Genomic DNA, 59,777 nt, shown 5'->3' on the forward strand with positions numbered 1-59,777 from the left:
CAGTACTTGCAGAAGAAAGAAGAAACAAGAAAATAGTTTTGCAAATATGTTAACGCTTCAAGGGGGAATCCTCTATGACGTCAGACCACACAAGGGGTACAGTCAAACTATTGACCATTCAACAGTTCGCGAACGTTGATGTTTTTAGAATTTCAGAAAACAGTAAAAAATACCAATTACATTTACATAAGGTATCGGGTAATAAAATACAATATTGTTTTATTTCATTAAGGTTACATTTGTATCAACAGACATTACAATAATAATTATTATAATATAGTAATATGCAATGTTAACTGTTTTGTATAATGCAATGAATAGGGAAAAAAATCTGAATAAAAATTTATAGAATCATGAGAACTTTTGCTTATATTATTTTATATCATGCTGATACCATGAGTACTCTACTTTTTAATATTCTTCCTCAGATGTGTTTTTAAACTTTTGGACCGTGGCCTCCACTAGGTGGTGGCTCTTGTTTTTTTTAAAGTTAAACTCAACATATGGCATGTGGAACATGCCACGGCCATTCCAAACTTTCAATGCTGAGAAGTTTGCAGTTACTTCTAGAGAAGAGATGTCTTACATAATCATGAAATTGAGGAAACTATCTGCTGGCAAACTATAAACCTGGTGCTGTTACCTAGGATACTGTAAATATGGTACCAACTGTTAGCTAGTATGCTGTAAAATTAGTGCAGTTTGGATGTTAGTTACTCTATTATAACCTGGTGCTCACAGTTGTTACGGTACCTTCTAGAATACTTTAAACCTGATACATGTGTTGTTACCATTTATAAGTACATGGTTATACATACATGTACGCAAAATGATAATTAAATAATGCCAAAACAATGATTAGAACAATACCCTTGCTGTTTCTGTAAAACTGACTTGTTTTCCATTAAATTTGGACCTATTAAACCATTAATAACATTTGCTTGGATTTCAATATCATTATTGAACAGTAAACATTTTATAGTGGTCTATCAAATGTTTTGAACTTGATACTGTTTGTATACTGTACCTGTTGTTATTGCTAGCCTACAGCATTCAAAATGTTAATAATTATAATGTCTCACTTTTGATGTGTTAAATATAAATAAAACAACGTACACAGGCTGTCCAGCGTCCCTGAAATTCCTGGAAAATCCATTTTTTTTTTCAGTTTGGCTAAAATTCCTAAAAAATTGAAAAATTCAAAGAGAATTCCTTATATAATAATTCCTATTATTATTTGAAGATAAAACATGGGAAAATTACTGGCTTCTCAGATATCACCAGATGTTGGTCCGGGGGATGACAACGACTGCATCAATTTTAGACTCATCCGAAATTGTGTTAGAGTTACCTCCCCTCTCCCGCCAATATGTCCACGTTGCAAATCCATAAACAAAAGATATTTGAGAAGCCTAGTAATTAGTTGCTAATTAAAGGGTGATACTACATATCTAAATGCTGGCTAGGGACAGGATTATACAGACTCACTTTATGCGATATAATGATCGTAAAGATCGTAAAAAATGAATCCAAGAAAAAGGAGAAAATTGTTGACCTGGTTAATTGGCATTTTTGTTTCACTTTTGACGTTTTATTTTGTGAAAAATGCATACACATTCGTTGTCATGAAAAAACTGGGAGCCAGATTGAAACCAGGGGTATGTATATTCATTAGAGCATGAACTGTTTGTTTTTTTTTTTATTGTTTTTTTAATCAGAATAAGAAATTTTGCATGTCGGTATAGATATACATGTATAATTACATGTTATTTCTAAGATAATAGACGTGTACAATGTACAGTGTACACATTTTTATTATTGAATTTTGAATATGAAATTTTCTATCTAGGTGACCAAATAACGATATTGTCAGATTGTGAATTAAGCATGAACTGTCAATTATTACGGTGTTAAAACCTTTAACTGCTTCTCTGACTTTGGCAAAACTACAAACTTGACATTGATGGAACATTGATTGGGGTGGTAGGGAGCTAGAAAACAAGGATGAGACATATTCAATGCTAGATGTGCCTGCACTGAACTACTCAGAGGAATTGAGTTTGAGAACTGAGGAGGGTAAGTGGTTCCAATGGGAAACAGTCCCAAGGAAAGGAAGAGATTTATAAAAGTTTGAAGTTCCTGTAAATAACCAATAGCACAGGGGATGGTCATGGCCAAGATGGCGTATTTGAATATTCTTCAATTAGGGTAGAAATTTGAGTGTGTACATTGTTAATTTAATTTTCATCTGTCAGACTGTCACTCATTAAATGGGCTGTAAAATCAGTTATATGCATGACTAATTGTTTGACATATCAGGTCAAAATGATGGTTGTTACTGTAGCAAAAGTAGTCAAAAAGTGTTGTGATTATGTGACAACTTTATTTGACAATGATGAAAATTCAGTTACATACAACACTGTGTTATAAAATTATGTTTATGAATGCATAATTCTTTCTGGAGACCCCTAATTGACATTTATTTATTAATAGGGAAATCATGTGAAATAAAAGATTTTTGTGTCGCCTCTACAGAGTAGTGGCAGCATATAGGGATCACTTCTCCGTCGTCTGTCTGTTCGTCTGTCCTTCCGCACAAACATTTTAGGTATATGAGCTAACTAACGGTACACTGGGACAATAGAGAACCAAGGACTTCATTCCATGAATAATAGTTAGCTCATAAGGAAACAGAAGAAAAGAACAATAGAAATAGCTCATAAACCTGAAAAATTGGTACTTCCGTCTGTCCGTCCGTCACAAAACTTATCCAGACTACTCCTCATAAACTACTGGTGCAATTTCATCCAAACTTAACAGGAATGATCAGTACCAAGTCTAGTTGTGCATATTGTCAGCATTTTCCGGTTCAATGATTTTTGTCAGAGTTATGGCCCTTTAATAATTTTTATTTTTAAAGTTTGTCCGGACTACTTCTCTTTTACCACTAATGCAATTTCAATGAAACTTTACTACAGGATTGATCTGTAGCTCAAGTCCTTGCGTACATTGCACGGGTTTTCCGGTTGAATGATTTTTGGCCGAGTTATGGCCCTTTGATAAAAAGGTGTTTTTTTCTGTGTGTTGCCAGATACACAAAAGCTTGTCTGGACTACTCCTCATAAACTACTGGTGCAATTTTATCCAAACTTTACAGGAATGATCAGTACCAAGTCTAGTTGTGCACTGTCCGTCTGTCACAAAACTTGTCCCAACATGAAATTGGCCATCATGAGCAGACCTGGGGTAATCATTAATTGTAATCATTAATTGTAATCATTGATTTTTTAATTGATTACACAATTACACTATAATCATCATGTAATTGATTACCTTGCCCAAAATTGATTAACTTAATTGTAATTAATCAATTACAGCTAAAATTCAGTCAGTAATTATGATTACAATTTGATCGACATTGATTACATTCAGATTTAACAGGAAACTATTTCAATTCAAAGGATGCCTTTATTTTACATGAATGATGATATAGTTTAAAATTTTGTTTTACATTTATACAGTAAAAGCCCTTAATAAGTTAATTAAGACCATCATCTGGGCTGGACCAAAGTGGTCTTAATTATTGGTGGTCTTAATTGCAAATATTCTTATCATTGCTTACATTCTTTATGACCATGGTCTTTTTTAGTCATTTAAATCACCTATCAAATAAAAATTAATTCTTCACAAAATGAATTTGCTGAAAATCTAATTTTTTCCTTCTCACCTTATTTCATACAATAACCCAATAATAACATTTTTTCACACCTTGTGAAATTAAGTGTCATGCAAAGCATTCAAGCAGATCATAACAACAAATATAAAATCTAGATAGGTGTTGACTTTAATATCTGCTCGCCCATATGGTCTCTTTCCGGTGGCGAGGGTAAACAAACGCAAACACACACACACTTTAATATCAGTGGTCTCAATAGTGGGGTCAAATTAAGAATAAAGCAAATAATATGAACTGAATCAGGTGGTCTTAAAAGTAGATACGCAGTTGTTCCTAATTCTGGATCATGTCAACATTGACATAAAGAACCTAGTAAAAAATAGTCTTATTAGTAGGGATTCTACTTTACATTTAATGTAATCAATTATCAATCAATTACTCTCTTAAAGTAATTGTAATTCAATTGATTACAGAAGCAAGTCTGAGTAATCAATAATAATCAATAACAATAAAATCTGAAAGTAATTGTAATTAAATCAATTACTGATCAATGTAATCATCCCCAGGTCTGATCATGAGGCGACACATGTGATCACTGATCGCTCTTGTATATGGAAAGCAGAACTGGGACTTGCATATCCAGTATTATTTGGCAGGTTATTTGGCTTTCAGCTGCTGTCGTTTCCATTGAATATGCCCAAAATCTACAATATTTAAGGATGCATATGCGTCAATATATAGTTTGATGCAATTTAGTAGATCAGACAAAAATCTTTCAAAAATATTAAATTATCAATTTCTTGAATCCTGTTTCATAGAAATACCATAGGAACTCTGGAACAGGACCGCATATTGCGGCGCATAAATCCAAATCCGTACCGGCTTTACATATTATTTGTCCGACCTTTGAATATCTTTTCATATCATGCGAGCGGGTGGTCTTTAAGTATCTAATCTCAATTAAATATAATCTGCTAATTTAAAAATCAGTCAAATTTACGGTATATTGAAAAAAGTAAAGGAGTGACATCCGCCATTTACCGAAATGTTCGGTGTAAGTTATCCCCCTTAATATGCTTGATTTTTGTTTTAATTTTTCTAGTAATGAATACAAGATGAGTGCCTAAAATATTTATCTATGGATCATGTTTTAATATTCCTTTTTTCAGTTAGGCAAAATCAGTTGGACCATATTACTAAAGTGTCTGTTTTCTCCATTTTAACAAATCAATACACGAATACGCCCGTTATATTGCCGCCTATACATGTCAACACGTGTAAACAATAAACCGTTAACGTTATATCCGGACGATACCTGATAGTTGACAAAAATAACGGGAACAAAATTCTGAAAAACTAGTAATCAATTGTAGCCAAAGGGGAAAAACTCATGCCGAAAACGTTGCGGCAAATGGCGGATGTCACTCCTTGTCTTTTTAGCTCACCTGTCACAAAGTGACAGGGTGAGCTTTTGTGATCGCTTTTCGTCCGGCGTCCGTCCGTCCGTCCGTAAACTTTTACTTTAAATGACATCTCCTCATAAACCACTAAGCCAATTTCATCCAAACTTCACAGGAATGTTCCTTTGGTGGTCACCTTTTAAAATTTTTCAAAGAATTTAATTCCATGCGGAACTCTGGTTGCCATGGCAGCCGAAAGAAAAAACTTTAAATATCTTCTTTTAAAAAACCATAAGAGCTAGAGCTTAGATATTTGGCATGAAACATCTTCTAGTGAGTGTCTACCAAGTTTGTTCAAATAAAAGCCCTGTGGTCAAAATTGGCCCCGCCCCGGAGGGTCATTGATTTTCCCTATATGCATATAGTAAAAACTTAAAAAATCTTCTTTTAAAGAACCCAAAGAACTAGAGCTAAGATATTTAGCATGAAACATGTTCTAATGGGTGTCTACCAAGTTTGTTCAAATAAAAGCCCTGGGGTCAAAATTGGCCCCGCCCTGGGGGGTCATTGATTTTCCCTATATGCATATAGTAAAAACTTAAAAAATCTTCTTTTAAAGAACTCAAAGAGCTATGGCTAAGATATTGAGCATCAAACATGTTCTAATAGGTGTCTACCAAGTTTGTTCAAATAAAAGCCCTGGGGTCAAAATTGGCCCGGCCCCAGGGGGTCATTGATTTTCCCTATATGTATATAGTAAAAACTTAAAAAATCTTCTTTAAGAGAACCAAAAGAGTTAGAGCTAAGATATTTAGCATGAAACATGTTCTAATAAGTGTCTACCAAGTTTGTTCAAATAAAAGCCCTGGGGTCAAAATTGGCCCCGCCCTGGGGGGTCATTGATTTTCCCTATATGCATATAGTAAAAACTTAAAAAATCTTCTTTTAAAGAACTCAAAGAGCTATGGCTAAGATATTTAGCATCAAACATGTTCTAATAGGTGTCTACCAAGTTTGTTCAAATAAAAGCCCTGGGGTCAAAATTGGCACCGCCCCGGGGGTCATTGATTTTCCTTATATGTGTACAGCAAAAACTTAAAAAATCTTCTTTGAAAAAACCCAAATAGCTAGAGTTAAGATATTAAGCATGAAACATCTTTTAGTGAGTGTCTACAAAGTTTTTTCAAATAAAAGACCTGGGGTCAAAATTGGCCCCGCCCCGGGGGTCATTGATTTTCTTTATATGTGTATAGCAAAAACTTAAAATCTTCTTTGAAAAAACCCAAATAGCTAGAGTTTAGATATTAAGCATGAAACATCTTCTAGTAAGTAGTAAGTGTCTACAAAGTTTGTTCAAATAAAAGCCCTGGGGTCAAAACTGGCCCGGCCCCAGTGGTGTCATTGTTTTTAACTATATGTGTATAGTAAAAACTTTAAAAAAATCTTCTTTTAAAAAGCCCAATGAGGTAGAGCTTAGATGTTTAGCATGAAACATCTTCTTATGGGTGTCTACCAAGTTTGTGCAAATAAAAGCCCTTGGGTTAAATTGGCCCTGCAACGTTGGGGGGTGGGGGTTGGGGGGGGCCTATATACAGGTGAGCAACCTCAGGGCCATCATGGCCCTCTTGTTTTATAATACCGTAAAATTTGACCAGTTTTAAAAGAGACAGATTGGGTTCAATTGATAATATATTTTTTGAGTCCATACACTCGGATAATACTAAAATATATTTAGATGTAGCAGAAACGTTTTTTAAAACCGTTACAAGATCGAAAATATACGCCGCAATCTGCGGTCCCGTTCTCGAGTTCCTATGAGAAATACTAAAATTTCTAATTTTGACAGAGTTTATGGGAAAATACTGTAACATGCCTTATAATTGTTTAAAGCGAGTAGAAAAATATAAACCGTCTGCAGCAGTTAGCTGACAGATCAGTACAGAAGCGTAGCATGTGAGGAAAGCAATCCCCCATCTCCCACCCCATCCCCTATCATTCTATAAAAATAACACACTGTAATAAACTTTTGTAAAAAAAAAGGTTACTGTTGAAATTATCTACCGTACATTGATCCATCCCCTATAGTCAAAAAGGTATGAACGTGTTTAAAATTGGTTGTGTGAATAAAGGAGAAGCTGTAAGTGTTACACATTTATAAACGTATCTTGATATTACTCCTAATTTTGCTCCAGGAATATCTGGTAGATTTCGGTGACTTTGAAATGGCAAAGTTTTTGACTGTGAATGAACCCGGTATAAATCCCTTGCAAGGAAGACAGGATCGAAATATCACCACACTACACCGGCAGCATCCAGATACCAGACCAGCCATGTAAATATTGTTAACAATTATTAATATGAGCCGCTCACGACAAAACCAACGTATTGCGTTTGCGACCAACATATATCCAAACCAGCCAGCGCAGTCTGACCAGGATCCATGCTGTTCGCTTACCAACTCTATTTCAAGTAGAGAAACTGATAGCAAACAGCATGGATCCTGATCAGACTGTGCGGATGCGCAGGCTGGTCTGGATCCATGCTGGTCGCAAACGAACTATGTTGGTTTTGTCGTGACGCGGCTCATATATCTTTTAAAGCTGCATGCCTCCAGATGAGCCAAATTATTTCAAGAAAATCAAACTTGAGAAACATGTACGAAGATTTTAAGAAAAGTAAAAAAGAATCCTGATTCAAGTAATAATTTTTATATTCTGTGTGATTAATGACTGATTTTGCAGTATTTTATCACCATATTGCTACTGAGTGACTAACACAGTAAGGACTGTTTTTGTATATTTTGAGCTCTTAATGGTATTTTTCATGGATTGTAAGTGCCATTTGTAATGTGCAAACTACTTTTCTTTATTTACTTCTTTTAAAACACATTCAAAATTTTCATGAAAATTAGCATGAATCTGGAGACTTGCTGCTTTAACAAAACTATCAAAAGTATATGAATATATTTTAACTTGAAAGGTTTGTAGAGGCTAGCCTATAAGTAGATATATAAGTAATTAATTAAACCTAACCTACAAGTGTTTGATTAACTATAACTCTGCTGAAAAGGAAAGTGATTAGCTTCTGCCAACAGTATAGAGCCAAACTGGCTTGCAGATTAATGCAGTCTGACCAGGCTCTTTACTTTTGACCAGTTAACATTTTGGTGATAGAAGTAATCTTGATATACTAAAAAAAATCTAATGAACAGTTCCCATATTGGAAGCTGGACAAGTTCATTTAAAAAATTTAGCAGAGTGAGAGAGTTAATTTTTGAGAACAGATAGATGTCTAGATGTCACTATTTACTCATTTGAGCCGCGTCAAGGCAAAACCAACATTATGGGTTTGCGACCAGCATGGATCCTGACCAGCCTGTACATCTGCGCAGTCTGATCAGGATCTATGCTGTTCGCTTACAAACCCTATTACAAGTAGAGAAACTGATAGCGAACAGCATGGATCCTGATCAGACAGCGCGGATGCGCAGGCTGGTCTGGATCAATGCTGGTCACAAACCCACTATGTTGGTTTTGTCATGACGCGGCTCATTTTATTCTAATGATTATTCCACCAGTGTAGAGTCTTGCATAGTTTTTATCCCCTCAGTATAAATGTAATATATATATTACAAGATTCTTGTACCCTGGGTGGGCACTTAATATATATTTGATTGTATATGTTTTTCATTGAACCATATTTTAATAATGTTTAATTTTTGCTTCAGATGTTTGTCAAAGAAGGAAAGTATTATATCTCTACAAACCAGTATTATTGTCTATTATAACAATCAAATGAGGTTAAATCTACTGAAAATTATATACAGGTAAAAACAAATTAAATAATTTTCTATGATATCTTCATAGTATGTTTTGTATATTGTTAATTACATGAGTTTTTGGTAAACTTAATACAGTCAAATATTTCGTTTCATTTGTCATTTCAGTAAAGTAGAACATTAAATTTAAAACAAGTCATTGATATATATAATGAGTAAAGTGGTGTCAGTGGCCAAGTGGTAAAGGGTGTTGACTTCAAACCTCTTGCTCCCTTATCAATGTAGGTTTGAACCACGCCAGTGACTTTGGATTATTTCATATGAAGAAGTTATTCAGCTAGCTTGAAAAATGTTGATGGTATACAGGTGCCCTCTTGTGCATGAAATAATGCAAGGAGAGGCACCTAAGGTCTACCTTCACAAATAAAGCTAGTGGTTTGTCATTGGACCTCTACTGTTTTTGTGCTACGTAAATCCAACTGGAAAATAAAAAAAGGGGAAACTAGCATATCTTTTTACACATACAATGTACATGTAGTTTTGAATATGTAGCTCTCAATGTTGTCACATTGTTTGCTTTGTAATTTAAATGCATGATTTGTTTGTTTCAGTATTTTGTTAAGAACCCCACCAGAGTTGATCCTTGAAATCCTACTGCTGGATGATAATAGTGAAGATGGTATGTGGAAATTTGTCAGTGGTACTGTAGTATCGTATGACAGGTACAGTAGTTGGAACATCGGTTTTACCGGCATACCAGTGTTATTGCACAACTACTGAATTAACAATTTTGAAAGAAAATAACTATTAAAAAGCACCAAGTCTTATTTATTTTGTAGAAATGGTGACTTTGTATGAGCAATTACGGCAACCAGATATCTGAAAGTAAAATACATAGTTTTAGGATTTTGTTAGTTTGTATGCTAGCATACAAAATGCAGCTCTACTAACTCGTTACAGTCAAATTTTGCCTATCAGACCTATCACGTCCATTTCCATACTTTGACCACCATTATGGTTGGTCTTACTTTAGGCTATCACGTCCATTTCCATACTTTGACCACCATTATGGTTGGTCTTACTTTAGGCTATCAAGTGTATTTCCATACTTTGACCACCATTATGGTTGGTCTTACTTTAGGCTATCACGTCCATTTCCATACTTTGACCACCATTATGGTTGGTCTTACTTTAGGCTATCAAGTGTATTTCCATACTTTGACCACCATTATGCTTGGTCTTACTTTAGGCTATCACGTCCATTTCCATACTTTGACCACCATTATGGTTGGTCTTACTTTAGGCTATCAAGTGTATTTCCATACTTTGACCACCATTATGGTTGGTCTTACTTTAGGCGGTCAAGTGTATTTCCATACTTTGACCACCATTATGGTTGGTCTTACTTTTGGCTATCAAGTCCATTTCCATACTTTGACCACAATTATGGTTGGTCTTACTTTTGGCTATCAAGTCCATTTCCCTATTCTGACCACCATTATGGTAGGTCTTACTATAGGCTAACAAGTCCATTGTCATACTTTGACCATCATTATGGTTGGTCTTACTTTAGGCTATCAAGTCCATTGTCATAATTTGACGATCATTATGGTTTATCTTACCTTAGGCTATCAAGTATATTTCCATACGTTGACCACCATTATGGTTGGTCTTACTTTTGGCTATCAAGTCCATTGTCATACTTTGACCACCATTATGGTTGGTCTTACTTTAGGCTATCAAGTGTATTTCCATACTTTGACCACCATTATGGTTGATCTTACTTTAGGCTATCAAGTCCATTGTCATTACTTTAGGCTATCAAGTGTATTTCCATACTTTGACCACCATTATGGTTGGTTTTACTTTAGGCTATCAAGTCCATTTCCATACTTTGACCACCGTTATGGTTTGTCTTACTTTAGGCTATCAAGTGTATTTCCATTCTTTGACCACCATTATGGTTGGTCTTACTTTAGGCTATCAAATCCATTGTCATACTTTGACCACCATTATGGTCTTACTTTAGGCTATCAAGTGTATTTCCATACTTTGACCACCATTATGGTTGGTCTTACTTTAGGCTATCAAGTCCATTTCCATACTTTGACCACCATTATGGTTGGTCTTACTTTAGGCTATCAAGTCCATTTCCATACTTTGACCACCATTATGGTTGGTCTTACTTTAGGCTATCAAGTGTATTTCCATACTTTGACCACCATTATGGTTGGTCTTACTTTAGGCTATCAAGTGTATTTCCATACTTTGACCACCATTATGGTTGGTCTTACTTTAGGCTATCAAGTGTATTTCCATTCTTTGACCACCGTTATGGTTGGTCTTGCTTTAAGCTATCAAGTCCATTGTCATACTTTGACCAACATTATGGCTATCAAGTCCATTGCCGTACTTTGACCACCATTATGGTTGGTCTTAGCCTATAGGCTATCAAGTCCGTTTTTGTACCTGGATCACTAGTATGGTTGGTCTGACTAAAGGGAGTTTTGTACCTAGTAAAACAGACAATGAACTGATTTTAGACTCCCTGAAAAAAACATTGGTCTAATAAAAAACCTAGCGGTGCAGATACTAATACAAATTTTATACTGTTCTTATTATTTTCAAATATACAGGTAAAATATATGTTATTTTTGCTTTATTTTTAGCTCGATTTCTAAAGGCTTGGGTTATATATGCAAACAGCCATTTATATAGGGCCATATAATCTGTCAAAAATCTTTATAGTATAATCTAGTTTTCTTGTTTTAGCAAGTGCTTCTGAAATGTTGTCAAGAATTCCAAAAGTGAAGATTATTCGTAATCAGAAACAAGAGGGTATGTATAGTTTAGCTTTATGTATTAAAACATTAAACTTAATTTAACATTAGATCTATATAATTGTAGGAATTTAACGTAATTGGTTTGTTTTGCCCAAACAGGGTCTATATTGTTTTGTAAAGTATGTCTGTTGTCTTTACATAGACAACTTAGCCTTAACCAATTTATTCTAAAATGTGGAGCATTCCTTGTTAGACACAGAATACATGTAGTTCAATACCTTTGTAGGAAAACTTTAATGTATTGAAATATGACCTTGACTCCTTATTGCTTATAGGCTTTAAGTCAAGTTCATAAGTTAAAATTTTAGATGTGAGGAAACTATACAGTCAGTGCTTCTACTTGTGTGCCTGCTTGTGCTTGAAATAGTGCTGGAAGGGGCATCTGATGTTTACTTTCACCAGTGAAGCTATAACCCTTACAGTTTTAGGATAACTTAAATGCAAAAGAAAAAACATAGATTCAAGCACATTATGTTGATGCCTTGTTATAAAGACACATATTTTATACAATGATCCAGGGCTTCCATTAAGTTTCAAAATTTGGAAGTCCGAAACTGCAAAATCTCTGAAATTTGAAGTCACATTATATATTTAACCCATTGCTTCATGAGCATTTTGTGAAAAATGGCTGTTTTCATTGAAAAGTCTCCCGTTACAAGTTCAAATTGCTATAATACTATAAAAACTGCTTCAACACTAATCAAACTTGGCACAAATGTTGACTGGACCATTGCCCTTGCAACAACATGCTCAGGCTTAAATTTTCTGTTACCATGGCAACGAGGGGACATCTCAAAATTGCCAAAAATCACTATTTTGCGTTGATTTTTTCCATCAAAATTGATTTCAAAGTGCTGCAACTTCTCAATGGATTGAGATAGAGTCAAATGCTTTTCAGCGTTGGTAACACGTTACCTTATGATCAATCTGGGGCCATTTACAGCCTCTCACAAGTCCAAAATTTTCTTGGCGATGAGGGGGACTCCGCCACCCTTCAAACCCCCCAAACAGAAGGGGGCACATCCCCCTTCTGGCAACCCCCTGATGTATCTTTTGGTTGGGGGGCCGCGCCGAAGAAGAGGTCACTTTTTTTAACAACATTTCTCAAACAAAAACAAGTGTTGGGGGCCTAAATAAGGCATTTTTTCATCATTTGAGACAGCAAAAAAGGGGGGGGGGGGAAAAAGGCGTGTATATGAAGTAATGGGTTAACAGAAAATGATCAAAATACTTGAAATTACCCTAAATCGTGTTTTTTCATGTTTAAACATGGCCTGTCATATAAATTTGAAGAAAAATTGTTGTTTTGTACATTTTTTTATTTTTTTCATTAACAGAAAATGATCAAAATACTTGAAATTACCCTAAATCGTGTTTTTTCATGTTTAAACATGGCCTGTCATATAAATTTGAAGAAAAATTGTTGTTTTGTACATTTTTTTATTTTTTTCATTAACCCATTGCTTCATGAGCATTTTGTGAAAAATGGCTGTTTTCATTGAAAAGTCTCCCGTTACAAGTTTAAATTGCTATAATACTATAAAAACTGCTTCAACACTAATCAAACTTGGCACAAATGTTGACTGGACCATTGCCCTTGCAACAACATGCTCAGGCTTAAATTTTCTGTTACCATGGCAACGAGGGGACATCTCAAAATTGCCAAAAATCACTATTTTGCGTTGATTTTTTCCATCAAAATTGATTTCAAAGTGCTGCAACTTCTCAATGGATTGAGATAGAGTCAAATGCTTTTCAGCGTTGGTAACACGTTACCTTATGATCAATCTGGGGCCATTTACAGCCTCTCACAAGTCCAAAATTTTCTTGGCGATGAGGGGGACTCCGCCACCCTTCAAACCCCCCAAACAGAAGGGGGCACATCCCCCTTCTGGCAACCCCCTGATGTATCTTTTGGTTGGGGGGCCGCGCCGAAGAAGAGGTCACTTTTTTTAACAACATTTCTCAAACAAAAACAAGTGTTGGGGGCCTAAATAAGGCATTTTTTCATCATTTGAGACAGCAAAAAAAGGGGGGGGGGTGAAAAAGGCGTTAAAAGGCGTGTATATGAAGTAATGGGTTAACAGAAAATGATCAAAATACTTGAAATTACCCTAAATCGTGTTTTTTCATGTTTAAACATGGCCTGTCATATAAATTTGAAGAAAAATTGTTGTTTTGTACATTTTTTTATTTTTTTCATTAACCCATTGCTTCATGAGCATTTTGTGAAAAATGGCTGTTTTCATTGAAAAGTCTCCCGTTACAAGTTTAAATTGCTATAATACTATAAAAACTGCTTCAACACTAATCAAACTTGGCACAAATGTTGACTGGACCATTGCCCTTGCAACAACATGCTCAGGCTTAAATTTTCTGTTACCATGGCAACGAGGGGACATCTCAAAATTGCCAAAAATCACTATTTTGCGTTGATTTTTTCCATCAAAATTGATTTCAAAGTGCTGCAACTTCTCAATGGATTGAGATAGAGTCAAATGCTTTTCAGCGTTGGTAACACGTTACCTTATGATCAATCTGGGGCCATTTACAGCCTCTCACAAGTCCAAAATTTTCTTGGCGATGAGGGGGACTCCGCCCCCTTCAAACCCCCCAAACAGAAGGGGGCACATCCCCCTTCTGGCAACCCCCTTATGTATCTTTTGGTTGGGGGGCCGCGCCGAAAAAGAGGTCACTTTTTTTAACAACATTTCTCAAACAAAAACAAGTGTTGGGGGCCTAAATAAGGCATTTTTTCATCATTTGAGACAGCAAAAAAGGGGGGGGGGTGAAAAAGGCGTTAAAAGGCGTGTATATGAAGTAATGGGTTAACAGAAAATGATCAAAATACTTGAAATTACCCTAAATCGTGTTTTTTCATGTTTAAACATGGCCTGTCATATAAATTTGAAGAAAAATTGTTGTTTTGTACATTTTTTTATTTTTTTCATTAACAGAAAATGATCAAAATACTTGAAATTACCCTAAATCGGTTTTTTTCATGTTTAAACATGGCCTGTCATATAAATTTGAAGAAAAATTGTTGTTTTGTACATTTTTTTATTTTTTTCATTAACCCATTGCTTCATGAGCATTTTGTGAAAAATGGCTGTTTTCATTGAAAAGTCTCCCGTTACAAGTTCAAATTGCTATAATACTATAAAAACTGCTTCAACACTAATCAAACTTGGCACAAATGTTGACTGGACCATTGCCCTTGCAACAACATGCTCAGGCTTAAATTTTCTGTTACCATGGCAACGAGGGGACATCTCAAAATTGCCAAAAATCACTATTTTGCGTTGATTTTTTCCATCAAAATTGATTTCAAAGTGCTGCAACTTCTCAATGGATTGAGATAGAGTCAAATGCTTTTCAGCGTTGGTAACACGTTACCTTATGATCAATCTGGGGCCATTTACAGCCTCTCACAAGTCCAAAATTTTCTTGGCGATGAGGGGGACTCCGCCACCCTTCAAACCCCCCAAACAGAAGGGGGCACATCCCCCTTCTGGCAACCCCCTGATGTATCTTTTGGTTGGGGGGCCGCGCCGAAGAAGAGGTCACTTTTTTTAACAACATTTCTCAAACAAAAACAAGTGTTGGGGGCCTAAATAAGGCATTTTTTCATCATTTGAGACAGCAAAAAAGGGGGGGGGGGTGAAAAAGGCGTTAAAAGGCGTGTATATGAAGTAATGGGTTAACAGAAAATGATCAAAATACTTGAAATTACCCTAAATCGTGTTTTTTCATGTTTAAACATGGCCTGTCATATAAATTTGAAGAAAAATTGTTGTTTTGTACATTTTTTTATTTTTTTCATTAACCCATTGCTTCATGAGCATTTTGTGAAAAATGGCTGTTTTCATTGAAAAGTCTCCCGTTACAAGTTCAAATTGCTATAATACTATAAAAACTGCTTCAACACTAATCAAACTTGGCACAAATGTTGACTGGACCATTGCCCTTGCAACAACATGCTCAGGCTTAAATTTTCTGTTACCATGGCAACGAGGGGACATCTCAAAATTGCCAAAAATCACTATTTTGCGTTGATTTTTTCCATCAAAATTGATTTCAAAGTGCTGCAACTTCTCAATGGATTGAGATAGAGTCAAATGCTTTTCAGCGTTGGTAACACGTTACCTTATGATCAATCTGGGGCCATTTACAGCCTCTCACAAGTCCAAAATTTTCTTGGCGATGAGGGGGACTCCGCCCCCCTTCAAACCCCCCAAACAGAAGGGGGCACATCCCCCTTCTGGCAACCCCCTTATGTATCTTTTGGTTGGGGGGCCGCGCCGAAAAAGGGGTCACTTTTTTTAACAACATTTCTCAAACAAAAACAAGTGTTGGGGGCCTAAATAAGGCATTTTTTCATCATTTGAGACAGCAAAAAAGGGGGGGGTGAAAAAGGCGTTAAAAGGCGTGTATATGAAGTAATGGGTTAACAGAAAATGATCAAAATACTTGAAATTACCCTAAATCGTGTTTTTTCATGTTTAAACATGGCCTGTCATATAAATTTGAAGAAAAATTGTTGTTTTGTACATTTTTTTATTTTTTTCATTAACCCATTGCTTCATGAGCATTTTGTGAAAAATGGCTGTTTTCATTGAAAAGTCTCCCGTTACAAGTTCAAATTGCTATAATACTATAAAAACTGCTTCAACACTAATCAAACTTGGCACAAATGTTGACTGGACCATTGCCCTTGCAACAACATGCTCAGGCTTAAATTTTCTGTTACCATGGCAACGAGGGGACATCTCAAAATTGCCAAAAATCACTATTTTGCGTTGATTTTTTCCATCAAAATTGATTTCAAAGTGCTGCAACTTCTCAATGGATTGAGATAGAGTCAAATGCTTTTCAGCGTTGGTAACACGTTACCTTATGATCAATCTGGGGCCATTTACAGCCTCTCACAAGTCCAAAATTTTCTTGGCGATGAGGGGGACTCCGCCACCCTTCAAACCCCCCAAACAGAAGGGGGCACATCCCCCTTCTGGCAACCCCCTGATGTATCTTTTGGTTGGGGGGCCGCGCCGAAGAAGAGGTCACTTTTTTTAACAACATTTCTCAAACAAAAACAAGTGTTGGGGGCCTAAATAAGGCATTTTTTCATCATTTGAGACAGCAAAAAAGGGGGGGGGGGTGAAAAAGGCGTTAAAAGGCGTGTATATGAAGTAATGGGTTAATAAAGGAAAAGCATTATAAACTGGAAGTCACAAGCCAGAACCAAGGAGTAAATGACTCCCAAACTTCCATTAATGGAAGCCCTGGTGATCATTAAATGTCTGTATAATCATCATTTAATTAAGTGAATTAGCTTTGATCATTTAATTTGTATATACACATGTAGGTATAATCCGAAGTTATAATCTAGCTGTCAGTATGGCACAGGGACCTGTGTTAATGTTTCTAAAAGCTGACTGTGAGGTGAATGTGGGATGGCTTCAGCCTTTGATTGATAGACTGGCTCAATTACCAACTGCAGTTGTTGCCCCTGTATTGGATAAAATTGATACAAAGGGAGAATACTCTGCCTCAATGAATTCTGGAAGGGGAGGTAAAATTTTATAGTTTTTTTGTTTGTTTTTTATAAATCTCAATATACTGTTTAAGTGGTTATTTTTGCGACATGGAAATATTTGCGATTTTTGCGATTTGAAATTAATCGCAAATATTTCATCACGCAAAAATTATTCCCATTTATGCAAACTTTTTTCTATCATTTAAAACACGTTTTCATACAGCATCTTACATTGTACATGAATAAGTTTGTCTGCTCATGTACTGAGATTAATTTTTCTCATGCTTGTTTCTTTAAGTTTGGTCTTAACAAATCACAATATAAATATAAAACAATATATGAGCCGCGCCATGACAAAACCAACATAGTGCGTTTGCGACCAGCATAGATCCAGACCAGCCTGCGCATCAGCGCAGTCTGATCAGGATCCATGCTGTTCGCTATCAGTTTCTCTACTTGTAATAGGGTTTGTAAGCAAACAGCATGGATCCTGATCAGACTGCGCGGATGGGCAGGCTAGTCTGGATCCATGCTGGTCGCAAACGCACTATGTTGGTTTTGTCATGACGTGGCTCATATGTGTTAATGACTCAACAGGTTATTCATATAACAAAAGAATGTTTCAAAATATGACAAAGAAATATGTGATTGGGTCCTTTATCAAACTAACAATGTATATTTCAAACAGTTGTATAAGTAATAAAGGTATTAAACAATTGAAAAGAATGATTACAATAATGGCATATTCTTAACATCTACCAGCTTAATTAATGTTATCACAAAAATATATATCAAATTTTCGCAAATAATTCTGCATGCAAAAAAGGTCCACATTTTTGACATTTCTCAAATTTTTTGTGACGAATAAATATCCACTTATACAGTACTTTGTATTTGTTTGGTTGTAGACTTTGCAAGATTTTAATTTTTGATGCTTGGAAAAAAAACAACTTATTTTAAAGTTATCTTTGAAAATGCAACTGCTATACCCAGTATCATAAACCTTTGTTTAGGTCGAGTTCAGTGTCATCATTCTGTACATGTGTTTTGTGTCATTAGACAGGTATATGCAAACAACAAAAATTATTCAATTTTCATTCCATTTTCAGGGTTTGATTGGAGTTTAATCTTTAAATGGGAAGAGAGCAGTCAAGGAAATGAGCAGCTAAATGGCAAAATTATAAGGCAAGTATTTTTGCTGGATTATGAAAAAGTAACACTTATATCTGCAGAGTTATATGGTGATTTACTACTATAGTTAAATTGTTGAAGTAAGATCTAGTTACCGGTACTAGGTTGTGCTACAGTAAAATGATCATTGTCTTGTAATGAATTATTAGCTATCTATTTATGATCTAAGATATTTTAAAGCAGCCTTGAGCTTTTATTTTCTGTTTGAAAAAAACGTTTCTGTGTTGTTTGAAACTAAGTATTTCAGTAATTTTGTCTTGGAAAAGTGCATCATATCACTGTTAAGCCTTCTTTAAAACAGTGTCTCAAGAGCTATTTATAGAGTGCCATTGAAGTTCTTAAAAGATCGGGTAATGAATCCTCTGCTTTTCTAATTTACATATAGAGAGCGGACTCAGGTAGATTAAAGATAATGAGGGGTTTCCTTATTGTTGATATATTTTATTGTCCGCAAATTTCATTTTCCACTTTAATTCTTTTTATTTGAATTATATGAAAGGACTGAACTAAATATAACGTATTTAACTTTTAGAAAAGCTGAAGGCCCCTTTAATGTTAAAATATAAAGATTGAGCAATCATCGTCTATAGTATCTGGAATATCTGGAAAGATGCATATCTCTAAACTGATTGGACAGATATGTTATTATTAGTATTAGTTTGTACAAATTTAATTTAGTTTGTTTGTGTTGGAAGCTATAAGCTTATTGAAACACTCTAAAATCCGTTCCTGGAACCAACCAGTACTTAGCAATGAATGTAAAGTATCTTGCTCAAGGAAACAAAGGCTTTCCTCTGACAGGGTTTGAACCCATGCAGTTGGCAATCCTTAGATTACTAGTCCGACATGTTAACCACTTGGTCACGCCACCACTCTAGCAAAGTATTAAATGTGTTCCGAAATAAACCTTGATAATAGCTTAACAAAATCATGGAAATTCAAAGCAAAAGCTTCCCAAAATAAAGTAACCCTTGAGCACCTTCAGCATTTTTACAGTGTCATTTTCTAACACCTTTTCTTACTGGTTCAAAACATCTATGTTGTTGTCTTCTAGCTTATACATTAAATTTATCTTGATTTTTTGAATGCCTATTTTTGGCAAACCTGGGGTATAGAATGGTGAATGAAGGGCGGCGGGCGGGCGGGAAAAAACTTTTCGTAACAGTTTTCTCAGCAACTACTTATCAAAGCCTCTTGTTATTTGGTATACAGCATTAAAACTTGGTCCCATTCCAGGGGACTCAATTTCGAGTCTGTCGTTCATCCTCTTCCTGTTTACCGACTTTTCAACATTAATGGTCAATGGTAGGAAATTTTCATGACAGTTTTTTCAGCAACAAATTATCACATTCTCTTGATATTTGGCATACAGCATTAACACATGGTCCCATACGGTGGGATTGGATTTAAGGTTTGTTGCTCATCCTTTTCCTGTTTACCAACTAAGTTGACAATGGGATTGGAATTAATGTTTGTTGCTTATCCTTATCCTGTTTACCAACTCAGTTAAATTTTGGACATCAATGGTCAATGAACCTAAACAAAACTAGTCTTGAATCAAGGACAGGGTAGTATATAAGTTACCCGATGATAATTGCTTTTATAATCATCAAGGGCATAACTGATTATTGTTTGTATTTTCAAAATTGTTGCTATCATAGTACACATGTATGATTTTCAAGTATAAAACAACAATAATATATTTATCATTTTACATGCCATTTACATTTGGTAAAGAATAACATTTTGTGATATTTTCAGGTCCCCAGTTTATCCAGGTCATGTATTTTGTATAAGAAAAGACAGATTCCTACAGCTAGGAAAATTTGATGATGAGCTAGAATTGGAGGGTGGAGACAATTTTGGTATGCTATATATCAAATAATTCATGGACAACCATTTGTTACATTTTCTCATGCAATTTAATCACATGTTCTGATATTTTTGAAGTTGGTGCAAACTTCTTCTAGTTCTCCTGTCAAGCTTGTACATTTTAAATTGATAAGTAAAAGTTGCCATTACAAAGCATTGACTATCCTTTTCTAGTTCTCCTACCAAGCTTGTATATAGTAAAGTGATAAAGTAAAAAATTGCCAGCGCGGAGATAGAAATAGACACACATGCACGCCACGAATATTGAGTTGAGTCAACTTGTATATCCATGGACTGGCTATACTATATACTGTACACTACTTAATTTTTGTATTTTTAGTTTTTGACATCTTAAACCCTTAGTCTGCTGATGACTACAAAATCTTCCCATGCAACGAGTGCAGACCCAAGTGTCCTCTGATCATGGTCTACACTGTTCACTATTCCATTATTATAAAGTCTCTACTTATTTTGAAAGTTTTCCCTACAATTGATAAATGTTTTTGCCTATCTTGAAAGATTAACATTTTCAATTAACAAATTTAGCTTCATAAGGGTGAAGCTACTAATAAAATGATCCAAATTTCAGCAGGGAATGACATGTCAGTCATGCATCTTTAGCAATGTTTTGGTTAATTTAGGGTAAACATTGCTGTTTACTGGTTTGGGACCACCAAAACCGGACAACCACCAAACCCGGACGGCCCCGAAAATGCTTAATTTAGTATTTTCTTTGTTCAATGGTTGTCAGTCACTTTTTTATCAACAATAAATGCATGTTTCTTCTAAAATTAAGTAAATAAATTTATTTCAATCTCCGTAAAAGGTAATATTTAAATGTTTATTTCAAGAATGTTGATGTTGAAATTTTGGGGTCAAGAAAGAAATGCCTGACCACATATACCAGCTATAATCATTTGCAGAGTAAACAATAGAATATCCAAAACTTCAGCATTTGTTGCTGAAATATTGTACATCATGTTAAAAATAAACAAATAAAAACACCCAAGCTTTTATCTGAAATAAATCTGGTCATGTACATATCTGTCCGGACACATGGTACTGAAGTGTAGACAATTTAGGTAATTTTGATACCCTCTTTGTCGAGCCTCAGATATAAGTGTCAATACAATCAGAAATAAACAAACTAGTGTGTTAGTAAGGAGAAGAACCTACCTGAACTGTGTCAAATTTTAATATCTCTAGGTTTAAAATTTTATAATCTGTACGGAAAAATGTTCAAAAAGTGTCCGGTTGATGGTCCCGACCAGAAGTATATACATTAAAGATTGGGCTTGACAATGTAATTTAAAGCAAGTTTGTACATACAGCAGTTGTATGTTGATTATCAGACAATTATAGGTTAAATTTTGTTGAAATATTTGAGCCGCACCATGACAAAACCAACATAATGGGTTTGCGACCAGCATGGATCCAGACCAGCCTGCGCAGTCTGATCAGGATCCATGCTGTTCGCTATCAGTTTCTCTACTTGTTATAGGGTTTGTAAGCGAACAGCATGGATCCTGATCAGACTGCAGTGGATGCGAAGGCTGGTCTGGATCCATGCTGGTCGCAAACCCATTATGTTGGTTTTGTTATAGCGCGGCTCATTTTGTTGACCCGTAGTCAACTGGCGGCAACTGAAAATACCCATGTGACCAGTGCAGACCAAGATTAGCCAACATATCTGTGCTGTCTTATCATGGTCTGCACTGTTTGCTAATTCAGTCTCAACATATTTTGAAATTTTCCTGACTTCCCCAAAAGAATTATGAATAGTTTTGTTCAGAATGAAAAATGGTCAAGTCTATTTAAGATATTAAGTATGGTAAGTAAATATTGACAAATGTAAAAAGAAAACCACACAATATTTTATGTTTCCAGAATTATCATTTAAAACATGGTTGTGTAATGGTGTTGTCGAGATATTGTTGTGTAGTCGTGTAGGTCACCACGAACTGGACAATGAGATTCATGGAGTACCGTCCGGAAAGCAAAACATCTACTTAAAGTAAGATCAGTGTAGGCTTAGTTTATGTTTGAAACATGCTTTCATCAGTGAAATTAGATATTATCATATAACTGGTAAATATTCTATCTCAACTGTTCTTGATGAGTTGGAAAGGTAAAATTTACGTACTTGAATAAAGCAGGTATATACCTTGATTATAATCATAGCTTTTTGCTTATTTAAACCAGTCTCAAGTCCTATTCTGTGGTTATCATGTATACGGTAAGTGGCTTGAGGAATCATTGTTATAACTGTAATTGGACTTGTAATAAACAACAACTAAATATAATAAATTGTTATACATTCTTATACTCCTAAGAAAGCTAACAAGAGACCGCCTCCCTGGTCAAGGGGTTAGAGTCGATGACTTCTAATCAAGTTACCTCTCTGGCGTGGGTTTGATCCCCGGGAGATGCTTTGGTAGTTTAGTGTGGAGGAAGGTAGTCCAGTACTGGTGTAACTCTCCAGGAACGATAGTTAGGAAACTACCAGCCTATATGACTGAAATACTGTTGGAAAAAGGGGTAAAATGAAACAAACAAAAGCTTACAAGCTACCGAATACAAAATGGGAAGAATGACTGATTACTTGAGTATTGAAATATGGTTCTCTTTGCCAACCCTAAGATATATTACATTAATACCTAAGCAATCTCATTCTGTCAATAGATGGGTATTTGTTAAAAAAAAGGTTCATAAGAAATCATATGATATGTTAACTTGTTAGAAATATATATTTTATTTATGACAGGAATATCAAGCGTGTTGCAGAGATTTGGATGGATGATCACAAGAGATTCTTCTACTACACGAAACCTTCTGCTCGAATGTTGAATGTAGGGAGGTCAGATGATATAATGCTTTTAAAACCTCATTAGTTTTATAGTCTACACTTTTATTTATTTGTCATTCAGTATGGGACCTTTTCCAACTGTCACCACGGTGTCAGAATATTTTATAATACACATTCCCAATGGCAAATAATCTTATTTTTTCGGAATCTTTAAGCAAAATTCCCAATCAAACTGAAATTCCTAATATCCAAATGACATTCATTCTGGCATCTTGCAAACAGATATTTCCTCACATTTTATCTTCAAATATTTTTGTTAATGTTATGCTTTGATTGATATTTGTGTTGGTCAGAATACTTATTGTGGCATAATTCAAATACTACACCAAAAGAGCCTGAAAGGAGATTTCGAATGGTACCAAATATTTTTCCCAATTCAGCAATTTTAAGATGCAAAATTTCCCAAACTGGGCTACATACTTTTTAGTCCCCTACCGGTTTACCGGAGGGGACTTTAGGTTTACCCTCCGTCCGTCTGTCTGTCCGTCCGTCTGTCCGTCCGTCAGTCCGTCCGTCCACAAAACTGGATCCCGCGATAACGCAAAAAGTACTGAAGATATTTTAATGAAACTTGATATATGGATAGATGGCAGTATGGAGATTATGCACGTCTTTTTCTTTTCTTCCTATGTTGAAAATTCTGGTTGCTATGGCAACAAATAGACTGAAAATATGGCAAATTTTACACATAACCTGGATCCCGCGATAACGCAAAAAGTACTTAAAATATTTTTATGAAACTTGATATATGGATAGATGGCAGTATGGAGATTATGCACGTTTTTTTCTTTTCTTCCTATGTTGAAAATTCTGGTTGCTATGGCAACAAATAGACTGAAAATATGGCAAATTTTACACATAACCTGGATCCAGTGATAACACAAAAAGTACTGAAAATATGTTTATGAAACTTGACATATGGGTAGATGGCAGTATGGAAATTATGCACATCCTTTTTAGCTCGACTATTCGATAAGAATAAGTAGAGCTATTGCAGTCACCCGAGCGTCGGCGTCCGCGTTCGCGTCGGCGTAACCACTTATGTTAAAGTTTTTGTAATAGTTCAAATATTTTCAAAGTCCATTGACATATGGCTTTGAAACTTTGCACACTTGTTCAACATCATGACCCCAACCTGTAAACAGGAGGAGGTAACTCTATCGAGCATTTTGACAGAATTATGCCCCTTTTTCGACTTAGAATTTACGTTAAAGTTTTTGTAATAGTTCAAATATTTTCAAAGTCCATTGACATATGGCTTTGAAACTTTGCACACTTGTTCACCATCATGACCCCAACCTGGAAACAGGTGGAGGTAACTCTATCAAGCATTTTGACAGAATTATGCCCCTTTTTCGACTTAGAATTTACGTTAAAGTTTTTGTAATAGTTCAAATATTTTCAAAGTCCATTGACATATGGCTTTGAAACTTTGCACACTTGTTCACCATCATGACTCCAACCTGTAAACAGGAGGAGGTAACTCTATCAAGCATTTTGACAGAATTATGCCCCTTTTTCGACTTAGAATTTACGTTAAAGTTTTTGTAATAGTTCAAATATTTTCAAAGTCCATTGACATATGGCTTTGAAACTTTGCACACTTGTTCACCATCATGACCCCAACCTGTAAACAGAAGGAGGTAACTCTATCAAGCATTTTTTTTACTATCAAGCACTTAGAATAGTCGAGCGTTGCTGTCCTACCGACAGCTCTTGTTTATCTTCCTATGCTGAAAATTCTGGTTGCTATGGCAACAAATAGACTGAATTTCAAGATTTCTGATTCTAGTTTTTAAGTTTTTTCACTATAAGTTCTTTATTCCTTAAGGTATTTTCTTCAAACTTTAAATATAAGTTGCTTGTCATCAACCACATCATATGTGACAAGGTTTACAACTCTAGCACAAAATTTATCAGAATTACCTCCCTTGAACTTAAAATTTTCATGAAAAAAACATTGTTTTTTTTAATAACTTCTTTTTCTGAATGTATCTACATGTACTTCAAACTTCATATAAATGTTTCTTATTGTCACTCAACATTTGTGAGTGTTCAATACTCTAGCAAGACTATTTCCAGAATTATGCCCCTTTTGAACTTAGACTTTTTTTTGAGAAATTGGTAATTTTTACTCCAACTTCTTCAATCATGATAGGATTTTTAAAATGTTATATTTTGATAACAGGGATGTTTAAAAAATAACTTTAGAGTGTCCTTCAGTCCGTCTGTCTGTACATAAAAACTGTTTCCTGTGATCATTTTTAAAGAACTTTTTCAACAAATTTACTTAAAATAGGAACCTAAGTGAATGGCCAATGGCCCTTCAGAATGTTGCTTGGGCTCTTACCGGTAGGGGACTTATGGATTGCTTGCAATACTATGATAATTGCTTGTTCCCAAAAGAGCTAGAATCTAGAACACTCACTTTCATGAGAGAAAAACTTGCTCGGGTGCAGGAGGGAAGTATTTTGTGAATATATGCAATTATGCATTAATAATAATACATGTTATTAAGTCAATAATGTTTTTGATTTTTATGCTCCCGTAGATATTTTATTTAAGTGTATCATTGTTGTTTTGTCTGTCTGACTGTCACTCCTACTGTTTCTTATAGCACCTTTTTATTGTTGACTGATATTGGAGGTACCTGCAAATGCATGTTTTTCAGATTTCTTGGATCAATATTTCCAAGGCTACAGAATTGTTGTCCTTATATAAGGACCATTATTAAGTTCAACTCAAAACATTATTGAGGAGTGTTTACTGATATACTCTTTTTGCACTTGGTTCAAACAGTATTTATTTCAGTTTAATTGTATAGGAAGCTTATAGCTTATAACCGCACTCTGGAATCCATTCCTGGAACCAACTAGTACTGAGCAATGAGGGTAATGTTTCTTGCTCAAGAAAACAATGACTAACCTCTGACTGGGTTAATACCCACACAGATAGCTATTTTTCGTTTACTTGTCCCATGCCTTAACTACTGAGCCCTGCCACCTCACTTGTGGCCATGAATATTTATTAATTTCTTTTATTTAAGAAATATTTTCAGTACTTGGTCAAAATGCATCATTTTGGGTTTATTGTGTCGCCTTGAAAAGGTGACATATAGGGTTTACTTTTGTCAGCGGCGTCTGTGTCGGCGGCGTCTGTGTCGGCGGCGTTGTCGGCGGCCCCTAAAGCCTGTCCGGAGCATAACTCAGTCACTATAAGTCTGATTGACTTCAAACTTGGTATGCATGCTTCTTTCAATAACTTGAAGTGCAGTGCACAAGGACCGGTACTCTGCAGTTCTTATTTTTTGAGTTATTGCCCTTTGTTAATTTTCATACTTTAATTTTGTCCGGGCCATTTCTCTTCAACTAAAACAGCTATGGACTTGAAACATCATAGGATGATAGATCTCATTAAGAAGAAGTGCAGTGCATAAGAACCGGTACTCTGCACTTCCTAATTTTTGAGTTATTGCCCTTTGTTAATTTTCATACTTTATTTTTGTCCGGGCCATTTCTCCAAATGTATAAAAGCCATGGACTTGAAACTTCATAGGATAATAGGTCTCATTAAGAAGAAGTGCAGTGCACAAGAACAGGTACTCTGCATTTCTTATTTTTTGAGTTATTGCCCTTTGTTTATTTTCATACTTAAATTTTGTCCGGGCCATTTCTCCTTAAGTATAAAAGCTATGGACTTGAAACTTCATAGGATGATAGATCTCAGTAAGAAGAAGTGCAGTGCACAAGAATCGGTACTCTGCATTTCTTATTTTTTGAGTTATGGCCCTTTGTTAATTTTCATACTTAATTTTTGTCCAGGCCATTTCTCCGAAAGTATAAAAGTTATGGACTTGAAACTTCATAGGATGATAGGTCTCATTTAGAAAAAGTGCAGTGCATAAGAACTGATACTCTGCATTTCTTATTTTTTGAGTTATTGCCCTTTGTTGATTTTCTTACTTTATTTTTGTCCTGGTCATTTCTCCTCAAGTATGAAAGCTAACGACTTGAAACATCATAGAATGATAGATCTTATTGATAAGAAGTGCAGTGCACAGAAACTGCTGCTCTGCACTTATTATTTTTTTAGTTATTGCCCTTTGTTATTTTTCATATTTCATTTTTGTCCTGGCCATTTCTCCTAAACTACATGGCGACACATCCGACTCGCGGAGTTCTAGTTTATATATTTATATTACAATTATAATTGATAATTTCATGTGAAATCAAGAAATAAACTTTTCAAACTACTGTTTTTAAATGTATAATAAAAAGTTTTGTCTTTGAATGATTATAATTGAGTGCTTTTCAGTTTTCAACTTATATTTTTCAATTTTCAGTATGTAGTTTGAAGTTTTCAACCTGCAGTTCACCATTATAATTTATTAACTGTATGTTTCAGTGTAATGGAGAGAAAGTCCTTGAGGAAGAATTTAAAATGCAAAAACTTCAAATGGTATCTGGATAATGTGTATAAAGAGCTAAGGTATGCTTTTATCCTAGTTAAGGTGTCAGTGGAAGGTTATACCAGAAGTTAGTTCATGGATAACCTTTGTTCACTGACCAGCGCATGAATAACCTGTGTACACTGACCAGTGCATGAGTAACCTGTGTTCACTGACCAGTGCATGGATAACCTGTGTTTACTGACCAGTGCATTGATAACCTGTGTACACTGACCAGTGCATGAGTAACCTCTGGTCACTGACCAGTGCATGAATATCCTGTGTTCACTGATCAGTGCGTTGATAACCTGTGTTCACTGACCAGTGCATGGATAACCTGTGTTTACTGACCAGTGCATGGATAACCTGTGTTCACTGACCAGTGCATTGATAACCTGTGTACACTGACCAGTGCATTGATAACCTATGTACACTGACCAGTGCATGGATAACCTGTGTACACTGACCAGTGCATTGATAACCTGTGTTCACTGACCAGTGCATGAATATCTTGTGTTCACTGACCAGTGCATTGATAACCTGTGTTTTACTGACCAGTGCATGGATAACCTGTGTTCACTGACCAGTGCATGGATAACCTGTATACACTGACCAGTGCATGAGTAACCTGTGTTCACTGACCAGTGCATGAATATCCTGTGTTCACTGACCAGTGCATTGATAACCTGTGTTCACTGACCAGTGCATGGATAACCTGTTTACACTGACCAGTGCATGGATAACCTGTGTTCACTGACCAGTGTGGATAACCTGTGTTTACTGACCAGTGCATTGATAACCTGTGTACACTGAGCAGTGCATGGATAACCTGTGTTCACTGACCAGTGTATGGATAACCTGTGTACACTGACCAGTGCATGGATAACCTGTGTTCACTGACCAGTGCATGAATAACCTGTGTTCACTGACCAGTGCATGGATAACCTGTTTACACTGACCAGTGCATAGATAACCTGTGTACACTGACAGGTGCATGGATAACCTGTGTACACTGACAAGTGCATGGATAACCTGTGTTCACTGACCAGTGCATGGATAACCTGTGTTCACTGACCAGTGCATGGATAACCTGTGTACTCTGACCAGTGCATGGATAACCTGTGTTCACTGACCAGTGCATGAATAACCTGTGTTCACTGACCAGTGCATGGATAACCTGTTTACACTGACCAGTGCATAGATAACCTGTGTACACTGACCAGTACATGGATAACCTGTGTACACTGACCAGTGCATGGATAACCTGTGTTTACTGACCAGTGCATGAATAACCTGTGTTCACTGACCAGTGCATGGATAACCTGTTTACACTGACCAGTGCATAGATAACCTGTGTACACTGACCAGTACATGGATAACCTGTGTACACTGACCAGTGCATGTATAACCTGTGTACACTGACTAGTGCATAGATAATCTGTGTACACTGACCAGTGCATGTATAACCTGTGTAGACTGACCAGTGCATAGATAACCTGTGTTCACTGACCTGTGCATTGATAACCTGTGTACACTGACCCGTGCTTGTATAACCTGTGTACATTGACCAGTGCATTGATGACCTGTGTATACTGACCAGTGCATGGATAATCTGTGTTCACTGACCAGACTTCATACTGTTTGATGGTTAATACCAATTAATACCAATAATTCGAGATTTCTGAAATGTACATTTTACATTTACCAACTAAAAATGGGATAATTTTGATCTGAAATATTGCTAGGTAAAGGGTACATAAAGCAGAGTTTTGGTTGTTTTAAATGAGATCATCTGATTGATTTTCTAATAGGTTTTATGAATACAAGCCACACTTTTTGGAATAGTAAAAGAGAACTTATTTCATATTCAATCCTTGAAACTACTCATATTTTGTTTTTTAGGACTCATATTTTATCTAAAAGGATAATGAAACCTAATCTTAAGGCCAACACTTTGTAAAGATCCTTCACAAATTATCATAAAGACCATTTCCAAGATTGGTTAACATAAAATAAAATCTTTGCATTTTAATATTTGAAACAAAATATCATAAAAAATCTCTGCATTTATTTGAAACAAAGTAACATATAAATGGTTGAAATCAGTGGCAGAACTGGTCTCCACTGGTTCTAGTATGATTTTATAGGAGAGGCTATCATGATATTATTGTGTTTTTACAGCATGATAAAAGTGTGATGGAAAAGCAACTCCTAAATACTGTATAAAATCTGTTAATTTACAAATAATGCTTTGTAATTTGAAAACTTTGATAATAACAAATCATAAGATGACAGACATGCTAATTGACTCTTATATAATGTTTATTTGGGAAGGTTACTTGATGTAGTATCAACTTAAAACAAACAACAGAGAGTAATAATTTCCCCTTGTGGCTGAAGCATTGCCTTTAAGGGTTAAGGCATCACGCCCCATCAGAATTGCAGCCACCATTTTAGTGGTTTAGTGACTATATAGAGGGGACGAAATAGGTTGGAATTACTGAAGTCTTTGCATCTCTTAGCTGTAGGAAGTGAGTTGGTTTTTATCCCTGGTGTTGCTTTAAAATTGTAACACCTGAGGTTAGCCAAAATCATCTTTCCTTTTTTGGTGCCATATGACCTAAATTGTATTGGTGTGCTGTAAAACCAACAAGAAAAAAAAGGAAGAAAACTGTTTCTATTAGTTACATCTATATGTTTTCATATATGAACACAGACTACCATTGACAGATGAGATATTGTTTGGTAATATTCGTCAAGATGACCTCTGTGTGGACATTGAGATAGGTCATGTACCTGCTATAGCCAAGCTGAGTGAGTGTAACAGTGACAGAGGCACTCAGGTTTGTATTTAGTTTAAACACATTCAACTATCTTTCTTTGATTTGCTCATTTGACACTGCTGTTGGTAGTTTTCACTCCCAGTCACAGCATTAAGTCACATTGAATTTACAACAGCACAGTTCTGGCCAGGCCATCAAGCACTTTACCAGTTCAAGTTGCCTTCACTTTCCAAAAGAACTGATAATGTCTGTACATGCCAGAGAAGAGGTACAGTGTGGAAGACCATAGGAAGGATTTCATGATCAATCACAATGCAAGTGGCCTGCATTGTCTGGAAATCGAACACAGGTTGCCCGATTCACAATCCAAAACTCTACATATTGAGCTAACTGGACAGTTTTTTTGCACATTTTTTCGCAAAAAAAATCTTATTACTTATGTCATTGTAAAGGCTATCTGTGAAAAGAAATCTCATTCTTTATTTCAGGACTGGTCATTTAAGAAGAAAGGGGAGATAAGCAATGGTGGGATGTGTTTGACAGCGGACACTATTGGCACACATGGTTATGTGATGATACATTTTTGTACAAAAGAAGATTCACAGGTGATGTTATAGTAATTATGTTGACCATTTAACGGCAAATTTTATTCTTTTTTATAGAAAGACTTACAAAACAAGCCCATTTTGTTGTGTAGACTAATAATTTTACTGAAACATTCACAACATTATTTATATAATTTAGATGCAATTACATATAAGTCATGAGACTCTTGAATGAACTTTTTACTTTCCAAAGAATAGCGCAAGCTATGTACTGATCCGAGCATCACCATTAACTTTCGTTCAGTTTGTATGTGCACGTTTGTATCTCCAAAACTTCTGAATGGAATGGGTTGAAACACACCTGTTCTCTGTGATTATCTAAAAGGATTGAAATAGATCAGAGTTATGACCTTTTCTTACAGTCAAGCACTGAGAATAGTCAAGCGGGCTGTTTTATGGACAGCTTTTGTTAGTCATTACATTTGATAGCTTGAATCCTTGATAATTTGTAAAAGCATACATTAAAATGAAATGCAAAAGAAGAAACAAAAGTTATATTCAGAGGGAAAAAACAACTGTGACTTGATATACCATTAAAGGGGAGTAACTCAGTGCCTGAATTTCAGAAGAGCTGTTGAAACTGGATATTTACTGAAAATAAAAGTTTTATCACCAGCAATGGGCAAGAAAGTGATTATTGGCCCCGGATAAAAAATGTCCCATGGGCTGACACATCTGGGGCCATTATAATTTTATAGATAGATAATCACCTACTGGCCATACTCTGCTGTGTATTAACCTCTGTCATAATCATAATTAAATAAATTAATACATGTACATGTATGTTACTACTTATGTCTTAACCAATTAATTTCCCACATCTATATGTTGTTTTACAACGCCATACATAATGCCTTCTAATGCATTGTACAAATGTTATTGTTTTTACAGAAATGGAAATATTTGAATGGTCAGATTTATCGTGAGGGAACCAGTCAGTGTTTAGACAGTCACAAAGCTGATGTAGGTCTCGTTATCTCACAGTGTGAAGAATTGTTTTCTAGTCAAAAATGGAAGGTAGCTTCAAAATCCATGATGTCTCGAAACAAAGATGAAGTTTGAATGAATCTAGTCTATCTTTGTATGAGCAAAAAGACTTGGGATCAAAGTGTCCTTAAAACACAACACTATAAAAGCCTTACACTCACTGGTACTTTGCAAAGTTCTAGGCAGTGTCACAAGTGCCTTTTATTCATAAAAATAAATTCAAAACCCCTTATTAAATTATAAAAATTGGAAATGTTATTAACTTGTAGCCTGCTGGTTGCTACTTAAAAATCCTGTATGTTGTAATTAAGGTTGTATCGCACTTAAGTGAAATTTAATACATTTTGTATATGTACATAATTATGCTTCTAAAACAGTTTTCAAACATCGAGGAATATGTAAAATATGTACTGCAAATATTTGTCCACATTATATGTAATTATTAAAATATATGCATTCATTTCTTATTGAAAAATTTGACTTAGACTTTATAGAAAATAAATTTCTTATGACCTCCCTTTATTAACATGAAATGTAAATACAAATAATGCTTTTTGAAACTTACAATATTGCTTCATTTGAGCATTATATTTATGATATTAAACAATAAAAAATTGAGTTACAGGATCTCTAATAAACCCATACGATCAGAACAGACTAGGATCAGCTGTCAGATCTGTTCTGTACTTCTTGCTGTTCAATCTATACATATTTCAAAATTTTCTTTTAAAGCAGCATGCCTCAAGATTCATGCTAATTTTTATGAAAAATTTGAAAAGGTATAAAATAATGTGACATGAAGTGATGTCCAATTTCTTAATAATGTGTGGCAGTCTTTTTACATTTTTGGCAGATTAATAATTTATCCTTTTTAGCTCACCTGAGGTTTGTTTTGATGATTTCTAGATCAAGTTTGAATATCACCTGGGGTCAAAAACAATGTCACACTGCCCAAATATGGATAAACATTGCTAACACTCTAGTGGTCACATTTTTGACTCGGTTGTCATCAAACTTGGTGAGGATGCTTGTCTAGGTAATTACTTGTACGAGTTCGAATATGGGTCATCTCGGATGAAAAACTAGGTCACTGGAGCTAAAAACAGAAAAATATTGTTAACACTCTAGTGGCTACTGTTTTGATCGAAATATTCTGGAAATTGGTCTGAAAGTTTGTTTTCAAGTTTGAATATGGGTCACCTGGTGTTAAAAACGAGGTCACACAATCCAGATATGGAAAAACCTTGCTAACACTCTATTGGTCTCATTTTTTACTCAATTGCCATCAAACTTGGTGAGAATGCTTGTCTAGGTAATTGCTCGGATGAGTTGAACATGGGTCATCTCGGATGAATTGAAAAACTAGGTCACAGGAGCTAAAAATAGAAAAATCTTGTTAACACTCTAGTGGCTACTGTTTTGATCGAAATATTCTGGAAATTGGTCTGAAAGTTTGTTATCCCCAGCCGATGGAATCGGGAGGGGGATATAGTTTTGGCGTTGTCCGTCCGTCCGTCCGAATTTCGTTTCCGGAGTAGTTCTCTGCAACTACTGGCTGGAATTCAACGAAACTTTATGGGAATCATCAATATCAAGAGGAGATGGGCATATCGTCGGCTTGTTGCAGTCCGACACTTTAACTCAGAGTTATGGCCCTTGATTAGTTATGCAGTATGCATATAGAGTAAAAATCGTTTCTGCGCTACTTCTCTGCAACTACTGGCTGGAATTCAACGAAACTTTATGGGAACCTTCAATATCAAGAGGGGATGCGCATATTGTCTGCTTGTTCCGGTCCAACACTTCAACTCAGAGTTATGGCCCTTGATTAGTTATGCAGTATGCATATAGTGTAAAAATCGTTTCCGCGCTACTTCTCTGCAACTACTGGCTGGAATTCAATGAAACTTTATTGGAACCTTCAATACCAAGATGAGATGCGCATATCGTCGCCTTGTTTGGGTCAGACATTTTAACTTTTGAGTTATGGCCCTTGATAACTTATGCAGTATACAACTAGAGCAATAATCGTTTCCGTGCTACTTCTCTGTAACTACTGGCTGGAATTCAATGAAACTTTATGGGATACGAAGAGGAGATGTGCATATAGTCGACTTGTTCCGGTCAGACACTTATAACTCAGATTTATGGCCCTTGATTAGTTATGCAGTATGCATACATCTCATTGGCATTTCCAGATATTACTATTTAACACAGAGTTATGGCTCTGTTATTGCCCTGAATATTTATCAAGTTCAAAGAATATTACTGTTTATGCCATGATAAATATATGAATAAAGCTTTATGTCTTCAGTTGTTGTGTTAGTAATAACCAGTACTCCGCGGGGGATATAAATTCAACGAATTTGCTTGTTTTGATGATTTTTAGGTCAAGTTTGAATATGGGTAACCTCGGTAAAAAACTAGGTCACAGTGCTCAAACATGGAAAATCCTTGTTAACACTCTAGTGGTCACAATTTTGACTCACCTGTCATGAAACTTTGTCAGAATGCTTATCTACAAAATGTAGGTAATAGCTCGGATGAGTTTGATGGGTCAGATGAGCGATCTAGGGCCATCTTGGCCCTTTTGTTTCCAATATCAAACACCATTATATCAGTTAATCTTTTGAAATACATTGTCAATTCAGCTGAACTTGAAAATGGCAAAATGAACATGATATCCCTTCAAAAAAATTTCTTGATGAATTTCTAAAATGTCATTATTATGATCTTATTTGATATATTGAGAGTATTAATTCTGTGACAAGTATCTGTCATTATGGTACCTCTCTAAAAATCCAAGCATAATACATGTGTTGAAAGAATGTTTTGATATTTTAATGCGCTTGGAAATTTTCATTCCCTAGAGTCCCTCTATTTGGTAGTAAGAAACAGAAGATTCCAGTTTAGTCCGGTTTTGTGGATTTTTATTGTGCTTGTCCCAACTTTTGATATTGTGAAAAGTAAACTTGCATGAATACTAGTAAAGATCATAGACATATTCACTTATTCAAAATAATTAAAGGAGAGGGGTGGATTTGATCATTTTCTTTGTTGAATAATTTGCACTAAGTTGATACATTTGTATATTTTCATTAATTACTTTGAGTTGAGATTAACTGATACGAAATGTATTCCCTATGCAAAATATTTCTTGATCATCATTTTATGTACAAAGTAATGTTAATTATTTTACTGGCTCTTTTGTAAATCTGTCAATATTTGAGCAGTGTTTTGTGTAGCAGTACAAAATGGTGTAATAATTTGAAAACTAATCAGGTTGTGGTAAAACTGCAGTTTCTACCTTTGTCCTCACACATGCGTACTCAACCATTAAACAGAAATGCACTGACAATGCAAAGAAACAAATTTCTTTTTACAAATATATCCATTTAAGCTTTCATTTTGTCCTATTCTGAAATAATTGACTTCACAGAACAAAAGGTAAAAAGGACAATAACCTAAGGTATTGTCATACATATTTTGTATTGTTTTTTGTTTTGTTTTTCTTCAACTTTTCACCTTTTTACTCATTGCTGCATATTAGAATTGTCTATAGGTTGTGTTTTAGTAAATCTCTAATTAGTGCCATACAACAGCTATAGTTTGTGCCAAAATTTTGTTGTGTGCAATATCTCAGATGCTTGTCCAGTCTTGGTTCTTGGTGCCCATACAACCTCCACCCTCACAACACCAAAACAACTTTTCTTGAATTTGAAATTTATTTCCATAATTTTTTTTTCTTTCAAAGTTGTTTTTGGTTGTTGTTTTTACTCTTTTTTATGCCACCGCAGCATCTGCGATGCGGTGGCATATAGCGATTCACCTGTGTGTGTGTGTGTGTTTGTGTGTGTGTGTGTGTGTTATATAGATTATATAGTGAACTTAAAAAATCTTCTTGTGAAAAACCACTTGTCCAATTTCAACCAAACTTGGCAGGATTGATCCTTGGGTGAAGGGCTTCCAAAGTTGTTCAAAGAATTTCATTCCATGCAGAAATTTCATTTAGATATTTTGCATGAAACATTGTGAAGTGAACTTCTAGCAAGATTGTTCAAATTATAGCCCTGGGGTCAAAATTGCCCCTGCCCCGGGGGTCATTGATTTTCAATATATACATACATGAATAGTAAAAAATCAAAAAATCTTATTGTCTGAAGGTACAAGGCTTAGAGCTTGAATATTTGTTAAATGATATCATCTATAGGTACTCTACCAAAGTTGTTCAAATTTTGCCTCTTGTGTCAAAATTAGCCCCGCCCCGTGGGCCATAGGTTTTCCTTATATGTATATAGTAAAAACTTAAAAAATCATCTTCTCTAAATTTACAAAGGCTAGAGTTAAGATATTTTGCATGAAACATTATGTAGTGAACCTCTAGCAAGATTGTACACATTATAGCCCTGGGGTCAAAATTGGCCCCACCCCCAGGACTCATTGATTTTCACTATGTACATATAGTAAAAAGATAGAAAAAAATTTTGTCTGAAGGTACAAGGCATAGAGCTTTGATGTTTGCTATATAATATCATCTATGGGTTCTCTACTAAAGTTGTTTTAATTATGCCCCTAGTGTTAAAATTGGCCCTGCCCAGGGGCAGTGATTCTCATTATGTTCACATAGTAAAAACAGAAAATAAAACAAATCTTTTCTGAATGGGAGAAAGCTACAGCTTAGATATTTGACTTGAAATGTTGTTTGGTGGACCTGTATCAAGATTGTTTTGAATTAAACCCTTGGGTCCAAAATTTTGCCTTGCCCCAGGGGACAGTGACCTACTTCTTGTCCTTTGATGTACAGCAATGAAATTTTGACCATGTGCACAGTTTTAGTTGTAAAATTGAACTTTGATATCAGGTGACCTAGATTTTGATGATGTGACCTACTTTCTTGTCCTTTTATGTACAGCTATAAAATTTGAACCATGTGTACAGATTAAGATGTTAAGTGAACTTTGATTTCAGCTGACCTAGATTTTGACAAAGTGTCTTACTGTGTTGTCCTTTGATGTAGTCATGAAATTTAGGCTGTGTGAAATATGACCATCAAATTCACTAGACTCAAGTGCATTGATATATTCCTACTCTGATCTTTTATTGAGTTAACAACAGATTTAACCACTAATCTGATAATAAGAATTAGATAGGTCAGGGATCTATGCATTATGACAATCTTCAAAATTGTATAGAAACAAAAAAAAATCTGTTCCTCCACTACTATTTAGTGTTGTATTAATGCGGTGGCATAGCATTTTTCTCAAATGCAATCTTGTTTTTTTTTGGGGGGGGGGGGGGGGGGGGTGTGGACACCAAGACAGGAGAGCACCTGTGTGCAATATTACTATAATAGTCTTATTATTTTGATTTATTAGCATAATGTATTATTGTGTGCAATATGTAATCATTTATTAAAAAATGATAAAATTTTGTGTTGAGTTATTTTATGTGCATGTTGGTTAATTTTGTTGCATATCACTATGGGTTTTTGTATGAATATTTAGAAATTAACAGGGAGGTCAACATTTTTGTGATCATGACACTTGAGAGATTCTGATCAGTTAATAATCAACAGCCAAAAGACATTGAGTTATTGATAATGGTTACCTTGTGGGCGTTAGTGTTTTTTGTTAAAAAGGTCAAAGGTTAAGTTTAAAATTTTAATTTTACTTAACAAGTTCAAGGTACCAAAGCAATAGTTGTATAAGTTGACCTATCATGACAAGTTGGTCTTCTATCATATTTCTAGAACATTGTAACAACCAAACCTACTGGAAGGCTTTTTACCACAAACGCTTAACTTCAAATAGTTATTTTCTCTAATAATCTGAAACTGAAATGCTGTTTGAATAATAATTAATATCATAGGTAAATCTCGTTGTCTTCTTCATTTTGTACGTTTGAAATCTCCATTATGATAAATGTAAGATTAGTGTGTTTCAGACCTCATTGAAGCTTTTTGAAATAAATTGTGCCACATGTGGGAATTCCAGTGAAGTTTTACAAATCAGACATTTTGTCGCCATCCGAATAGGAGCTTTTCACTATTGGTATTGGCGCTTTTTTGAGCTTTGTTAGTTGTGGAACTTCCACATACAGTTTTCGTGCTTTATTTCAAAACACCAGTGTGAACTTGTTATATTAACAAGCTTATTATACCCCCAAAAACGAAGTTTGGGGGGGGGTATATAGGAGTCACCCGGTGGTCGGTCCAGACGTCCGTTGCATTTTCCTTGTCCGGACCATAACTTGAAGACTAATGGTTGGAATTCAATATAACTACATACAATGGTCAAGCACATTGAGAGGAAGTGCAGTCCACAAGAACCATAACTCTATCTTGACTAATTACAGAGTTATTGCCCTTTGTTACTTTTCCTTGTCCGGGGCATAACTTGAAAACTACTGGTTGGAATTAAAAACAACTTCATACAATTGTCAAACACAATAAGGGGAAGTGCAGTGCACAAGAACCATAACTCTATCTTAAGTAATTACAGAGTTATTGCCCTTTGTTACTTTTCCATTGCTTTCTTTTGTCCGGACCATAACTTGAAGACTAATGGTTGGAATTTAATATAACTACATACAATGGTCAAGCACATTGAGAGGAAGTGCAGTGCACAAGAACCATAACTCGATCTTGACTAATTACAGAGTTACTGCCCTTTGTTACTTTTCCTTGTCCGGGGCATAACTTGAACACTACTTGTTGGAATTCAAAACAACTTCATACAATTGTCAAACACAATAAGGGGAAGTGCAGTGCACAAGAACCATAACATAGTTATTGCCCTTTGTTACTTTTCCATTGCTTTCTTTTGTCCGGACCATAACTTGAAGACTAATGGTTGGAATTCAATATAACTACATACAATGGTCAAGCACATTGAGAGGAAGTGCAGTGCACAAGAACCATAACTCCATCTTGACAAATTACAGAGTTATTGCCCTTTGTTACTTTTCCTTGTCCAGAGCATAACTTGAAAACTACTGTTTGGAATTCAATACAACTTCATACAGTTGTCAAGGACATTAAAAGGAAGTGCAGTGCATAAGAGCCATAACTCCATTTTGACAAAATACAGAGTTACTGCCCTTTGATACTTTTCCTTGTCTAGAGCATAACTTAAAACGTACTGGTTGAAATTCAAAACAACTTCATACAATGGTCAAGCACAAAAGAGGAAGTGCAGTGCACAAGAACTAAAACCCCATCTTCAGTATTTATAGAGTTATTGCCTTTTGTTCCTTTTCTTTGTCTTTCTGGACTTATTACAGAGTAATTCAATAAAACTTCATCAATGGCCAACCACATTGAAAGGAAATGCAATATACAAGAACCACAACTATCTTTAATTGCCCACAACCATAACTCTATATTTCAATTCTTTTACAAGATATTCTGTTACTAGTAACATCCTCATTTCCGAAGCAGTCTTGTGGGGGTATTAATCACATTTAGTGATAGTTCTAGTTTGTGTTGTTCCCGCGAATTAAATTAATCACTTCTAAGTCCATTCCTGTATAATTCCATATGAGGTAACATGGTCGTGATCGGATTAAAAGGCTGGCGCCGGCGATCTTTTAATAAAATGGTAGACGAACTCGTTATGTCGAATAATCGTGTGTTTCTTCCGACTGGTAAGCAGCATTTTAACAGGTTTTGATCACCGATAGACAGTTGTATAATTAAAATTCCAGGAATCTGAACTGTCGTGGGGTTTATTTCTTCCAAAAATGAAGAATATCATAACACCTGTAACTATAAAAAAACTGTCCAGGAAAACATGTATCGTATGCGAATCGTGGGGTTTGTAGATTTTATGCCAGCAGGGCGGCACTTTTGTTATTTGGTCAATCGCTTGAAGAGGACTCTTCCCTTTTTAATCCCATTTGCAAATGTAAATGACATTAATATCAAATTTATGTACATAACAAAATATTTGCTTTAAGCAGGTGTATTAATTAGCTTGTAGACTCATTATTCAATTTGTCTATGTCTCCTGAAAGCATAGTTCTGTCCTGAAGATGAACTTGTAAATATTTTGATACCATGTTGAAGAGGAAACCGTAGGATAGTACCTGGCCAATGAATGAATAACCTGTCACTTGTCTTTATTTCTCTTTACATTTTTGACCTTTTGTCTAGTTTCTCCCTTGTTCAGACTGAACGAGTTCAGTGGACTGTTATTAACCTGTCTATATCACGTATTTAGATCCCTGACTCTCATTATTAATACAGCTTGTAAAATTAACTTCTGAAAAGTTAATGTGAAGTTCGCATACTAGTAACGTAAATATATAAATTACATGAAAGCTTAATTTAAGAAAACGGTCCAATGACCAATAAATATGTGTCCTTTTCTTGGCTTAGATATTCGAAGGCACAATGCTTCAGCTTAGAAAATAATCAGTACTGGTGTCATATGACGAAACACGGTCGTGACCCGAGAAGGGCTTCAGCCCATGATCTCTGGGTTGAAAGGCAGATACTTTAACCACTAAGCCACCGCACCCTTTGAAAAAAGTTAAGTTGCCAAAGTACTTGTGTATAGTCTTGTCAGACGGCATGGAAAGTGGGCTGACGTAAATCTTTTTTGCTGACTTAGCCTGACAACTTATAAACGTAGCTACTTTACTAAAGGTTACAATTCTGTGAAAGTAAATTTGATTTATTATAAACTTAGACATGAAATATTGATGAAATAAAATACGTATTTTCATTTTCCGTATTTTCACTGTAAAACAAATATTTTTCACTTTAGTGAAACGTATTTTCGTATTTTCACTGGCGTCTTGCCTGACTCCTTTCTTCTAAATTCAGCCAATACACAAAATTTAAGGGGAAATATTTCAAATTGTAATGTCAAAAAGAAACAGGTATATAATAAACAGAAAATTCAAGTTGTTTTTTATATATACATTCATGATTTATTTTCGTCTTGTGGTATGAAAATTGTCATATTTCACTCGTGGCTACCGCCACTCATGAAATATTTACTTTCATACCACTCGATGAAAATAAATCCTGTATTTATAGAAAAAACTTGAATATCCTCTATATACTTTGGCCAAAAACAGTTTTTTTTAAAAAATCTTTTATCGTTTTGTTCTTTGAGAATGGTAAGTTTCGCGACAAAAGTCCGACTTTTTTTTTGCTTACCCTGAAGATACTTACTTGTCAAACTTGAAATCTCTTCTAAAAGATGTAATGAGTCTCAATATTTTCGTTTCGTTACTTGGAATTTACTATGTACAGTTGTACACGTACATACGTACATGTATTTTCCAAATATTGAAAAGTTTATTATGGATAAACTTACTGTATGATTGGCTGATAAATTGAATTCGTTCAGTTCCGTAAAATTACTGTTTTTTTTTTTTTTTCCTTAAATTTCATTTTATGAGCAAAATATGCAGACATGTTGAGGGATTTTTAAAAGGATTAAGCATGTCACTACGTTTTAGTCCCCTACCTGGCTCACCGGAAGGAAACTAAAAAAAACACCCTCCGTCCGTCCGTTTAATGTAGTTTCATATTTTAATGAATACTGAACTGAAACGGATTACATTATGGGTATTTTCCTGCGCCTCATTTTGTTTTGTACCTATATTAAGAAATAACTATGGTTGCTATGGAAACAAATCTTGCCCTGCGATAATTAAAAAAGTACATGGGATAATTTCAATCGGAACTCCTCGGGCGACTTCAAGAATTCGCCTCGGATATAATACGGGATGCGCCATATTGACGGACTATATTCAAAATGGTTGATTTACGTATGCACGATGCCGAACCGAGACGTATTTAACGTTCTCGGCAGAAATCATATATATTTTTTGATGAAATTTTGACAGAGCAGTTTCCAGTCTATAAGCAGGGGGTTAAATTGGTTTGCCGCAAGTATTGGCATAAGCTGGATTCTTTTAATTTCACAACTTTAAAAGGTATAATTTTTGGAGGTTATGTCCGAATGTATCGACACTTATATCTGAGGCTCGACAAGGATGGTATTAAAATTACCTAAATTGTCTACACTACAGTACCATGTGTCCGGACAGATATGTACATAACATGATTTAATTCAGATAAAACTAAAAGCTTGGGTGTTTTTATTTTTTATTTTTAACATGATACACAAGTCAGCAACAAATGCTGAAGTTTTGGATATTCTATTGTTTACTCTGCAAATGATTATAGCTGGTATATGAGGTCAGGCATTACTTTCTTGACCCTCAAATTTTAACGTCAACATTCTATCTATCTATCTATCTATCTCTGAGTACTGCCAACCCCTCGCGAGTGTTATAGGCAGGCATTCTGTAAATAGACATTTAATTTTACCATTTATGGAGGTTGAAATAAATTTATTCACTTGATTTTAGAAGAAACATGCATTCATTGTTGATTAAAAAGTGACTGACAACCACTGAACAAAGAAAATACTAAATTAAGCATTTTCTGGGCCCTCCGGGTTTGATGGTTGTCCGGTATTGGTGGTCCCCGACCAGTACTGGTTTAGGAGATAACCCCGACACACATAGATAAACCCGACACTTAGATAATTTAGTTGTTTTTAAATTTTATTTCCCAAAATCATGCACACTGGCACTTTTTTTTATCACAGACAGTGTCTGTTGATCTTCAACAAATTTTATAAACTAATGATGTGGTTATAAAACACGATAAACAAGATCAACAAGGAAAGGCGGTTAATATTAGTTTACACGTACTGCTTAAAAACTTTTTTTACTTAACTATTATAGGTAGATAGCATTATCACCTTTTTTTTCACAAATTGAACAGGCCAGGGACCTAGTATAATTGAATATCAGACGTTACAGGCTTGTTATAGTTTATGTCAGTCAAGTATTATGTCTATTAAATAGTTATTGCTCATATTCGATACAAAATTCGAGGTATTTAAAACATACGGCTATTATAAGTGTAACGGATGAAAAATTCCCTCAAAGAGTCGTAAATACTTTATGAAATATCTGAAAAAGGGTCATTTGGGTACATCAAAATTTTCATTTTTAGAAAAAAATTCACAATTTGGATATCTTTTTCACAATTTCACTGTATTCATCATGTTAGGATAATGAAAAGCAACAAAAAATGGTCATATTGACTGTTAACATAATCTTCCCTTTTTTCTCACAGTTAAGTACTCATTTAATGATTATGAATCATCTCAATGTCAATTTGTTGATATCACATCAGATTTTTTTTTTGTTTTCGTTTTATTTTCAAAACAACCTGTGGCTTTCTGAAGAGAAAAATAGATATGTTGCAAGATCAATCAGAAAAAGAGAAAATCTGAAATCAAATTCCAAAACTATGAATGGAATTTACCTACACATTTAATTAAATTATTAATTCAATTTAACATAAATGGTACATAGCATAAGCTATCTATAACAACAACTTTATGTCTTTCAGTCATTTAATTTTATCAATCATATAAGTTATCTGAAGTTAAGCCATGGTTCTGGTGAAGAATGTGCACAGGGCATTTCGGTTGAAAAATATCATTTTGAGGGGGATATGCCTGTAAAATATAGGAAAATAATCGCTGCACATAAGTAAGGTAGTAAACAAATTAATACCAGCCAAAAATACTTTAATTATATCTATTTTATTATTCTAATAATTAAATTATTTTGTCTGTAAATTTGTAGAAACATTATTACTTTTCTATAAAGATTGTGGCTGATACTATGTCTCCTATAGTTTAATTGGTAAAACACCTCTGGTTTATTGATAAATCATGCAAACTAAGAGGAGTTCTGAGTTCAAATCTCAGTAGGAGCAAGGATATTGGCTATAAAATCAAATCTGTTAAAGGATAAACATAGATAAATGTTAAATTTTCAGATTACCTTTAGACCAATGTTTTAATAAACTTCAGAAATAATTGCTAGTAAAATTTTGCTATGTGAACTACCATATTTGGAATATTTATTAATTAATTAATTTATTTATTTATTTAAGATATAATATTGTTTTAGTACATGTTCATAGTGTTAAAGATCTTAAAAAATATATTAAGAATGTGGAGTGAGTAATAGGGAATTGATGATCACAGAATTTTATTTTATATGGGGAAGTCAAGTGCCTTTGGGCTTTGACTTGTCCATCTATAGACTAAACGTTTATATTTAAAAGGAAATCAAATAAAAAACAATTAAAAAATATATAAAAATTTCTATCAATGAAATTTTCAGTGTCAGTTATAATAGGGTGCCACAACATTTACTGTAACTCAATGATAATAAGTTAAATTTCATATCTTAAAGTGGAACTGATAATTACTGTATACATGTAGATACTTTAGTTACAATGAAAGATTATTGACCTATTAAAATTACACAGTTGATATTAAGCATTTTTATAGTATCATTAAGGTGAAACAAGTTACATTATAAAATGCACCACTTAGCATGAAAGTTCCTCTCATGAAATCCTCTCAATCTTTATGAAAATTCTGTTAATTTACACATTATCTAAAACTTTATAGACAATTTATGAATATACAACTTTCCTGGACCTGTACAAATACATATTTCATATAATGATCACTTGCAAAACAATGTTGAATAAGGTAAAAAAATGTCTGTGGTTCAGGGTCACAGGGTTTCCATGGAATCCTGAGGGTAATTTTGACCAGTATCAACAATTTTTTGCAAATTTTAATGCCAGGTCACAAATTTGACCTTTCAATAAAAAAAAATCATGTCTTTTAGAAATATGAATGGTCAACCAGACGATTTCAGGACTTTACATCTCCTGGACGTTTCAGCCTCAAAACCCTGGTCTTTTCGGCACCCTTTTAAATTTGATAAATATATAAAATAAATACCATTACGAGTTATAATATCATATGTAACGTAACACATACTTGCACACAATTACATTTATGATATAAAGAAGATATTTTTGGTCATAAAAATAGTGAATTTTCCCTTAAAAAATAATTATTAAAATAATATTTTATATGAGTTCTGAGAGAATTATCAGTCTCTTTTATTCTTTTTTTTTTTGTTGTCAAAAAATTAAATACCATGAAAAGACATTGATTAATTAAAATATGTTTTTATATTTATAAGAACAATTAGAAGTGTGAAAGAGTTTGTTAAACACTGGTAAATTTATCAGTTAATAAGCACCTTTATAAGTGTGTTACTTATACTTCACTGTTTGTGCGATCATTTTCTTATAGTTTGATATTGTTCTTTCTTATATGGATATGGATAAATAAATTGTGTCTAGTGCCTGTGAACTAGTGATGGTGCATGTTTATATTTTTCTGGTGCACAGATGTTACTGAGAGGAGCATCCGAGTTCTCGAATGAATACTCATATAGATCTATCATGTATATATATTGTATAATTGATGTATAATTCATGTTATAGACCTGCTTTTAATACCAGACTCATGTTCTCTTGCGCTTTTTCTTGTTAATGATTTAAATCTTTTTTTCGTTTCTTTCAAAGCATAATTATAACAAACACTGGGAAAACTCCGCCATCTTTGTTTACATCAATAATTAAAATCGGTGCTTCGCCGGGCCGTATAACAATTTGGTGTATTCCTACACTTACATACGAGGTCAATCTCCGAACTTGACGGAGATTGCCGAGTTGTTACGATTGGGGATAATTTTATTAAACTTGATACATGGATAGATGCCAATATGGAGATGATGCATGTCATTCATCTGTTCATAAATGTGGTTGCTATAGAGACAAAAAGACTTAAAATATTGAAAAATGTTAAATTCTTGATGCATTTTATACTTGCTCTCCAAACATTAGTTCTCTTGCCATGTCCTATAACTCTGACCTTTGATGTCACAAAATTTTACCTCTTTATTAAACATTATTTTTTCTTTAAAAAATGTACATTTCAATGAACATTTCTGAACCTTTTGAAAGAGACTTTTTTTTGTTTTTTTTGTTTTTGTTTTTTTTGTTTGCTTGTTTGCACCATACATCTCTTCTCATTCCCTTATTTTGACAGAATTGTATACAAGATATAGCAAATTAGTTGTTTATTTCTTTGACTTCTCTCCCTTCTGTATACAAAACTTGTAGAACTGTATCATATAGCAACTGTTGCATATGTTGAAAAATGTTTGCCCCATTAGTATTTATTAACAATATTCAGTATAATTATTTGAGCCGCGTCATAACAAAACCAACATAATGGGTTTGCGACCAGCATGGATCCAGACCAGCCTGGGCATCTGCGCAGTATGATCAGGATCCATGCTGTTCGCTATCAGTTTCTCTACTTGTAATAGAGTTGGTAAGCGAACAGCATGGATCCTGATCAGACTGCGCGGATGCGCAGGCTGGTCTGGATCCATGCTGGTCGCAAACCCATTATGTTGGTTTTGTCGTGACGTGGCTCATATTCAGTATAATTATTTGATATTATTTTTCCGGTGATGTCGAGTCAGTCCTATGGAAAAGTCTTACCAAGATATTATAACAAATACAAGAGAACATGCGTTTGAAACTTATATTGAAATAATTGTAGATCACATACGTGTCGATAGGATACGAACTTCCACATATAATAATATGTTTATATCTTTATCATCTATTTCATCTTAATGAGATTTTATATAATTACGTATATTACATGTATACAGGTTTGTTTGTTTGTTTTCTCCATGATTTGAAAGTTCACTACAAATGCCCCCCTTACACGTAAACATGCATTCTCCTATGTTTCTATTTAGAATGCATATCTATTTTATGTTTTTATTTTATGTTTATATACTCGTACTTGTAGATATGTATAAATCCGACTTTGATAAATAAGTAAATAAATAAGTAAATAAATAAATAAATAAATATTATTCCAACAATTTTGTGCACTATAAAACCAGTAAAATTGATTCGCAAAGTTATTCTTATACTTAATTATTATTATTATTATTATTATTATTATTATTATTATTATTATTATTAAAGCGAGTTTTTGATTAAAGAAAACTCAGTGTCTATGATTAGTAACAATACTGATTTATACAAGAACTTTTAGAGTTTATATATTAGTATATTATATAATTATTGATATTAATTATTGCTTAATTATCAAAGAGACAAAAAAATCTTTTTTAAATACATGTAATCATGTCGTGTGTCTGTCTGTCCGTCTGGACAACTTTAATGAGCTTGAAGTGTTATTTACAGTTTCAATAATATCAACGGTAATGTGTGTTCAGTTAAATAACTAATATATTTGTTAAGTGTTACCGTAGTGTAATATTAGTCAAACTTGGACACGAATTGGAGCAATTGTTCGTTATAAAACCATCATTGAAATTGTTTCATTATTAATGCTACATATGTACTTCGCTAACTTAGATTAATATCATATGCTCATAATTTGTATTGTCCATCAGACAAAATATAAGTTTGACCGTAGGAAAATAAACAACATAAACTCTTGAACAGCCTCGTTTGAAATGTAATATCCAAGTAAACATCGATATCCAATTTGCATTCATTTTTTCTTCATTTATTTTTTCATTATTTTTTTTTCTGTCGAAAGCCCACTGGTAGCCTCTTGCCATTAATGTAACTTCTCATAATGTCGCCTAATGATAAGCTTGCCTTTGGTCCACACGATACTATAACACTGTATGTGAAAGAGTACAAAACTGTACATAGCCTTTTCTTGCAATAAGGTGTCCTGCTCATTGTTAAGGGGAATTTGCTCTAGCGTACAATGAACTCTGAAGGCAGGGTCACACTAAAAAGAGGTCATTGGCAGGTCACAAGTCGCTGTACTCCGCTATACGATCTACATAGTCAATATAATCATATATATATATAAATAAGCTGTTTTTTCGCCCTACACAACAGTTTGTATTTATTGTAACCGGTAATTGAACGTAAATGATTATACATGTTGTTTTGGGTTCTAGCTTTAGATCAATACTGCACGGACTATATTAGGTTAAATGAGGTTTTCATATTTGGTATGACATCATGTTTCTGTTGTATTAAAACATTCATAGAAATGCCTTGAATTAAGAAAATATTATCTGTTTGGTAAGACAAGTTAAACAGTTTTATCACTTTCAAAGTTGGAAGTCACAGGCTAGCGGCCAGTATCATTTGATTTATATTCATTTGGTACTAAAGAAATGTCAGTGTTGATGTTTTAGTTTGTGCCAATGAGATCTGAGTTTCCTTCTCGCTGACAAACGAACTATAGCTTGTATTTTTAACGTTAAGGTCACGAGAAAGGAGGTCATCTTGTGGTCAGAGGTCATTGACAGTATATTCATTGAGCCTGAACCCAAACAACAAACAATAGTATCGCTGCTGTAGTACTGAAGGCATTGATATCATGCTATTTTTAACATTTCAATCCGCAAATATGTTTGTAGATACGTAGTTGGAAGCAATCGGAACATCTCGGCTATTTGACGGAAAGGGCCGAGTTGTTGCAATTGGATATCAGAAAACCTGGGAGGATGTTTTCACTATACCAGTGCAGAAATAAATCAATACTGATGTTAACAGTTACTTATAATACCTGCGATCCTTTTCTACTATTGTATAATATGTAATTATAATTATTTTGTAAAACAATGGATGTTTCATACCCTTTAAAATATTTCATTAAATCTATTCTATATTGGTTTATTTCACACATTAAAATGTTCTTGAAGTGGCACTTATCAAAGTTTGGTTTGCTTGTATGTTTGTTGTTGTTTGATTCATTTTTGGAAGATGATGTGCATGAATGCTTTGATCGAACTTTCGTCTACACCTGATCCGAAATTTGATCCCGTTTATTCTTAGTTTTAATTTTTTCCCCTTAATTGTTTCGAAAATATATATGTAAGTTACAACACATAATTAAATATGTCCAATTATATTTTGGCCTGATTTCTTAAAAATGCTGCAATTAGGAAAGAATATGTAATAAAGGATCATATGACCACGAGGTCAAATAGTTGAAAACCATTGCCAACTTTGTGAATTTATTTTAGTTCGATTGTATATGAAGATATATTAAGCAAACAGACACACTCTCGAATCCGTTCCTGGAGAAATGAATGTAAAGTTTCTTACCAAAGGAACAACGGGATCTCCGGACAAAAGCACCTAATGCGACATTAGAAAGGCAACTGGGTAATCATATTTAGTTGAGTGCTTTTCTCGAGAACCCCCTTTCCCAAACTCCTGGAACATTTTAAGATACTGTTAGATAAATAAATAATTATATCTTGTTGTTTGCGTTCAAATACTATGAAAAGTTCTTTATTGTTGTCAACAGAACCGTTCTGTTCTGACCCCTAATGATGGATTGATAGTTAGAAACGTTAGGGGCCTATCCTTCATTTGTATGAAATAAAAGCTTTCGAATTTTCATCTAAATCACTTCATTACTATTATATTGAATGTTTTCTGTACAGTTTTCCTGAATTGCTTATTTTGGTGAAATTTTTGCATGTCCAAATGACATTTCCGTTTGCAGGGTAAGTCAAAAGACGGATTTTCTATATGTGTCAAGTAGCGGTTTTGCTATCGCATGCTTTATTGAAATACGAACGTCCATTTAATAGAACGAAAAGCGCTTTGAACTTGTCACTTTAAAATTTCTTGACCTTTCAATGAAGTCCTTAGTGTATAAATATAGCTCAATGATTTGAACAGTAAAGTAAATGCCCAGGTTGTGAAACAAACACTGAACTTTATCAGGGTCACGTATTTTACATGACCTTAAGCGATTTTAAAACACGGTTTTCTTTTTATATTTTTGGAATCGGTCGTATCACACTGTTTTGATATTTAATAGAGACATTATTTAGATATTTATTATAGTTTTGACCCTTTGAACCTTTAAGTAGTGTGTCGCAGATTGAATATTGATAGCCAAATAATTGAAAAGTCTTGGTTTACTTTGTTGTTTTTTTTTTCGTAATAAAGCCAACCATGGAAACATTACCCTTAAAATTAAGTTCATGGTTTAGGACAGGGCATAAATCATGAAACAGAAAAAAAGATCGCTGATTCGCCGGGTTTTTAATGTAAGAAAAAACAAAATTCATAAACATTTAATTTAACCGGTATTTTTTTAGGAAGTAGCGACCATACAGGCAACCCTTTCAGCAATGTGCACTATACCAATAGCATTTGAAAATAGACCTAGCTACCCTGCAAAAATTTTCATTTATGAAAAAAAAAACAACAACAAAAAAACACCAAAAAAAAACAAAAAAAAACAAAAAAAAAAAACTGAAATCTTGTTATGTAAAGGACTAGCAATTACACATACCGTCCACGAACAGGCCAATTCAAACCGAGCCTTCAACATTTTCAATTTTGCCGTTTTGGGGTGCTCTATAAAGGTTCCGATTTTCTCTATTTTCTCAAAGTGATGAAAAATGCAATCAAAAAGTAATTTCAATGGACAGACATTGGTAGCTACTTGACAAATCATTATAAATTTGATATTACTAATGCTAATATGGCCCAAGTATTTCAAGAATAGATAATTCCTACATTTTATTCCTGCCCCTTCACAGCAATTAAAAACATATAAAGATATTATATCACAGACAATTGAAAAATCTGGGATAAGGTAGATCCCAAAGAACAATGAAAACAGAGCAAATGGTTCACAATTGCAAGTATGTTCATATAAAACCCGACTGGAAATAAGCTAAAGGACCCCGTAGCTAAAGGACCCCGTAGAAAATAAGCTTTCGAGCGTAATGGGCTATCCTTGTTACAGTAGATCACTTTGAACGAGAACACTGTAATAACTTTTAATAACTTTATTATGTTTCTGGTTTGTTTTAGTCATATTCTTATCTGTGGGTTTTCATGATTGTATCCTATGTCTTAATATATATCATAGTCCATTATTTAATTTATTTATATTATATTATAATTTATGAAATGTTTTATTTGTTAAACCGTTATATGCTGTGTATATTTATGTTTATGTAACTGTGATCTATGATGTTGCAAAAAATAAAAATAAATAAAATAGATAATGGTAAATGCGCGGGAGTAAGCGGTACTTTAAGATATTTGATTCAGTAGAGATTTCAGCCACATTTCAACCATTTAAGAACTGGTATTGTACTTTTTCGTGTTCGTTATTGTTGCATATATTGTAATTTATACTTAGTAAATTTAGATTTCAGGGGCTACCGTGGACGAGTGGTTTAGATCGTTTACTTCCTCACCGCTCGAATATCGCCATTGAATTATTTCATGTGAGAAAGCTATCCAGCTAGCTTACGGAACGTCGGTGGTTCTACCCAGGTCCTTGTTCGTGCCTGAAATAATGGACGTAGTGGCACCTGAGGTCTTCCTCCACCAGTAGAACTGGCATTTACTGTGTTGGTGCAACGTTAAACCCAACCAAAATAATAATGTATATATTAGATGCAGACGCAATTCTCGTATTGGAACTTGAAGCATAAATTAATGTTATACCAATATCAAACGCTTTCTAAATAAAATTTTCACGACGAATCTCCCGAATATGAATCATTTAAATATCAAAATGTTGAACTATATCCATTGATGGTAATATTTTACATTTGCGTCATAAATGGTGGTTAATTAACGTCACTGGCATGTCAATGGTCTGTCAATCATTCTGAGAATCTTCATCATTATTTAGTTGATAAACAGTTGCCTAGAAGCATTTTAATCTCTGTTTTCCTTGTATAAAGAGGGATCAACTAAAGTTTTACTGAGGAGATTGACCACAGAACATTGACGCACTTGTTGTAGCACACCTACAAGTCAGCTAAATAACAGTTTATAAATACATGTTTATGTTCAACAGATTTCACAACCTCGATATAATTCCATATCACCTCAAAGAAGATTATTTTATATGATATCGTGGCAAATTGTACTGTCAGTCTCGGCATGGTTTTTGTTTCAGGTGCCAGACATTTGTAATGATATGTGTTCTGTATTCATTTGACTCTACCTTCGATTGATCATGAAATCCTTTCTACGGTCATTTGTACCGCACCCCTGCTCTTGCTTGTACAGAATTAAGTTATCAGTTCCTTGCGAAAGTGAAGTCAAGTATTACTGGTTAACTGACAGCCTGCCCAGGAACGATGCGGTGGCCTAAATTTAACGAGACTTAATACCGTGATCCGGAGGGTTAACTATACCAACACCGCCATCACCACCACCCCTCCACCTACATATATATCTAATTATATTCTTAATGTTTCCACATACATCGCAATCTATATTATTTGATGACATAACTATGGCTGCTACCGAGGGGTCACCCTTTCTTCCAGATATTTATACTACACTTATAAAAACAACAAGGTTCACGTCATCGAGGACAGGTGTACCATGATCTGAAATGGTAAAAATTACATGTATGAAAGTCAGCACTTTAGTATTAAGACTTTCCTTAAAAACCAATACAAACACCCATATCATATAACACTTCAATTATTATAAGACTTATAAATAAGGGCATCTGATTAGATCCATCTATCTGCCGAAAGCTATCACATGAAAGGATCAAAGTCCCTAATGGATATAATATGAAATATTATATTAATACATAATTTAATGTTATTAATTTAATATATACGTATCTATTGTCTAGAAGCTTTCGTCACTGTGCCGTATTATATCTATCACTTACATTAGTTTACAAGATTCTTGGCTTGCCATGAGTGAATGTGCTGCCTTCTGAATATGAGCCGCGTTATGACAAAACCAACATAATGGGTTTGCAACCAGCCTGTGCATCCGCGCAGTTTTATCAGGATCCATGCTGTTCGCTATCAGTTTCTCTACTTGTAATAGAGTTGGTAAGCGAACAGCATGGGTCCTGATCAGACTGCGCGGATGCGCAGGCTGGTCTGGATCCATGCTGGTCGCAAACGCACTATGTTTGTTTTGTCGTGACGCGGCTCATATCATTTTATATCAATATAGGCGTCTCATTAGTGTTTGGTATGCTGTTGTATTTATCATTACAAAGTCATGGTACTTCCGGTGGCTTTAACTATGCTTGGACCTTTTCATTATTTTTAAAAATAAAAATGTATTTCTTCAAACCTGACAAGGGATGTGCTGTGTTCTATTTATAACTTTACATAATTTTAGACGCATTTCATGGTGTTTTTTTAAATCCTTATGATTTTTGTTACCTTGGGCTCTATAATCTGTACCAGTCAAGATGTTTCTGATGACGATGTCGTTTGATGTGTTCTGTTCTGTTCTGTTATATCATTTTGAATCAGTTAAGGCATTCGGAACACTGATTATTCAAAATCATCTCCTTTTATTTCAGTCCTGTAATTGTTGATACCTTGGATTCTAGCCACATGTGGGTGAGTGGTCGCCTTTATGGAGTGAGGCATTGGAATTGTAGCCACTGTTTAACCCTGCGTTATCATATGAGACGACTTAATGGGTTCGAACTATTAGAGGCATGTATCTCTTAGCTCCAGCGGGTGGTTTTGACCCCCGATGTTGCTTTAAAAATTTGTAACGACCGAGGTTAGCCAAAATAATCTTTCCTGTTTCGGAGCACATGCATATGACTTAAACTGTGTTAGTTAGTGTGCCGTAAAACCAACCAAACAAAAATCTTGGACTTGTACGGTGTAACGCCGTGGTTAGTCAATCTACACGTAGGTATTCTCGGGTGGCGGGGGGGGGGGGGGGGTGTGTATTGTGTTACGATTATCAAGTTGAAATAATCTATTTAATCTCGGTGCCTTTGGATGTGTTCGCGCAGTTGTGTTCTGTTCACACATTAAAATACATGTATTCTAAATTTCCTACATGCCTTCGACTGTAGTGTTCTGTTTACCACAATGAAACAATATAGATATTCTCGGGTTGTGGGATGGGAAGACACAGTTGTGTTCTGTTTATCAGATTGACACAATATTTCTGCTCCGTACAATCAATGGGATGTTTTGTGTTCTCTTAATGAGTTTAAACCAATTTGGTGTCTTGTGATGTGTTGTGTTAATCAAATTGAAACACTCTAGATATCCTTGGGGTCGTGGAATGTGTTGATACAGTTGTGCTCTGTTTATCAGTTTGAAACAATTAGTGTTCTCGGTACCATGTGTTTGCTTTGTTTTCTGTTTATCACAGCACAACACAAGACAGCTGGTTTATCACATTAAAACAATGTAGACAATCTCGCGGCAGTGGGGTGTGTAGTTTGATATTTGCTAGTTTAAATGAAACATATGGGAAAATAATAATTCCTCCCTTTCGTTGTTTGCCATACATGTATGTGAATACAGAAAATAAACTTTTTGTACTTGAAAATCTCAATATAAAGAACATCTTTTATGAAATGAAAACAAGAAGTCATATTCAATATTACCAAATTTATTAACCATTTTAAGTCAGGCAGACATACTTTAAAAAATAACAAACAGTTTATTCCTTAACATCTGTAATAATGAAGTATTCAGGACAAAGAATATAGGAAAGCTTTCGAGGGAAAATAATTTTACTGTCTTCAGTTTAGGAATGAGAATCAGATGATGTGTCTTTGACAATATAAACCAGTCACAAAGTACTTATCTCCCATTGGTCAATTGTTTGTATTTAATTCAACTAATCAGATGTTATTTTAGACTGGTACCCTAAATTGTTTCTAGCATGTAAAAGAGACCTTATCATGTTTAGTTACTGTTTTGGATATTTCCTGAATTTTTTACAATATTTACCCCCCCCCCCCCTTGTTGTACCTGGCAGCCATTTTGAGGATCATTATTCTATCAGATATAATTACCAAAAAACTATGAAAAAAGCAAAATAAACAGGTGATTCAGGTGAATTGCTGAATTCTTTTATATATGTGAAGGAAAATATCGCTGTAGCACCGCTATCCGCTATATAAAAGATTTTTTCGACATAATGAAAATGATTTTTATCTTATGAAATGATATTTTTTTTTATCTTATCTTGAGCGGAATGACCCACAAAACGGCAGCCAGGGGAGTTTATACATGCTTTCAGAAAATATTTTATGTCAAATAATCATTAAACATCCCTATCTTAAGACTACATTTTTTTTTTCATTTGTATTATTTTCCCCCTCAAAAGTATAACGGAAACCATTCAGGCAAGTGATATTGTTTATAAATAGTTAGACTTTTATAAACAATAATTGTATTGCAATATTGAATTGTCACACATACTTTAAAGTGTACCTGGCCAAGTAAAGCCATCAGAGTAATGCCCTCTGAATATGCTTAAATGGTCTGTAAATATATCAACCATTCTTCATATCATCTAAATAAAGGTATAATGAAGAGGTGATATGATGAAATGAAAATGCAACTAAATGCAATGAAATAAATATAGAGACAAAGTTAACAATTCCATTTTTCTTAAGCTGACATAACCACAGTAACAACAAAATAACCTCTGTAGAGCAACTCCCTTTGGGAGACAAAAGATTTTAGTTTTTACCAAGGTGTTATACTAAAGACTGTGAGGTTGTATTTTCAATATTGTTTTGGAGAGAAATGAATGATACGGTTGCTGTAAAGAAACACTTGTTCTACAGGGAACCGCTTTGCAAATGTTTCACAGTATATAATGTTTTTTCCCCTTTTCTTCTTAAAGTTTAAACTTGAAATCTCAACAAAAAAAAAAAAAAAAAAAAAAAAAATGCAGTTCCGCACAACTTCTTTTCATGTAGATTTATCCTTAGCACTTGTATTTACATTTATATCAAACATGCAGTAATGTTTGATGAAAAACAATAATAAAACATGGTATGTACAATGAATAACAGTAGATAAAATATGATCAACATTTACAATTACCCTTTGTACACTGAAAGTTTTAAATCAATCAAATAAGAAAGCTATTGAAAAATACTTTGAACCAATTATTAACATAATCTTTAAACAATTCTCTTTTTCAACCGGCCAAAATAAATTAAAATCCTCCCTAAAAATGCTTTTACCCTGCTTAACTTCTATTATAGACTGACTTGTTCAGTTTACTATTTGAATTTATCCTGCGTTAATTTTAAGTGTATAAAGCGATATTTTCTGTGTTTTTTTGTTGTTGTTGTTTTTTTTCCATAACATTTATAAATTACACAATTATATTGTTTCCATAATTTTATACTTTATTCTTGAAAGAGTTTTAACATAGAATATCTCTGTTATTTAACAAACATTAATGTTGTATCTGAACAAAATAAAATGTTCTGGAACAAAAATTTTTTGTGCTACTTTCAGTACGGTGTTTACCATTTGGCAACCATTTTGTGCATGCATAATTGACTTCAGGAAATATACAAATTTATGTATTTAGGAAAAATATACAAATTTATGTATTTTATAAGGTATTCTCTTTCAAAATTCAAACAATAATTCTGTAAATTATTGGCAGCAGATATATAGCTTTATACACTTTAAATGGCTTCAAAATTAAACTACTGAAATTTAACATCAGCTAAACACAGAACCTTGTCAGACTATGCAGGAAAATCTTTTAAATGCAACTAGAATGCAGCTAAATAAATGCTATTTCATATAAATTGTGTTTAAAGTGACATTATGCTCATCTTTTCATCCTGAAGTTGAACTAAATTGACAACATATTTCGAAAGATTGACTGTTATAATGGTGATTGACCAACAGTTGATATTTGAAAAAGTTTTGGATAGAATATATATATCTTGCCTTAAATATAAAAAGACTGCCCCACTCTTTTTATAAATTGATCGTTTTTGGTACATTCTGATAGATATTTAGATAAATTTCTTTGGGCCATGTGAGTGATTTATCGTTCATGCGAAGTAAATTATAAAATTGAAAGGAATTCTGACAAAATGTAAACTTGTTCTGACTTTTACCTGTTCACTCACTATATACCCTTATATGGGCATAATGTCAATTATAATGTCACTTTTACCTAGCTAAGATCATTTGCAAAATTTTTCCTACGGCAAGCATGCATCATTATCATAGAAAAAGAATTTTACCAATTTTTTTTTTCAGATTTTAAAGTGGATTGGTCTACAATGGACACATTTTCCATAAGTATTTCAAATATTGATAAACAATACAAGTGCATCATTTACATATTCTTATGAAATAGTTTTGAAAACAAAATATTGATAGAGTACTAAAGATAATTAATTAAGAGATAATTAAGTATGAACATAATATAATATGATGAATAATAATATTTTGTTTAGAACAATTTTTTATCTGCTATATAAATATATGTAATATTGGATCATGTATGTAAGATTTACCAACAACATCCATATATATGAATCTTTTGTGGTTTGTTTTCACGCTGTTTTGATGTATGATACTAGATAATACCAGCAAAAGCACAATTTATATGGTATAACAGATCTTCTATTATAGACCAATTCACTTTAACAGTTTCAAAATAAACTGAAAACATTATTTCATAATTTAGATGTAACCCATCAAAATTTAACCTTAACAATTAAAAATCATTTTAACACACATCTTATTACTTTATTACATAAAAGTAATAAAAATATCAAGTTAAGGATATGTAATATTACATACATATTTTATAAATGTGTCAAATTTATGCTGATTTATGTTGTGTAGTCAATACACACAGTTCGTGTGTAGAACATATTACACATATGCAATCTTGGAATCAATACATTCACTAACTATTCAAAAAACCAAACAAGTTACAACATGGGTGCTCATAAAATATAACACTAAATAAATATCAGGAGCTAAAAATAACTGGATATAGTAACTGCATTATGACAACATACATATGAGCCTTGTCACGAAATAACCAACATAGTGCATTTGTGACCAGCATGGATCCAGACCAGCCTGCGCATTTCGCGCAGTCTGATCACGATCCAGATGCTGTTCGCTATCAGTTTCTCTACTTGTAATAGAGTTTGGTAAGCGAACAGCAATAGATCCTGAATCAGACTGTGTGGATACGCAGGGCTGGTCTGGATCCATGCTAGTCGCAAATTTGCACTATGTTGGTTTTGTCGTGACGCGGGCTCATATATGTGTCATGCATAAGAAAATATGAGTTATAAAATCAAAATATATACACACACATTCAGTATGTGTAAAACCAACTCAAAATTAACAATTATCTCGCATTAGTCTAGTTGTAAACAAATGATAATCCTTACTAGATGTACATGACAAAAAGCTAAAAATTTACAACAATCCAGTTTTTAAAACTTGAGGTAGAATTTTACAGCACTTAATCTCTTAAATATCTAATATAAATAAATCAAAATATCTTTAAATAGCATGTAATATCATAAAAGCTGAGACACCGCCCAAAAATGACCCTTAAAAACAGCACATGCTAAAAAGCACTTTATCAAATATTAAAAATACCACCACCATATAAAAGGAAATATTTGTATACTTGATGAGAAAATAATTTCTCAAATAGTTTACAGTTTTTTTCACAAAAAAATTAAAAATTCTAAAAGCAATTACAATGGAAGCAAAAAAAAAAACACCACTTTGCACCATTTTGATTAAAAAAAAAAAATATTGTGCTAAAGGGAATAAATAGCAAGTTTTAAAACAAGATAATTTAAAGATTTTTTTAAAAGTAAGCATGTAAAAAAAATGTTTGAATATTTCCATTTTTCAAACTTATGAAAATTTTACAAATGAAAGTGCCTCTGCCCTTAACTAACAAATGCCCTATGAGGATACACACTAACAGCTACTGTTTCATTACAGATTTCATCCTTTAAGGTGAAGCACTCTGACACTATGAATCACATAGATAGGCTCTGCTTTTTTATCTTCCGACTGCGCATCCAAACATTTCAGTCAACAGGTCACAGAAGGGCACTACTCCTTCTTTTTTCACACTTTGAAAGTACAAAGTGGCCCTCTCTGCAGCCCGTCTAATATGGGTCAGTAATAAGATAAGGGACGGCACATGACGCAAATTGTCTGGATGATATTTTTGTGCAATGTCAACAGAACTGTCCAGAATATTTTGTCGTATTTCTTGTAATTTGCTGAAACTTGCCAATTTTCTAACCTCTGAAAAAAAAGCAACCAAAAACCTGTGTAAGATAAAACCCCTAAATATTACAATATTGTACATCTTATTCATTTTTAAACACATTTAGACAGCTTTAACCTAGCCGGCAACACTTAGTAAATACTTAGAAACTAGCATTATCGTACAATAACAATTTTTCAATATCTTGTATGCTGAGAGTGTATTTTCTCCTTGATATTAATTATCTAAAGTTTGCCAATAATAATTTCAATGTTCCTTATCACATATTTACTTAAAAAAAAAAATAAATAAAAAAAAATAAAAATAAAAATATAAAAAATTTAAATATAGTAACATTAACACCTTAAGACACTGACATTACCAAGAAGTGTACTGTTCTAATGTTTCTAGAAAGAAAAAAAAAATACTGACCAGCATTGGCAAGAACTGTTGCCTGTAGCAACAAGAGCTCTTCATTACGAAGATTGTATTGCACAAGTTGATCTGAGATTGCTGCAACGTGCTCCAAAACATCAGCCATTCCCAGTATTGACCAGTACGGTCTGTAAATAATTAATAATACAAAATTTAATTTAAATGTAAATTTGAATTGATTAAGTGAAGGCACAGTGGTGTATGGTCTGTAAATAAAGAATAATAGAAAATTTACTTTAAATGTAAATTTGAATTGATAGAGTGAAGGCACCATGCATTGAAAAAGCTACAGATTAGACTCCAAATTGGCAAAAACCAAAA

General features: G+C 34.2%; 2 protein-coding genes across 3 annotated transcripts; one reads left to right on the forward strand and one right to left on the reverse strand.

Moving 5' to 3' along the window:
• The first annotated feature begins 1,335 nt into the window (after window positions 1–1,335).
• Window positions 1,336–32,556, forward strand: LOC132728843 (polypeptide N-acetylgalactosaminyltransferase 2-like). 2 transcript variants are annotated; one of them, XM_060714526.1, is made up of 14 exons: window positions 1,336–1,658; window positions 7,269–7,408; window positions 8,804–8,902; window positions 9,466–9,533; window positions 11,627–11,692; window positions 17,063–17,269; window positions 18,343–18,418; window positions 20,186–20,289; window positions 22,184–22,310; window positions 23,061–23,153; window positions 27,567–27,650; window positions 30,326–30,452; window positions 30,881–30,997; window positions 31,889–32,556. In XM_060714526.1, exons 1-14 carry the CDS (start codon window positions 1,524–1,526, stop codon window positions 32,057–32,059), a joined length of 1,614 nt encoding a protein of 537 aa, XP_060570509.1. In that variant the 5' UTR covers window positions 1,336–1,523; the 3' UTR covers window positions 32,060–32,556. The 2 variants fall into 2 exon arrangements, with proteins under 2 accessions (XP_060570509.1, XP_060570510.1); XM_060714527.1 differs by lacking the exon at window positions 1,336–1,658 and adding an exon at window positions 1,889–2,076.
• A 26,134-nt stretch (window positions 32,557–58,690) lies between these two features.
• Window positions 58,691–59,591, reverse strand: LOC132728844 (estrogen receptor-like). The gene is made up of 2 exons (XM_060714528.1): window positions 59,454–59,591; window positions 58,691–59,059 (listed from the first exon to the last, which is right to left on the reverse strand). Exons 1-2 carry the CDS (start codon window positions 59,560–59,562, stop codon window positions 58,809–58,811), a joined length of 360 nt encoding a protein of 119 aa, XP_060570511.1. The 5' UTR covers window positions 59,563–59,591; the 3' UTR covers window positions 58,691–58,808.
• Between the last annotated feature and the right edge of the window lie 186 nt (window positions 59,592–59,777).

This window comes from Ruditapes philippinarum, unplaced genomic scaffold, assembly GCF_026571515.1.
Source record: "Ruditapes philippinarum isolate M1 unplaced genomic scaffold, ASM2657151v2 ctg4410_1_1_1_1, whole genome shotgun sequence".
NCBI classification, from domain to species: Eukaryota; Metazoa; Mollusca; class Bivalvia; order Venerida; family Veneridae; genus Ruditapes; species Ruditapes philippinarum.

Excerpts from the sequence above, each read along its gene's own strand:
- LOC132728843 (XM_060714526.1), top strand. The coding sequence starts at position 1,524 with ATGAATCCAAGAAAAAGGAGAAAATTGTTGACCTGGTTAATTGGCATT. Across the intron at positions 9,534-11,626 it reads GGATGATAATAGTGAAGATG|CAAGTGCTTCTGAAATGTTG; the intron begins GTATGTGGAAAT and ends TTCTTGTTTTAG. Across the intron at positions 20,290-22,183 it reads GGAGGGTGGAGACAATTTTG|AATTATCATTTAAAACATGG; the intron begins GTATGCTATATA and ends TTATGTTTCCAG.
- LOC132728844 (XM_060714528.1), bottom strand. The coding sequence starts at position 59,562 with ATGGCTGATGTTTTGGAGCACGTTGCAGCAATCTCAGATCAACTTGTG. Across the intron at positions 59,060-59,453 it reads AACAGTTCTTGCCAATGCTG|AGGTTAGAAAATTGGCAAGT; the intron begins GTCAGTATTTTT and ends CTTTTTTTTCAG.